Source organism: Gekko japonicus, unplaced genomic scaffold, assembly GCF_001447785.1.
Source record: "Gekko japonicus isolate JY-2015 unplaced genomic scaffold, Gekko_japonicus_V1.1 scaffold68, whole genome shotgun sequence".
Lineage (NCBI taxonomy): Eukaryota > Metazoa > Chordata > Lepidosauria > Squamata > Gekkonidae > Gekko > Gekko japonicus.
Window position 1 is genome coordinate 565,128 of NW_015169175.1, and position 71,503 is coordinate 636,630.

The 71,503-nt window shown below is 43.8% G+C and overlaps 3 protein-coding genes across 3 annotated transcripts in view; all 3 read left to right on the top strand.

Moving 5' to 3' along the window:
* Nucleotides 1–2,123: 2,123 nt before the first annotated feature.
* LOC107114475 (alcohol dehydrogenase 1A) lies at nt 2,124–19,262 on the top strand. The gene is made up of 9 exons (XM_015415975.1): nt 2,124–2,243; nt 8,125–8,226; nt 8,854–8,992; nt 9,773–9,860; nt 12,366–12,585; nt 15,217–15,480; nt 15,893–16,028; nt 18,111–18,249; nt 18,823–19,262. The coding sequence occupies exons 1-9, from the start codon at nt 2,226–2,228 to the stop codon at nt 18,845–18,847; spliced, it is 1,131 nt and encodes a 376-aa protein (XP_015271461.1). The 5' UTR covers nt 2,124–2,225; the 3' UTR covers nt 18,848–19,262.
* A 9,809-nt stretch (nt 19,263–29,071) lies between these two features.
* On the top strand, nt 29,072–42,706 carry LOC107114469 (alcohol dehydrogenase 1A-like). The gene is made up of 9 exons (XM_015415966.1): nt 29,072–29,191; nt 31,997–32,098; nt 33,525–33,663; nt 36,069–36,156; nt 37,925–38,144; nt 39,021–39,284; nt 39,722–39,857; nt 41,491–41,629; nt 42,309–42,706. The coding sequence occupies exons 1-9, from the start codon at nt 29,174–29,176 to the stop codon at nt 42,331–42,333; spliced, it is 1,131 nt and encodes a 376-aa protein (XP_015271452.1). The 5' UTR covers nt 29,072–29,173; the 3' UTR covers nt 42,334–42,706.
* Nucleotides 42,707–56,513: 13,807 nt separating this feature from the next.
* Nucleotides 56,514–71,503, top strand: part of LOC107114465 (alcohol dehydrogenase 1A-like) — a 17,949-nt gene continuing 2,959 nt past the window's right edge. Inside the window, exons 1-7 of the mRNA XM_015415963.1 lie at nt 56,514–56,613; nt 60,025–60,194; nt 62,225–62,363; nt 63,655–63,742; nt 65,239–65,458; nt 67,385–67,648; nt 68,339–68,474. Of these exons, the coding sequence (XP_015271449.1) occupies nt 56,514–56,613; nt 60,025–60,194; nt 62,225–62,363; nt 63,655–63,742; nt 65,239–65,458; nt 67,385–67,648; nt 68,339–68,474 (1,117 nt within the window). The remainder of the gene's footprint in view (nt 56,614–60,024; nt 60,195–62,224; nt 62,364–63,654; nt 63,743–65,238; nt 65,459–67,384; nt 67,649–68,338; nt 68,475–71,503) is intronic.

Genomic DNA, 71,503 nt, shown 5'->3' on the forward strand with positions numbered 1-71,503 from the left:
CTCATGGGGGTATGTGTGGGGAAAGGCAGTCCCTTAGGTAGGTCAGACCCTGGCCATATAGGGTCCACAACAGGTCTTATTCCTAGTAGATAATAAAAATGTATTATGTATGAAATTCTGTATAGGCCCCAAAGAGCATTATGCTCTATGGATCAACATTGCCTGGTGGTCCCTGGCCTGAAAGACATCCATCTTGCCTTGACCAGGGCCAGGGCTTCCTCTGCCCTGGCCTCTGTCTGGTGGAACATGCTTCCCATTGAGATCAGGGCGCTGAGGGATCTTTTTCAATTCCACAGGACCTGTAAGACGGAGCTGTTTCACCAGGCCTTTGGCTGAGGAAGTGGATGTCCGAGTATGGCCTCCCTGAGGTTTCTGTCACCCATCCAACAACTGCTGGCTATTATTCATATGTTACTAAGGGACCAGGGAACCTCTCACAACCAGGTAATCTTCTGGTCTGAGTTGTGACCACCATTTTAATGTCAATTACGGTGTTTTAATTTTTAAGTATTTATTGCACTGTTGAAATGTTGTTACCCACCCTCAGCCTGCTGGTAAGCTATAAATATGAAGAAATAAATAAATACATAAAATATTTATGCAGCAATAAATATATTTTTTCAAAACATCGACTCATGAGGTATATGATTTTTCACCATGTAAACAGTACATACAATATTGTAAGATTAAAGCTTTGAGAATCTCTCATTTTCAGAGGAATCACATAGTCCGGGATATTTATCATGGCCTAAATTCAGTCTGAGATTTTGAAATGGAATGCCTGTCCTCAGCGAAAAACTTCCTCATGAAAAACTTTCACTCCAACAGGGACTGGAGTTAGGCCATGATAAATATACTCAGCTACGTGATTTCTTTGAAAATGAGAGATTCTTGATAAAGACATCTTGAAATGGAATTGTTACTGGACATCCGTTGAATCTTGCCCAGAGATCTCTTCTTGTTCCAGGTGCACATACTATTTAGAGAATTGTTCCTACTGAGACTTTTTCCAAAGCTTTAATTTTACAGTATTGTATGTACTGTTTACGTGGTGAAAAATCACATACTTGATGCGTCTAGTTGATGTTTTGATGTTTTGAAAAAATACAGGGGTCATTTCGTAGAAAAAGAGCTAGGGGAACTCATTAGCATAACTCATTAGCATATGCCACACCCCCTGACATCAGGGGCCCGGCGGTGGACCTGCAAGGCCAGCGGGAGTGCGAGGAAGCCCCGCCAAGGCCCTCCCTGGCCCCAGGCAGGCAGGGGTGGGGAGAGGCGGGGAGGAAGCAACTTACCCTCCCTCTTCTCCTGCCTCCTCCTGGCTGAATGAGGGCTGGAAGCGGGGCGGCCAGAAGCAGGGGGCGGGGCTTCGTCATGTGCCCCGCCCCCTGCACCTCACCCGGGGGAACTGCGTTCCCCCGCGTTCCCCCCCGAAATGACCTCTGAAAAAATATATTTATTGTTGCACAAATCTGTAAAAATTACTATAATTTGCATTTCATACATAATATACTTTTATTATCTTTTACTGTTATTCAGTGACTTTACAGTCCTTGTTACAATGCTTCCTTCCCTTTTGTGCTTGACTGTTACACAGAACACAGGGTGGGGACCCAAGGATTACCCTCTGTACTCTGTAATGTTTCAAGAGGCTTCCTGGGGGAATAAAATATGCATGAATCCACTCCACGAGCCATAGAATGTCAGCCTTTCCACAAACCGTTCACTGATTTTACTTTTGTTTTTAAGAGGAGTCACACAACATATTTTTGTATGAGTGTGCAGCACCAACTGCAGTAATTATTATGAACTAGAGAAAGACTTACGACAAACACAGGACTTGCTGTGGGCTAGATAGATCCAAGGTCACTTGGTTTATAAATTACAAGTGTCCAGGAGAGCAAATATAATTACACACAAGCAAAAATTCTTACGTGTGAACATGGCAAGGCATTACACTCCTTATTCTCCTTCAGTGTGGTTAAACTGCAACATGGATTTTATATTCAGTAGAGGAGGGGTTTAGTATTTTTCCTTTCTGGGTTTAGGGGTGGGACTAAGAAGACACTGAGTTTACTTAAAAGGCCCCAAGCTATGTTCATGCAATTGTGGCTTGCAGGGAAACGGTCAGCAATCTGTGCAAGACCCATTAAAGAGCAAGGGGGTTGCTTGGGCTCCTGAATTTGTGAAGCAAGAAAGAGCAGCAGAGAAACAGGAGCACCATGAGCACCGCAGGAAAAGTAAGTAAGCACTTTCCAAGCTGCTTCTTCACTGGTGTTCACAGGACATAAAGAATAGTGCATTGCTCATCAAGCACGGGAGTCCTAAAGCAAATTCTGTTAAAATTTCGGCAGTGCTTGTCATTATTACATTAAAATGTGATTGTACATTGTTTTATACATTGACTTAATTGAAATATCACTCTAACTAAGCACTCTGACTGGTACCAAACTCCAGATGAGCCAGGATTTCTCAGAAAGGCTTATAAAATGCAAAACCCACTCACTGAAGGAGCAGCATTTGTGGTTAAGTTGCACAAACCAGAAAGATGATACAAGTTTGTTAATAGGAGAAGTACAACATCCTGACATGATACTGAGTGAGCTTTTAATATGGCTGAAGGATACAGTGTTAAAAGCTCATTCGATGCAGAGAAGTCCTCAAGTGGAAGCAATAGTGCCTGCAAAAACCATTTTGTGTGATAAAAGATAGGGTGTGATCCAGCAGCCATTGTCCCACTGACTTCTGCCACTGAAGTACATTCAAGCTTAACATTTTTTCACTAGAATAAGCCACACTAAACTTAGCTAGATGATGCCCATAATTTGTGTTTTAATTTTTTGTTAATGTTGTACAATATGCCGATTATTCTGAATGATCATATAGGACCATGGAGTAAATGCATACTTTTTGGACTGCTCTTATTTTAATAAGATTATTGTGACTTCCATTCAAATGTTTTGCCTCACCTTCCTTACTGCAGTGCTATTTTCATGATGTCGTCCTCCATTCATCCCTTTTCTACATTTTGCAGTGCTTTGCCATGATCTTTCCCAAACCTGACTTAGCATGTCATTTTTTTTGAAATAACAGTCAAGAGTGTCTTTGGATGCCCTTTGGATGGGGAAATGTGTATTTTTGCAGATCCTACACACATTAGCACAATTTTTTTTGCCCCAGCTGCACTGCATCCCCCCCCCATCCCCCTACCAGAGGGTTGGGGGTCTTTTTTTAAAAATTGGCAATGCTTGATGGCTATAATGCAGTAACATTATAATGATTTGTTGCCACAATCTAACTAGTTCCCAGCTTTCATTGAAAGAAAAGTTGCTAGACTTTTTCATTGCAGAGTTATAAGGGGTAACTCTGAAAAGAGTTCAAGACTCACTTTAAAAAAAATGAAAGCAGGAAACTAGCAGATTATGGCAACAGATAATTAGACATTATTTCACGACAGCAATCTGCCTTTTCAAAAAAAAAAGCCTGAAAAAGCCCTCTGGTGGTGTGTGTGGGGGGGGGAAATGGCTGAAGCAAGCTTTAAACTGCTGTTTGAATACTCAATTGTCAATGTGAATGCCTCTCCATTGGCCTCTCCAAGAGCCAGAGTGATGTAGTGTATAAGAGTGGTGGACTCTAATCTGGAGAACCGGGTTTGATTCTCCACTCCTCCAAATTAAGCCTGTTGGGTGATCTGGGGTCAGTCACTGTTCTCTCAGACCCACCTACCTCACAAGGTGTGTATTGTGGGGAGAGGAAGGGAAGGCAATTGCAAGCCGCTTGAAGACTCCTTAGGGTACAGAAAATAAAAGTCAACTCTTCTTCTTCTACATTAAAAAGTCTCCTTGTGAAAGTAGCCTAAATTAACACTATGTTTCACACCAGGAAAGCAAACAAATATAATCTTTGAATGGCTTCATCATGGTCATTACAGATATCACGATTTACAATCTAAAGGTCCTATCTTGGGAAAAGAACTTCTGGGGAAAAAACTTCCCAGGCTTGAAAATTCCTTGGTTCTTTTATTTTCAACTTAGAAATATTTATTGTACTGTGGGTTTTACAAAAATCAACAGAAGGGCAGATACTGCATTTGAAAACCTGATTCTTGCCCCTGACCTGTCTGGCAGATTAAGTTTTATCTCAAAATTGTACTCTATGTTAACTGAAACCATTAATAAGAATACGGTAATATGGGAAAGAGACGTTGGGGTTTCTTTAACTGAGAATGACTGGCATGAGGTAGGGTTGCCAGACCCCCAGTCCGGGTGGGGGTTCCCCCAATTTTTTGGGACTTCAGCCCACCACTGGCCAGCTGGTTGACAGAGGAAGTCCCACCGCTGAATAGGCACATTGAGCATCAATGTCGTTGGCACAATGACATCACACAGAAGTGATGTCATCATGCCAGGTACTTTGCGCAGTGACACTCTAGCATTTTGGCCAAAACTCTATGGTCAGAGGAAGTCCCACCGCTGAATAGGCACTCTAGCATTTTGGTCAAAACCCTAGCATTTTGGTCAAAATGCTAGTGTCGCTGCGCAATGTCCCTGGTGTGATGATGTCACTTCCGCGTGACGTCATCTCATCAGCAACATCAAATGCAGTGATGTTTCCCCACCTGCCACTCCTGGAAAGTTCCCTCCCACCACCATTCCCAAAATTGAGATCAATTACAATAAGCTCAGTGTCAATGCTAAAAAAGTAGATTTCATCAGAGTCCTGTTTTGCCAGAGAAAACATATGTAATGTATATTTAACAAAAAGCACAGATTGCTTCTGTTACATAAATATTCTGCCAAGCTTAGCTTTTCTGCACGTTAGCTAAAGATTTGTTTAGCCTGGATTAGATATTTAGTCAGCTTTTACTAATGGCACATACTTTTTACTATGTTCAGTTTTTAAGCTGTAACTGATTCTGTTAGAATGCTCATATAATTTGAAAACATCTCTTTTCTGCTTTCTGATGTTGACACATTAAAAGTGTCATACCCCACTTCCAGAATAAAAGGAGCTCTTAAGCATCACTGGGAACGATATTCTTAGCTTCAAGTTTTTATTAAAACAAAGGCTGATTTCGCACTAGAGCTGCCTCGCTGTTGCGCCTCCGTTTGCCCAAAGCTGCATGGCTGATTTTGACCCGCGGCTTCACCCGATTCCCCCCGCAGTTTCGTGATCCTGTTTTTTGAGGATCAACAAAACTGTGGAGGAAATTGGGCGAAGCCGCAGGTCAAAATCAGCCGCGCGGCTTCGGGTGTGAAATTGACCAATAGAACTGGGGCAAATGGCGGTGCAACGGCGAGGCAGCTCTAGTGCAAAATCAGCCAAAGTCTGTCACTTCATTCACCACAACCCCAGGTGACCCATCATCAACAAGATAGCTCCCAGAATGTTGATCCCAGATATTTTACTGGGACACAGAGAAACTGCAGGTTCTTTCACTTTTTACCTGTAGGCTTTTAATTAACACAGCTATTCCTTCAGACATTTTTAGATGCTGTAACAGATAAGTGTTGATGGTGCCTTTAGTGAGAAGGAAGGAAAGATGAGGAAAGGAGACAAGGAGGGAGGGAAATCAGAGCTGGAACAAGAGGGAAGCCTTGGTGAGGGGGACGGAGGAAGTGGGGCTTCAGAGAAGACAGGCATGTTCGTCTACAGTAGAACAGCTAGATTCGAGTCCATTAGCACCTTAGCGACCAACAAGATTTTCAGGCTGTAAGCTTTCAAGGATCTGAAGAAGTCATCTTTGAATCTTGAAAGTTTATACCCTGATAATCTTGTTGGTCTGGGGGGGGGGGAATGGGGATTACCTTCTCCTGAGCCACACACATTTTCCCTCCTGTTTTACAATCCTATTCTGTACTTTGATGGACAAATAAAATTGCCAGGCAAATGATCTCAGCACCACAGTTCCCCGCCTAAAATGTTTGATTATCCTGACTGCCAGTGCTGCAAATTCTTTTTTTTTTCTTAGTAACACCAGCTGCAGAACTCCCTGTGATGTCAGAAGAAAATTAAGGTCTACAGATGTTAGCATCATCTTAGTTTTACCATGTGTACAGTTCCTCACAGAATGCTATTACGCGTGGAGGGGGAAATGGCTGGTCCAGAGATCAGCCTTCTGCATGGAAACTGCAGGGGCTGGGTCACACTGTGCACAGGAAAATAGGATAACCAGTAAGGACCCGGTGCTCTGCCAGCCACACATGTTTCTGATGAACAGGGGTCATTTGGGGGGGGGGACGCGGGGGGACGCCATCCCCCCGGGTGAGGTGCGGGAGGGCGGGGCCTGGAGCTCCCTGCTGGTGCCTGCTGGAGGTCGCCTCCGGCTGTGGGGAGGACACACTTCCGGTGATGTCAGGGGGTGTGGCATATGCTAATGAGTTATGCTAATGAGTCCCCCTAGCTCTTTTTCTATGAAATGACCCCTGCTGATGAAATGAAATAACAAGGAGTTTTGTGACACCTTGATTTTAAAAAAAGTTTATTCCAGAATAAGAGAGCCCACTTCTTCAGATACAGTGAATGAATCCTTGCTATACAGACATAAGCAGAACTGAGTCTACAGTGAGAAATGTGAAATATAAATAACATGAATAAATAATAAACAGTGGGGTGCACTTCAAACATTTTCATTTGAGTTTCATTTGGATTCTTCAGAAAGGAGATGATTTTTACAAAATTTTGGGAATGTCAGTATCATTTTGTAAACCCATTTCAGGGAAATGGGCTGATTCCAATGTATGGTAATCTTGGTTTCTTGAAGGTCACAACTACCCCACTGATTCCAATGGGTGGTAGACCTTGAGTCTTCAGGTCCACCACCCACTGACAACAGTGGAAGTAGACCTGGCCTCTGGACTTAGTTTCCTGGTCTACTCACCATCCATTGGAATCTGGACGCCAGGTCTACCATCCATCAGAGGCCTGGTTTATTTCTAGTGTTTTCAAAGGGCAATAGACCTGGCATCCAGAGACCAGTTCTCCTCCTACCAATTCCAATGGGATGTAGACCTTGCATCTGAGACTATTTTGATTGTTTCCAGTGGGTCATAGGCTTAGTATGTAGACTCAGACAGTAGGTTTGCCATCCATTAGAATCAACAGGGGTAGACAAGTTCTACCACTTGAGCTGAAACAAAACAAAATGATCCAGATTTTTATTTCAGGAATCCTGAAATTTCAAGAGTGCCATCTTTTATTTGGGGTATTTTTGATCCAAAATGAAACAGGGAATTTCGGGCACTGTTTTGGGTAAGAAATATTTTGTGAAGGAGCCCACAAAACATTCTACTAGTCCACTGTGTCCACACATACTGATACAGTTCATCTGTGACCTAATAGGGGTGGAAAAGAAACAGTTTGATCACCAGTGGTGACTTACATGTCTGATGTAGGTTCAACCTAGACATGAAATAGCATGTCACCATCAGAGTTATGCCAAATCCCTACAAGTCCAGGGCTGACAGATTCACAGTGCCACACAAAGCAGTGATACACTCTTCTAAGTCCACTGAAGCACAACTTGGGGGAAAGTGGGTTTTAACAAAGCAGATGGGAGCAGAAGTACAAATGGTGGTTGGTGCCAGCTCCTTTCTCCTAACTATGCTTTGATGTTTTCCTTCCCCCACCGTCCTGCTGTGATTTAGTGACAACTTTCTGTAACAACTGGAAATTTGAAGTCATGTTGATCAGCACACCCTGGTTATTGCGAAAGTCGAAAAATTGGGGTGTTTTAATTTTTCTTTCCTGAAATTAGGGCATGAACTTTGCCCCATGCCTGTGGTAAGCATTCTGCTCCAAAGGATGGATAAGGATGACAGATGAGCTGTGAGAATTCCCCTCCCCTCTCTTCTGGTGCTTGAACAGTGATTGTGTTCTATAACACCTAGGAACATAAAGGGCAGGGTACACATGATAAGACTTCTCCATATGTTTTAACATGCCTCAGGGAAGGGAGACATTCAGGGGCAGCCAGAAACATATCTAGGCTTGCAAACAGCACTTAGTGCTATGAGGATGATAGTTTCAGGTGTAAGGGAAGTTTCTGCTTAGCTAATGAATAAGGTTTCTAAGCACATCACAGTGTAGCATGCATACAAAAGTGACGTGTTGTTTTTACAGGTCATTAAATGCAAGGCAGCTGTCGCTTGGGAGATTAAGAAACCCCTGGTCATTGAGCAAATTGAAGTAGCTCCTCCAAAGGCTCATGAAGTTCGTATTAAGGTAAACGACCTTGAAGTTATCGCTACATAAATGAAAGATAAATTATTGCGGTCTTATGATTTATGGTATTGAAATAATTTTAATAGATTAAAACATTAATATTACATAGGACAAATGTAAAACATTACACTGAATGGATAGTCAAATCCCACAAATTCTGTATTAACTATGGTTTGCCTTTTCCATTCCAATCCGATTTGCAGTTCTGATTTTCTGGAGCAGTGAACCTCACTTTGCTGTTTCCGGAAATCATAGCAAATTATGGTTTGAGTTAAGTCATTAACTATGCAATCCTATGCAGATTTACTTCAGTCTAAATTCCTTAATTTCAATAGACTCAAATAACTTTGTGTAGGGTTTGCCTAGCATTGTTATTAAATTCTAAGCATGCGAGGGGAAATGAGAGAAAGAGCCAGAAGCCTGCAGAAACAGGGCTTGTGCCCATGATACCAAACCATGTTTATGCAGTCTGGGTGAACCAGGACTCTGCACCATGGTGGTGGGACACACGCATCTATAGGAAATCACCATTTCATTTTAGCTGTTGAATTTCAACTCACCACTTACAACATGAAATAAGCAAAAAATATAAACAATGTTTTCTCCTTTCAACTTAACTCTAAACAGATTTTGGCCACTGGGATCTGTCGCTCAGATGACCATGTGATCAGTGGTGCATTTACTGTGCCCCTTCCAATGGTTTTGGGCCATGAAGCAGCTGGAGTTGTGGAGAGTGTTGGAGAGGGAGTAACCTGTGTGAAACCAGGTATGAGCAGAGATGGTTATAAGCAGGGGTCGTTTCGTAGAAAAAGAGCTAGGGGAACTCATTAGCATATCTCATTAGCATATGCCACACCCCCTGACATCAGGTGCCCGGCGGTGGACCTGCAAGGCCGGCGGGAGTGCAAGGAAGCCCCGCCAAGGCCCCCCCTGGCCCCAGGCAGGCAGGGGTGGGGAGAGGCGGGGAGGAAGCAACTTACCCTCCCTCTTCTCCTGCCTCCTCCTGGCTGAATGAGGGCCGGAAGCGGGGCGGCCGAAAGCAGGGGACGGGCCTTCGTCGTGTGCCCCGCCCCCCACACCTCACCCGGGGGAACTGCGATCCCCCACGATCCCCCCGAATCAACCTCTGGTTATAAGACAAATAGTTTGTACTTTAGTGTTCATGTAACCCTGCAGATACAAGGGTGGGGCTGTTTTTCATGTGCTCCAATATATGCTGCTGCAGCAAGCGTTACTTCCAAGGCTGTGATAACAAAAAAATAAATTCAAACTTCGCATGTGACAGTGTATAGGTTTTGTTCTATGCAGACCTTATGCTTCAATAGCACTCAAACATCTTGAGGTAAAATACGTCTTTGGGGGGGAACCGTTGGTAGTTCTTCATTGGCTGTGCACGTTCCTTCTCTTAAAGGGTCTTGTCTCCTTAGGGGACTTTCCTTTAAATTATGGCTAAACTTTTCCAGTAGCTGGATCCATGACTTCCATCTCTAGATGTCTGTGTAATTGTTGAAGCTGTAACTCTTGGTTTATTTCTTTTGGTTCATAGGAGACCATGTTATCCCACTCTTTAACCCACAGTGTGGAAACTGCAGTTCTTGTCGAAATACCAGAGGCAACCTTTGTACTCAAAATGAGTAAGTATCATTTGATTCCCTTTAAATAGTTGGGGGGGAAAGCGGACACTGTGTGTACCTGCCCTGCAAGCTGTGAATTTGCTGCTTGCAGGGCAGGCATTCACGGCCTCTGCTTGAAAAGAGAAGATGCCCTGCGTGCCTGCCCTACAAGCCCCAAAAAATCAAGGGATCTCCTGCCCCCACCTGGGGACCGTCCTTACCTCAGCCTGGCAATGGGGGTCTCCAGGGTCTTATGCCGAGGTCTTTCACATAACCAATCACCTGATCCTTTTTACTGGAGATGCCAGGGATTGAACCTGGGACCATCCTCATGCAAAACAGATGATCTACCACTGAGCTGCAGTAGTGTTGCCAGCTCCAGGTTGGGAAATACCTGGAGATTCTGGGGGTGGATCCTGGGGAGGGCGGGGTTTGGGGAAGGGAGGGACTTCAGTGAAGTATAATGCCATAAGGTCCACCTTCCAAAGCAGCCATTTTCTCCAGGTGAACTGATCTCTATTGCCTGGATATCAGCTGTAATCCCAGATCTCCAGCCACCAGTGTTCCCTCTAAGCTGAGTTAGTGTGAGCTGGCTCACAGTTTTTTAGCCTCTGGCTCCCACATTTTTGTCTTAGCTCAGGAAGGATGGCTCCAGAGCAAACTAATTTATGCAGGAGCCAAATAACTTACTCACAATTCTAATGCCAGTAGCTCACAAAATGGAATTTCTGCTCACAGGACTCCACACCTTAGAGGGAACATTGCCAGCCACAGAGGTCATTTCAGGGGGAATCGCGGGGGATCGCAGTTCCCCCGGGTGAGGTACGGGGGGGCACATGATGAAGCCCTGCCCCCTGCTTCCGGCCACTCCGCTTCTGGCCCTCATTCAGCCAGGAGGAGGCAGGAGAAGAGGGAGGGTAAGTTGCTTCCTCCCTGCCTCTCCCCACCCCTGCCTGCCTGGGGCCAGGGAGGGCCTTCGCGGGACTTCCTTGCACTCCCGCCGGCCTTGCAGGTCCACCGCCGGGCCCCTCATGGGGCTCGGCAGTGGAGCTGCAAGGCCGGTGGCGGCGGCCGGGACCGTTGGGGGCGGGGTGTGTGGCCTTATGACACACTTCCGGTGATGTCAGGGGGTGTGGCCTTATGACACACTTCCGGTGATGTCAGGGGGTGTGGCATATGCTAATGAGTTATGCTAATGAGTTACCCTAGCTGTTTTTCTACGAAACGACCCCTGGCCAGCCACCATCTATAGGTTGGCAACCCTAAGCTACAGCCCCTCCCTGTGGCAAGTTGAGAGGCAGCTGCCCACCTTCCTCACTCCCCTGCACTGTTACGACTGCTCTCACACCCCTCTGCACTGCTCTAAGCTGTGGAGTCTTGTGAGCAAAAATTCTACTTTGTGAGCTACTGGCATTAAAGTTGTGAGCAGGCAATTTGGCTACTGCATAAATTAGTTGGCTCTGGAGCAGTGTTCCCTCTAAGCTGAGTTAGTGTGAGCTAGCTCACAGTTTTTTAGCCTTCGGCTCACACATTTCTGTCTTTGCTCTGGAAGGATGGCTTCAGAGCAAACTAATTTATGCAGGAGCCAAATCACTTGCTGACAACTTTAACGCCAGTAGCTCACAAAGGAGAAATTTTTGCTCACCAGACTCCACAGCTTAGAGGGAGCATTGGGTGCAAGGGGGAGGGTTAAGCCTTTTGAACTATTTTCTTGGACTAAATTCTATTTGGACTATTGTATGCACTTAGTGCTCTATGTGAGCCGCCCTGAGCCCGTTCGCGGGGAGGGCGGGGTATAAATACAATAAAATAAATAAAATAAATTGGCCCCACAGAACAGTTATTTGCCTCACTGTGGTAAACATATAGGGCCTGTTCCATGGTAGGATTACTAGCAGCTTCACTTGGCCATTTTGAGTCATGACAATTCTTAAATATTAGAGTTCCTAAATATTAGAGCAGGCTTGGAAAACATTTTAGTTTTTTAGCCTCCAGCTCACCCATTTTTGTCTTAGCTCAGGAAGGATGGCTCCAGAGCAAACTAATTTATGCAGTGGCCAAATTGCTCGCTCATGACTTTAATGCCAGTAGCTCACAAAACAGAGTTTTTGCTCACAAGACTCCACAGCTTAGAAGGAGCATTGCTCTGGAGCCATCCTTCCTGAGCTAAAACAAAAATGTGTGAACCAGAGGCTAAAAAACTGTGAGCTAGCTCACACTAACACAGCTTAGAGGGAACACTGCCCACCGCCATCCTGACAGAGGATGGGAGGGTAGGAGCAGGCTCCCTGCAGCCACCTACTGAAGCCAAGGTTACCTCCTGGGACAAACCTTGATGCCACAGGCAAGCAGGGCAGCAACAAGGTTGGTTGGTGCCCTAGTAAACATTTTAGCTCAGATCGTTTGAATTCAAGTCCTGCACACTATCATACCATACTGGGCTCCTGTATCACCACCACCACCCCCGTTTAAATATCTAATTCTTTCCATCTTTGTGTGTCTCCCTCCCCCCCCCCAAAAAAAAAGCCTCAGTGAACCTCGTGGATTGATGCCTGATGGCACCTGCAGGTTTACTTGCAAAGGGAAGAGCCTTCACCATTTCATTAGCACCAGCAGCTTCACGGAATACACAGTGGTGCATGAGAATGCAGTGGTCAAAATTGATGCCGCCGCCCCTCTGGAAAAAGTGTGTCTGATTGGCTGTGGGTTTTCCACTGGTTATGGAGCAGCCGTTCAAACAGCCAAGGTGAGTTCTAGAGGACATGTTTTAAGAATATAACCATTTGATCTACACTTTATAGAGAGACGAAGAGAGAGAAATATATATTTTCTATATGTTTAAACCAGTAAGTAACAACAAATCATGAAACATTTATGAAATTGATCAAAGACAGTATAAAACGAACATACCATAACACCAATTAAAATGCTAAAATAATTCAGTTAAAAAATATGACACAGTACTTAAACCAAAACGTCCTTCTTGCAATACGACGTGTATTTGAATTACATTTCTGATAAGAGCATAATAAAGGTCCACTGGGTCAGGGCCACCGTCTATCTGGTCCACCATGATGTTTTTCACACTGGCTAATGAGATGTTCCCAGAAACCCAAAAGTGGTACACCAGAAGGAAATAGCCCTCCCCAGTTGCCTTTCAGCAATTGCTTTTGGGTAGCATATTTCCTCTAAAATGCTACTGATTGCTTATATTTTTTAGTAATTTTTATAGCCATCTAAGCCTTCTTCACCCCATGGCCCCAATCAGGTCAGGACTATAAATTGAGTCATGCCATCCTTCCAGCTGGGCTGTGAGCCAATGTTCCCTCTAAGCTGTAGAGTCCTGTGAGCAAAAATTCTACTTTGTGAGCTACCGGCATTAAAGTTGTGAGCAGGTGATTTGGCTACTGCATAAATTAGTGTGTTCTGGAGCCATCCTTCCTGAGCTGAGACAAAAATGTGTGAGCCGGAGGCTAAAAAACTGTGAGCTAGCTCACACTAACTCAGCTTAGAGGGAACACTGGCTGTGACCCCCTATAAAGCTGGCATTTACTTAGGCTGTCTTTTGGAAAGACCTGCTGCATACAGAGCAAAGGTCTTTCTGCCTCTCTACAGCTATGCTGAAAGAAAGTGGGTCAGCAAGGTGTGGTCACTCGGTAGTGGAGAGGATTCCTCCATCGCTCTGACCATTGCCTTGCTCCAAACTGCAAGACACTTCCTCATGCTTGGGTTGTGTTTGCTTTCTACATCTCTTTCGGTATTCTGCCCGTGATCCTTGCCTTGACAGTAGTGAGATCACAACTCTGGGTTCCTCCTATTCCTGTCACATGACTCTGATGTCATATGGCATCTCGTCATATGCTTGCAGCTCAGTGGGGCTTGGGCCTGGAAAGGTCAAAGACCACTGATATGAACTACTGGCCATCACGACATTAATTCTTAAATTAATTCTGTTAAGATGTATTTCCTGTTGCGTGTCCTGGATCAGTTCCATTGTGAGATCCTAAGCTATAGAAAAGAAAAAAAAATCTCTCTCTTCACACCAAACCATAATTTAATAAACCTTTATCACTTTAGTTGTATTTTTTCTAAACTAAAAAAGTACCAAATGCTGTATATTCTTGTATGGAAGGTCTCTAGCACTACCTTAGCAGCAGCCAAAGCAAAGCAATTTACCTCAAGTGATAAAAGGGTTGGAACACTTTCCCTATGAGGAAAGGTTAAAGCGCTTAGGGCTCTTTAGCTTGGAGAAACTGAGGGGAGACATGACTGAGGTTTATAAGATTATGCATGGGATAGAGCAGGAAGAGAAAGAGGTACTTTTCTCCCTTTCTCACAATCCAAGAACTCATGGGCACTCAATGAAATTGCTGAGTGGTCGGGTTAGAACGGATAAAAGGAAGTACTTCTTCACCCAAAGAGTGATTAACACATGGAATTCACTGCTACAGGAAGTGGTGACGGCTACAAGCATGGACGGCTTCAAAAGGGAATTAGATAAGCATATGGAGCAGAGGTCCATCAGTGGCTATTAGCCACAAGGTATAGATAGGGGCTCTGGGGCAAGTGATGCTCTGTCTTCCTGGTGCTGGGGGGGGGGGTCAACAGTGGGAGGGCTTCTAATGTCCTGGCCCCACTGGTGGACCTCCTGATGGCACTGGTATTTCTGGCCACTGTGTGACACAGAGTGTTGGACTGGATGAGCCTTTGGCCTGATCCACCATTGGCATCTCTTGTGTTCTTAAGTATAATTAGAAAAATGTTTGGTGTTCAAGGTATTAATACATTTAATGCCTATTGGCCATTTGTGAGTTCAAACCAATAATTCCTGGAATAAGTCTACACAAACATATTCATAAATTGGACATCTAACAAAATAATGAGAAATATCTTCAGCTCCTTGAGAAATACAGCATCTCTGTTCAGTAAGGTTTTTAAGTTCCAGTAGCCATTACAATGAAAACAGTAATCAGGAGGAAGATATTTTCAGCGGAACTCTCATGTATTTAGTGGTGGCTACAAGCATAGGCAGCTTCAAGAGAGGATTGTATAAATGTATGGAGCAGAGGTCCATTGATGGTTATTAGCACAAGATATAGATGGAACACTATGTCTAGGAAGGATAATGATGCTCTGTATTCTTGGTGCTTGGGGGGCAACAGTGGGAGGGCTTCTGGAGTTCTGGCCCCGCTGATGGCACCTGGGTTTTGGGCACTAAGTGACACAGAGTGTTTTAGTGGATGGGCCACTGGCCTGATCCAACATGGCTTCTCCTTTGTGTTCTGGCATTTCCTCCCACACTTGTTGAAAAGTACCTTTTAAAACCACACTGGGAACACTGAACCATTTTTCACAAATTGATCTTATGGTTTTCTAGGTGGAACGTGGTTCTACCTGTGCTGTCTTTGGCTTGGGAGGAGTCGGTCTCTCAGCTGTCATGGGATGCAAGGCTGCAGGAGCTTCCCGAATCATTGGGGTCGATATCAATAAAAGTAAATTTCCTAAAGCTCTGGAGGTGGGAGCCACTGAGTGTGTCAACCCACTGGATTATAAGAAACCCATCAGTGAAGTACTGTTTGATTTGACTGGTGGCCAAGGTGTAGACTATTCATTTGAAGTGGTTGGACGCACAGATACCATGGTAGGTGACTTCAAGAACTGATATGTATTAGATATGGATAGTCCTTTTTGGTAGAGAATGAGATGATGAACGTTGTGATCTGAAGTTACTTTCATTAGGAGCAGCTTCCTCTCTACCATTCAATTATTACCATGTATTAACCAGATTTGGTACTTGATAATATGCTTTAAGAGCATCCACAAGTCACTGACAAGAATTATGTTACCATCCATTTGCCTAATAAGGCCTACAAAGTCCAATTAGGAAGGATGTATTAGGAAGACAGCAGAAGATGAAATGCAGTAGGAATGTTTAGAGTTTAGTCATGTTAGTTTTTGTCCAGGGTCAGTTAGCAAATTGCTTTGGGAACTTATTCAAATGTTGTGTTTAAATATTGTGATTTAATCAAGAGTATGTCCATGTCTTATCTCAGACGGCTGCCTTGGCTTCCTGCCATGAAAATTATGGAATCAGTGTAATTGTGGGGGTGCCTCCTTCAGCATCTGAGATCAGCTTTAACCCAATGCTTCTTTTCACTGGCCGTACCTGGAAAGGATCTGTGTTTGGAGGTACAGTCATGAGCTTGGCAAAAAAAACCCACCGTAACTCATTGCATGCAATGCAATATTCAGAGTATTTCTAGTATTTGTATGTCTTGAAAAGGAGTGATACTGAGCATGATTTAAAAAAAAAAAAAAGAGTGGCCATACTGGATCAGATCAGTTGTGCATCTAATTTAACATTAGGTTTCTTATTGTGGATATCTAGATGCTCCTGGAAGGCCTAGTAATGAGGCCAGATACTAGCATATTCATGCCTCCCCATTACTGCCCTCTAGTGCTGGTATTCTAAGGACACTGCCTCTGAACGTGGAAGTTTCATGTAAATCATCATAGCTAATAATCATTGATTGACCTGTTCTTGCAAAACCAGCTAAACTAATGATCATTAGAGCATCCTGTGGTAGCGTTATTACTCATGCAGTTTCAAAAGTACTTAATTTTTAGGGATGCCAGCCTCCCGTGAAACCTGGGGATCCCCTGGAATTACAGCTGAACTCCAGTAGAAAAGAGTAAGAGTCCAGCAGCACCTTAAAGACTAACAAAATTTGTGGTAGGGTATGAGCTTTTGTGAGTCACTACTCACTTCTTCAGGTACAGCTAGAATGGGACTCCATCTGTCCTCTATATTGGAACGTGGAGTGATTTCAGATGCCAAATTGGTGTAGTGCCAGTTTGGTGTAGTGGTTAAGTGCGCAGACTCTAATCTGGGAGAACCGTGTGTGATTCCCCACTCCTCCACTTGCACCTGGCTGGATGACCTTGGGCAAGCCGTAGCTCTGATAAGAGCTGTTCTTGAAAAAAGAGCAGTTTCTGTCAGAGCTCTCTCAGCCCCACCTACCTCACAGGGTGTCTGTTGTGGGGAGGGGAAGGGAAAGGAGTTTGTAAGCCACTCTGAGACACCTTTGGGTAGGGAAGGGTGGGGTATAAATCCAATCTCCTCCTCCCTCCCTCCTCCTCCTCCTCCAAATGACATTAGCAGGCAAATGGCAATAGAAGGTGTGATTGGATTAGGTGTGATATGCAGCGAGGTAGTAGGTGTGCATATCTGTGCATATCACAGGACACAATTTACACCTCAGTTCTGCAGGCATCGCTCAGATATTCCTATATCTGGGCTATGCCTGCAAAACTCAGGTGTAAATTATGTCCTGTGTTATAAGAAGCAAACTAATTATGTAAATCCACTGTAGATATAATACTATATCCCTGAAAATCAGATCTGCAAATAGAAAATCAGCTTTGGGAATTCATAAAACCTTCTTCTTCCCCTCCACTCTCCGCTGCAAATTCTGCCTGCCTTCCCTGAATCATGAATGGTTTGTTGTTACATCTGCACTGGTGCTGACCATGTAAATGCTAATCAAGTTCTGTTGCTTTCATGGTGTGCAAACCAATACCAAACTCTGGCATCAAGTTCTGGTTAAGATGGGAATCATAATTAGCATTAAATGTGATCCCCACAGGTACAGGTGTAGTGGTAAACTGTGAAAAGAAACCCACATAAAAGATGGGAGGAATTCACTTCTAAGAGGTGAAGAGGGGAAAGAAGAGAGAGTGTACATATTTGTAGGGATAGAGTTGCCAACTTCCAGGTGGAGGCTGGAGAATTCCCAGAATTACAACTGGTCTCCAGACTACAGAGGTCAGCTCCCCTGGAGGAAATGGCAGCTTTGGTAGGTGGATTCTATCACATCTCTGCTGTGCTCCTTCCCTCCCCCAAACCTCACCCTCCCCAAGCTCTTACCTCATATTCAGGAATTTCCAGCCCCAAAGTTGGCAACCCTATCTCTGAATGTAAAAACCACACTCTTGGAAACTTGAGCCCTGATAATATGTGAGTTGTACTGACTGTTCCTGGGAACAGGTAACTGTGTGGACTCACCCTGGCCTTCCCCAGTTGTATGAACATCTTTGAATCACAGAAATCTCTAAAACTGAGATGGGAAAGCCAATAACGGGCAAAACAGCATTGTTCCTTTATGTCTAATTTAGATCTTCGGGAATATCCAACTCCTCAATAACATATTGTTCTTGTCCTTATTTCAATAATATATTCTGAGTGACTTCTCCTCCTTCACTGGTTTTCAGGCTGGAAGAGCAAGAACTCTGTCCCTAAACTGGTTTCTGATTACATGGGGAAGAAGTTTGTTCTGGATCCCTTAATTACTCACACTTTACCTTTCGAGAAAATCAATGACGGATTTGAATTGCTCCGAACTGGAAAGAGGTAATATTCATTTTTCTTTTGCTAGCTATCCTTGTAAATAATTCTCAGTTTCCTGCGTGGCACAGTTTGTATGGTTACCACCAGGTGCTGCTAATTTGCACAGATTGTTCCCCCATAGAAGTCACAATGGGGACCACCATCATATGATCAGGAGCAGTATCGACCATAGTATAAATGGACACTCCCCCCTGTCTCCACTGTGGCCGAATCTGCATTTGCATTTTAAAATTATTTTTGTCCCGCTGTGACGCCGTCTTTCTCTATGCTTGCTTGAATGTTGTTTGGAGAAGATTCTTTTAAAGCAGCGGGGAGGCGCAATGACAGTGGAGCCGCCACGAAAGGGCAGTAAACATATGTGGACGTGCAAAAGTATGCTAGCACTGTTGAGGTGTGAAAACAAATGTAGACAGATTTTTTGAAGACGGAGTCAGAAGGCTGGGACACCGGTGGGAAAGACAAATGCAGATTCTGCCTGTGCAAGAACAAATTGAATAAGCATGGGGCATAGTGAAATGCTAGCAGTTCTCTTGGAATGTGGCTTGCCAAATTCATGTGTCTGTCATTTTGTTTCAGCATCCGCACTGTCTTGACATTTTAAGAACTTGAATAAGATTGGAGTGGCAATAGCTGAAGATCGTTCTACACAGCTTTCCTACTGAATCATATGTGCTGGAATTTTGGTTTCTTCTGTTCAAATACCCATGCTTGCTTAATGGACTAAATGAATGCTGGATACTAGACAGAAATTGTAGAATTTATTAGGAAATTTGATTCTATTAGTTTTGCTAGCCTATAATGGGTTAGATCAACAAACCTAGGGAGTCTATGTCATCAGCAACTATTGCTTTGATAAACAGCGGCCGAGTTCAGACTGGTAGTTTGTCCCGATATAGGCACATTTCAGAAACTTTCCACAGGAAATTCAGGAATTCGGTAAATTAGCTGGATTTAAAATCAGTTTTAAAATCAACATCCCGTACTTACAGCTGTGCCTCCGGGTCAACAGTGTGAACACTCCCTTGCGCCTTCTCCCAGTATGATCCCGCATCAGTCGCTGCAGTGTGAACGGGAAAACCTGGAGCAGTTTGCTCCGACTCTTTTTTGCCACAACTCCCTCCCGCTTCAAACTGCCAGTCTGAACTCGGCCAGCCACTGTGTTTATCTTATATACATTTGAGTTTTATATAGAAATGTGAACTCATACCTCTTGCATTTCATGGCCTTTGTGGGTACAATTGGTTTTCTCTCTGCTTGTATGTTTCCCATAAATCTGCCAACATAGATATTCATGGATCTGATCAAGTGGGCCATCCAGGAGAGCTTGTGCCATCATGAATATATTAGTCTGAAAATTAACAAGTCTCCTTTTTTTGTGATGCCACAGCATAGAATTTGTTATTAAACTAAAAAATGCTCTGTGGCTGCCAAGTTTAAAAAAAAAAATACAGCTGAGAAGTTAGTTGTCCAGGAGATGGCAGAAGTAATCTCTCTAATACTTCTTGTCCTTGTAAAATATTTCTTCATAATGATCTCCCTTTCCCCCAAATAAATACATTGTCAACTTTTTTTGACTTTGACTGTAATTGTTTATTTCTACTCTTATTGCACAAAATTACAGATTATACTGGATACAAAGACAAGACTTTGGTTACTTTTACATATGTTCAATAATGCACCTTCAATGTACTTGAAAAGCACTGAAAAAGTGTGTTGAAAGTGCATTATGCCATGTGTGTGAAAGCAACCTTCTAATCTATTTTAATTCTAGATTAAAATGCTACACAAACAATGATTGTGATCTAGAGGTTACTTAGAGGTGGGGAGCTCAGACACATGCAAAAGATTTCTCCATCTGCAAAAGTTTCCCCAGTAATTTTAGCAGATGAGCCCACCCTTCCTATGCAAGAAAATGTGTGTAAGTATGCAACGCAGGCTCATCCATTTATAAAAAGGGGACTTCCATCAGTCAAACACTTCAGAGTCCCATGTGAGATCTGGGTTGTGGCCACTGTTGTCTTGATTAATTAGTTCCTCTGATCATCTTAGCAGTAGAAATAAAGAACATTAATTTAGCTGCCCCTGAATTAGATAGGTATACAAATTATTTGGAGATTGCACTTTATTTTGAAATCTGGCTAAGATTTCTAGGCATCCAAGAGAAATAAAAATCATGTATATTGTACCTTATCTGAATTTCAAAGCAGCTTACAGTGGAAGGTGAAGACACCGAACTACAAGTATTCTAATTGTAAAAAGCCCATGTAACCAATACAAAACAGTAATCAATACAAACAAACATATTTGACGGAGCCCTCTGATAACAACAGTTCCACAGTCCTTGTAGAATGCCAGTAACAAAAGTGCTGTCCCAACATCCTCTGATACCCAATTCCATATAGAGCAAGAAAGCATGTTCCCTTGCTATGGATTTCTACCCTTGGCAAGCAGAGGACACAGCCAGATGTCCTGTTGAGCAGATCTCTGTTTCAGTGTGGACTTATATAGGATAGTACATCCTTCAGGTACATGGATCTCAGTTCAAGAAAGGCTTTATAGGTGTGGAAGACCAGTTTAAACAGAGCCCAGAAGCAAACTTGGAAGCCAGAAAAGTCACTTTACAGTTGGCTCAACATATATTCGCTGTCCAACCCAAACCAAAAGGCTGAAGTTTGTATTGACCAAAACTTCCCAGATACCTTAAAGTTCAGTCCCATCACAGAACACCTTGCAGGAATCCTGTCTGGAAGTTACATAAGCATAGATCAGCACGGCTAAATGGGCATAGCAATTAGCGTGCTAGACTAGAACCTGGAGCAACCAGATTCAGATCCCAGTTATGCTATGGAAGATCCACAGGTGACCTTGGTGCAGTCTCTCAGGCAAATCTATCTTACAAGGTGGTTGTTTTGCGGATAAGACAGAGGAGGAGAGATGAGAGAATGACATAAGCTGCTTTGGATCATGATTAGGAAGAAAAGTGGGGTATAAATTAATAAATAAATAAATTTATGAATTGGACATAAATGGAAGAAGGCATTTGTAGCAACAGTGCCTGCTTTTTTAATAGGTAGGTTGAGATGACAAGCACCGCCAGACTTTACCTGGTCAATGTCAACTGGACCCTATGCAAGACAGGCAGGTCAGTCCCTTCAATGACATCAAGCCTTCATCATCAGCATCACCTCTGCTTTGTTTCAGTTCTGTTATGGGCCCATTACGCACGCACATCTTACTGCAGATTTTCAGAGCAGTAAGCCTTTAATGTTGACTTTGGATTCTGTGCCCGCCTTATACACCACTCATTTTCCTCAGGTATATTTATTCTGCAGCTAAAAAAAAAATTAAAACACATTTTTCTAAATTGAGGTGGAACATCACTTGTGACGTGGGGGGTGGCATCCAAAGGTTTTTTTTAAAAAAAATGCTATTGCTGTATTGCAGCTGTGTGATAGTGTCCAGCAAACGCCTTCCATTTAAATCTTTATGGTTCAGGTTTTGTGCATGCATTTTAGCGTTAGTTCACTGAATGAAAGGGAACAGAAAAGAACTCAGGCAAAGGGGAAAAACCCACTGTTGAAACTGACTAAACCTTTTCTGAAACTGACAAGTAGCTGGGAAGCCCCCATATTGCTGAGCACTAGGGAATTCTCTACTTTGTTATCAGCCACTGTGAAAAATGGGTAAGAGTCACACATAATATGGGGAAACACGTTGAGTGTACAGAATGTCACAGTAGAACCCACTGACATTGGCATTACAAGCTGTGATAGCTGGCAATGTATGTGTGTGTGCGCCTGTGCAAAGTCGGCTGCAACTCCACCACGCTTTGCACAGGGCTACAGTTTATACGGGGGAGGAGTCCTCTGGCAGAAGCTCTGGAGAGCTTTTTTAGTTAGTCTTGTTCCACTGAATTAAAAAAAAATGGGGGGTATTTTCATCAGTGCCCTAGTGCTGCTGCATAGTAATGCTAATTTCCTGCCCTTCCTTGCAAATTTGCATGGTTTTCTCTTTGTGATTCTCTAATTTGATCCTGCGCACTGGTTGTGATCTTGGCAGTTTTTTAGAGCCTGTCCTGTGCAGATTGCACTCTGTCCTGCAAAAAGAATTGATCCCAAGCGATTCTTAAGTTTGGCAGAAGGTCCATGTGGCTCAGCTGACATTTTAACGTTAGGTTTCCAGAGACTGCCAAAATGCCCACCCCCCAAATTGTTTGCTAAATCATTAAAGGGAAAATGTTTTTGAAGCTTTAGGCTTCTCATCCTGTGTCTCCCTCTCTTTACATCTCATTTCAATTTCATTCCATGCTGACGATCCCACTCCCCTTCATTTTGTTTGCATGCAGTACTGAAATCCTTTTTCTTTTCTTTTTTTTGCACTAAGGATGCTGCCATTTTCCTCCTCTCCAATCCCCCTTTCAAGTCAATACCAGCTGGGAACTAAACCTCACACAGCGCCTTTTAAACTCCCCCCCCAGTCATTTTAATATTTTATTCAGCCATCCGAGACTAGCAATAGTCTAATATTGCTACATGCCGTTTAAAAAAAATTTAAAATGGGGGGAATGGAGCTAGTACACTGATGAAGGGGGGAGGATGGCCGGAGGTGCAGAGTGGATGGAAGGACCTCTATGTGGGCAAGGGAGTGACCTTCAAGGGTGGGGGGAAATCTGAGGGAATCTGTATGCTTTTGTATTCAGCTTGGAAGAGAAACAAGGAAAAAATCAGCACAAAAGCACTCTCAGAAAACCTGGGAAAACAGCAACCAGAAAACAAACTAAGCACTGAAGGGAGGAAAATCAATGCAGAACAACAAAGAAAACCCAACAAACATGTACAGTGAAAGCAAAGGAAGACACCCAAGCATAACAGGCCTTAATTACTCTCATTTGACCATCACATCCATGCACTGATTCAGAGCAGAGACAGCCACATCTGGGAGCTTGCTATTATCAGTATATTTTGATGCCATACACTAAAGCCCCAAATGATCTCATTCTGTGGCTTACTATAAATGTTTCATAGCAGAAGTGATAAACTGAGGCTTAAAGGAGGGTCCAAGGAAGATCGTTCCAATTCCCCAATGGAAAATGCTTTTACCATTTCCACTACCAGAATATTGTAGACATACGCCTGTCTAGTCTTCTGATAACCAAACAAAATGTGTGCATGTGAAAAAGATGGTTTAAATTCCATGTCAGAAAACTGGGAATATTTTATTGCAAGTAGTCATGTCCTTCTTGACTCTCTTGTGAAGAACTGAAAGAGGAAAGAGAAAAAGGGCTCCCATCTGGTGGGCAGTGTGTCGGCCTCCTCACTGGCTGCTCCTGATTCTGATATTATTGAGAGTGATGATATCTGATTTGGGAATCATGTCAGGCAGACAACAAGCAGGGGTATCAGATATTGCCAACCTGCTCTGATATCAAAAATATTGGGCATTTTATTAGGTTGGCAATATCCAGATGCATATGCCTACTAAATTGCCTTGCAGACTCTTCTTCAAATTAAACTGTTCCAAACTTTCAATCTAATTCAGGATTCTAAACCTGGAAGTCCATCTGCAAACTATTTTGTAAGAAGGGCATCCCACCTTGAACACTGAGTGACTAGACTCCAGGTAGGGCCTGGAGATCTCCCAGAAGTACGACTGATCTTCACACTACAGAGATCAGTTCCTCTGGAGACAATGGCAGCTTTGTAAAGTGGAGTCTATGGCATTATATCCAGTTTAGGGTCCTCCCTTTACCAAACCTCACCTTCCCTAGGCTCCACCCCACAAATCTCCAGAAAATTCCCACCCTGGAGTTGGCAACTCAATATGGACTCCATGTAGTATCCTCTGAAGTGGGGTGGGGTGGGGTGAGCTGACCTGACCTATCCTGCTTCAGATCATCCTTCAGTCTTGCTTTGTAGGCAGCACACGGAAGGATCTGATAGCTGCAACTACAGGATTAGGGTTGCCAGGTCTGGGTTGGAAAATACCTAGAGACTTTGGGGGTGGATCCAGGAGAAGGCGGGGTTTGGGGAGGGGAGGGGCCTCAGCATGGTCCAATGCCATAGAGCCCACCCTTCAAAGCAGCCATTTTCTCCAGGGGAGCTGATCTCTGCCAGCTGGAGATCAGTTGTAAAAGCGGGATATCTCCAGGCCCCACTGGAGGCTGGCAACCCTATACAGGACTCTTGAGTGAGAGATCATTAGGAGATGGAGACAGGGCCAACCTCCCGGCGGGGCCTGGAGACCGCTCCGCTGGGGGCAGGCTGGGAGGAGGCTCACCCAGGGAGCAGGAAGCACGGAGGCGGTGGCTGGACAAGTAGGCGGGCCATCCTCCTCCCCCCAGCTCAGCTCAGCCCAGCCGCCCCCACCAGCCGAGCCAGGCTGGCGGGTGGGCCGCCCCTCCCCCCCAACTCCACAGCCCAGCCGCCCCCCTCAGCTGGCGGGCGGGCAGACGGGCCGTTCATCCTCCCCCCCAGTTCACCTCAGCCCAGCCGCCCCCGCCCGCCGAGCCAGGCGGGCGGGCCATCCGTCCTCTCCACCCCTGCTCAGCCCAGCCACCCCTGCCAGCCGAGCCAGGCGGGCGGGCCAGCGGGCTGTCCGTTCTTCCCCCCCAACTTCAGGAAGTGTGCGGAGACGGGGGCTGGCTGGCGGGCCGTCCGTCCTCCTCCTCCCCCCAGCTCAGCCCAGCCACCCCCGCCAGCTGAGCCAGGCGGGCAGGCAGGTGGGCTGTTCGTCCTCCCCCCCAGCTCACCTCAGCCCAGCCGCCCCCACCAGCCCAGTCAGGCTGGCTGGTGGGGTGGCGGGCTGTCTGTTCTCCCCCCCCCAACTCCAGGAAGCGTGTGGAGACAGGGGCTGGCTCGCTTGCGGAGGCGGGCGGGAGGACCGGCCAGCCGTCCTCCCTGCCTTACCTTGCCAGGGAGCAGGTAAGGCAGCCGCCCAGCCTCGCCTCCCCCCCCAACATCACGAGTGGGGGCGGCGAGCCAGGGGGGAGGTATGCCTTGCCTCCCCCCGCCCCCCAACCACGCACTCCCATCCCCTCGCTCCCACCCAGCCCTGCAGTCCGGAGGGACGGGGCCCCTCGCCTCTCCCCCACCTGCAGAGGAGGAGGAGGAGGCCGGCCAGGAACGCCTCGCTGGGTGGCAGTGCCGGGATTTCCAGCTCGGGTGCGCTGATTGGTCGGCGGGCCAGCAGCGGCCCCGGGGATTGGCTGGCTGCCTACCTGCCTGCCTCACCACGCTCCCCTTGGCTCCCTTCCCCCCACCCTTCTTGCCCTGGCCGGGCTGCGGGAGGAGAGGCTGCGGCCACTTCTGCCTCTCCTCCCGTGCCCCAACGGCCGGCTCGCACTCTAGGCGAAGGCCTAGTTCGCCTAGTGGGCGAGCCAGCCCTGGATGGAGAATAGTAATGAACACACTGTGAGACTGCAGCCAACACAAGCATAGCAAGACCTAAGTGAGGCCCTTCCCATACAGGCCTTGCAGGGAAACAGAAACTAGGTCTTGAGTGCTCACTTAAAGCTATACATAAATATATACATCATATGACTTGACTTTGTACCTCAATAATACGGAGACCTTCTTCTTTCACCCCACTCCACCCCAGCCTAGCCTCCCACTGCTGTCTTGTGCAACAGCAGTAAAAAAAAAGGGGGGGATGACTTTGTGCTGACACCACTTCCAATTAGATCCTAGAAGTGACACCAGCACATTGCCCCAGTGCTCTAGGATTCCAGGTAGAACCATAGAGTTTTGGTGGAATCCAAGAACATTGTGCTGGCATGCTGATGTCACTTCTGGGTTTGTGCCAGAAATGATGTCACGGTGCCAATTTGAATCTCCCTGCCCCCCAAAACACCCACTGGATGCCAGCACCCAGCTGGTCACCCTACTTACATAGACTAAGGCTGCGATCACACACACTAAATAATGGAGGTGTGTGTGATCGAGGTGATGGATTCTGCTCATGGTTCCAAACTGGCAGGACATTGGAGTTTTGTTAAGTCACTGCAACTCATCCGCAGACAGTTTTGGTGGCCACACATGCGCAAAGACCTATTGACTTTTGTTCGGTCCTGTCAGACCTGTGCCTTAACTAAACCCAGGGGGGGCAAGCCTCCCGGTCTTCTGCAGCCACTCCCTACTCCATCGAGGCCCTGGGAAGTGGTGTCCATGGACTTTATTACTGACCTCCCTGTGAGCAAAGGGAACACTGTTATTTGGGTGGTTGTTGATTTATTTTCTAAGCAGGCTCATTTTGTGCCTTTTCCTTCCTTGCCTACAGCACAGAAGTTGGCGAAATCGTTTATGTCTCATGTGGTGAAAATTCATCAATTGCCTGCTAAATTAATTTCTGACAGGGGGCCCCAATTTGTTTCTACGTTTTGGAGGGAACTTCTTTCCATTTTAGGGGTGGAACAAGGGCTCAGCAGTTCTTATCATCCTGAGACTGACGGCCAAACGGAGAGAGTGAATCAGACCCTGGAACAATATCTTCGTTGTTTTACTAATTATCAACAAAATGATTGGTGTGACTTGTTGCCTCTTGCTGAATATTGTTATAACAACACTGTCCATAGCTCCACTGGTATGTCTCCTTATAAAGCTGTTTCTGGTTACGACAGCCCCCCCTCCCTTTCCTGGAGGGGATGGGCCAACGTCCCATTGGGGATGCTAACACTTGGTGTACTTCCTTGCAGAATGCATGGCCTCTGCTATGCCAAACGCTTGATGCAGCCAAGGCTGCTTACAAGGCCCAGGCAGACAAGGGTAGGGTGGTGGGGTTTGATCTGAAACCTGGGGACCTTGTGTATGTCTCGACCAAGAACATTAAAATGCTGCGACCTAGCAGGAAATTGGGGTGGAAGTTCATTGGTCCATTCAAAGTGCGTAAAGTCATTAATGAAGTGGCGGTTGATGTTGTTTTGCCTAAGAATTTACGTGCTCTGCATTCTGTTTTTCACATGAGCCTGTTGAAGAAGGATCCTGGCCCGTCTCCCTGGAGACCAGCAGTTACTCCTCCTCCACCTATCATTTTGGAAGGGGATGAACATTTTGAGATCGCTGATATCCTTGATTGTAAATTGAAACGTGGTAAACTCTGGTACCTTATCGAATGGGTTGATTTCGGTCCCCAGCACCGCGAATGGGTGGAAGAAGGGGATATTCGGGCCCCTTACCTGATCCGTAGTTTCCACAAGAGGTTCCCGGACAAACCGGGAGGTCTCCCGCCCAGCCCGGGAGATCTCCCGCCCGACCCGGGAGGTGTGTTGTAAGTGTATTTTAAGGGGGGCAGTATGTCAGCAAGCTGCCATTCTGTTTTCTGTGACCTCTGTGTACATATCCTTACCCTGTTGCACCCGGCTTGTTTCTACTATCCTGCTTCTGTGCTGGAATGCATAAGATAACTACTGGTGGATGTGTGGGGGAGAAGATGCTGTAATGCTTGCCTATTGCTATCTCATGAGAACTGCACCTGTGTTTTGTCTGATGTTCTGCCTGGTTCCCATGGACTGGGCGCGCAACCGTTTCATTAGCCCGCCAGCGGGAATATTATTCATTGGATATGTATCTGTTTGAATTTCCTTTATTCTGCTCGCCCCACCTGTGTATCCCCAGTTCTAACAAAGAACGTGTTTGAGTATGTCTTCAACGCTTTGAAATAAATTTTGCTTTTCTTGAAAACGTGGATTTATTCTCGATGCTTGGGGATCCAACAGCACTTTCAATCCACTTCCAATGAATTTTTGAATGGATTTTGCCAGTTCACACAGTAAAAATCCAGTTGCAAAGTGCATTGAAAGTGGATTGAAAGTGCATTATTTAGTGTGTGTGATCGCAGCCTAAGTTAAGTTTTATGTCGATGCAAATGGGCCAGCATAATACCAATCTCATAAAAGTGTGTGGGGGGTTAACTTGTGTTTGCTTTCATTGATTACAAAAAGGAAGAGCACATCGGCGAGCAAAAATTGTCTAATGACAATGGCAACGCTTCTTTCTTGTGTTTTTTTTGGGAAATAGAGGCTTTTCTAAAGAGCAACCATTTCTAGTCCTAGCCTTCCCATTGTCCTTAGAGAAGTCTGTAGATAGTTTATTTCTAGATCCTTCCTGCAAGACTGAGGGGAAGCAAAGTCCATGAATCATCCTCGAAATCCTCCACAAAGCATTCACCCAGCCTACTTCTGTATTTACCTATCTCACAAGCTAAGCAGGATCAGCCCTGATTAGTGCTTAGATGGGAGACCACCAAGGAAGTCCAGGGTTGCTAGACAGAGCAGGCAATGGCAAACCACATCTGATTACCTCTGGCCTTGAAACCCCTACATGGTCACCATAAGTCAGCTGCAACTTGACGGCACTTTCCACCACCAGCACTTCTATATTTAGGTTATTCATATAATGTATTTTTGCATAAGTGTGCAGCACCAACTGCAGTTATTACAATGAATTAGAGAAAGAGGCATGACAACCACCGTTGACTAAGTTCACATGGTTCACAGTCTACATGTGTTCTGGGGAGCACATATGATTAGGACTGTGCACAATTATTATATGTGGACCTACTAGCTGACTACACTCATTGGGTTGGATCCAAACAACTTTTCTGTCAGTGAAAAAAAGAGGAATCTAGACGTTCCAAGTTGGAGACCATGGGTCCAGCTTGGCCAAATGTCATGAGCAGGAGGGGCCATTGGCCCCTGGGTAAGTGACAAGACAGAATTACAAAACTGGTAGGATTTGCCCAATAATTTTAGGGGTGGATTTAGGGGTGGGACTGGGGAGCCACTGAGTTTGCTTATAAGGACCCAAGTTATGTTCATGCAGTTGTGGCTTGCAGGGAACTGGTCAGCAACCTGTGCAAGACCCACCAACAAGCAACATCTTTCAGGCTCCTCAATTCCTGAAGCAAGAAAGAGCAGCAGTGAAACAGGAGCACCATGAGCACCGCAGGCAAAGTAAGTAAACACTTTCCAAGCTGGTTCTTCACTGGTGTTCATAGGACATAATGAATAGTGCATTACTTGTCAAACACAGGAGTCCTAAAGCAAGTTCTGTTTTAAATCCTACTGTGCTTATGCTTGTTATTACATTAAAATGAGAGTGTACATTGTTTTACACACAGGAGTAATAAATATATCATTTTAAGTAAGCATTCTGACCGGTACCAAACTCCAGATGAGGCATGATTTCGCACAAAGGTTTGTAGAATACAAAACTCATTCACTGGAGGAACAGCATTTGTGGTTATGTTGCACAAACCCGGAAGATGGTACGAGTTTGTTAACATGAGAAGTACAGCATCCTGACATAACACTGAGTGAGTTTTTAACACTGCATAAGGATGCAGTGTTAAAAACGCATTTGATGCAGAGGAGTTCTCAAGTGTAAGCAATAGTGCCTTCAAAAGCATCTTGCATGGTAAAAGAAAGAAAGGATAGCATCCAGCAGCCAACATTGTCGCACGGATTTCTGCCAGCAAGATAAACTCAAGCTTAACATTTTCCCATTGGAATCAACAACACTAAGCTTTAGCTGGATTGTGCCCATGATTTGTGTTTTGTAGCATATATCTCTTATTCTGAATAGTCCTATAGTACCTTGAACTGGACCCATACTTTTTGGATTTCCATTTTCATTTTTCACTTGGACACACACTAAGGCCGAGTTCAGACTGGCAGTTTGGCCCGGCAGCCAAACGTTTCAGGAGCGTTTCAGTAGCAGATTAAAGGGGCGGGTTCACACAGGCACATTTCAGGCGTCCCCCAGCCGTACTCAAGCCGTCTTGTGCCGCTTCCCTCCTGAGTTTAAAAAGTACCAGGTGAAAGTGGTAGCAAACTGTGGGTAGAGTGGGTTAATTCTGGTTCCCTGTGAATGCAAGTGCTGCTAAGGCAGGAACAACCCACAGTCGTTGATAAGAGGCGCTGGCTGTTTCCGCAGCATGCACCCATGTGCCCATGCGCATAGGCGCATGCAGCGGAGCGCAGAAACAGCCGCTAACAGCCCACCAGGGGCAGGCCAACAGTGCGAACACTCCCTTGCGCTTCCTCCACAGTATCCTCCTGCTTCATTCGCTGCAGCGAACGGGAATACCACGACCAAGCTGTTCCGGGTCTGTTCTGGGTCTTCTTTGCCACAACTCCCTAGCACTTCAAATTGCCCGTCTGAACTCGGCCTAAGAAAACCATTACATTTTTAAAAATTGTACTGAACTCAGGAGCATTTTATAATTAGAGCCAAACTACGTCAAAATCCAGAGCAAGAGATCAAAAAAGAGCCAGGAGAAGAAAGCCTGTTTGCATAACTGGAAATATACAGTTCAACATTACTGATAAGTGACATGTTGATTAATAATCCATAACGTTTCCACAGGCCAAACACTGGCTGTTGTGAGCCCTTTACTTGGAAGTGCCATTTATTCTGAGGAAGAGATCTCGTAATAACTGGTAAATGTACACAGGAGCATCTCGTACACTTGTTTTAATGCACTAAATCTGTGCACAGTTTGCACTTGGATTACTGGTAGCAGTTCACCTCTTATCATTTCCCTTTCTGTAAAACATATTTAGTCCCTTTTAGGCAGGCAAAGATTATTATGAGACCCTTTAGTCCCATAATAATCTTTTCTTGTCATTCCCTTTGCATATCGGTTATTCTAGCATCTACTTTCCCCTCCTATATGTCTTAATTTAAAGGTCTCATTTTTAGCACTCATATTTAGTCCACATTTGGCTCTGCTGCCATAGGTTCTACACTCCTGCATTAAAACGATGTATTCAAATCAGATGATTAAACTCCTCTCCAAGACTTATGCTTGGCTAGATGAAATGATAGTGCACTATCTACTAACACCTTCCTCCAGTTATGATACAGCTATACGTGTTCCCTAAAGAATTTGAAGTACAATATTGGCAGTTATAACAAAATCATCTCATAAAGCCATAGAGCATATAAATCTGTATAGGTAGCACAGACGTTTCCTAAATAAATAAACCTCTGGGCAATTTTTTCTCAGCCATTTTCCAGTGTTCAGGGTTTACTAGTAGCAATCTCTCTGAAGAAATACAAACTGACCTTCTGACCTTAACAAGGCACTTATTCATAATCCTCATGGGTTAGTTGATGTTTTCCTTTGTTCTGAATTTTTTAAATTGATTTCAACTACCTTTGTGCCAGTGCTTAAAAAACCCCACAGATTTCCAAACGGTCTAAACTCACCAGAGAAAATGTGAGTAAACACAGTCTTGGATCCTGCCAGTTTTTTCTGTTGGCAAAAGAAGAGTCCCTGTGACCCACAAAAAGACTAGAAGTTGGATGCACCCAGCTTTTCCATTGGTGAAAACGGGAGGGTGGGTGCTATGCTGGTGATTATGGGACCTTCCTGGACAAAAGCCATTTGGGATGGGGACCATAGCAGATTGGCCAAGATTGAGCAAAAAAAAAAAAAGATGGCTGGATCCAATCCTATCTCAGGAATTGTGTGACCCATGCAGAGAAAAGCCATGTGAGAAGGGGCTGGTATGAGAAGAAAAACTGGGTGAGATGGTGTGGAAAACCTGGTACAATTCAATCCATATATTCAAAAATAGCATGGAGGTTACTTTTCTGTAAGAGACATATCCTGCCAACTGTGCTTTTCTGCATGTTAGCTAGACAAAGTTTGTTTGCATTGGAACAGATATTCCAGTTCACCTAATGCATAAGATCTCTAAGCACGCCACAGAGTGACATGTACACAAAAGAAATTTCTATTATTTTTACAGGTCATTAAATGCAAAGCAGCTGTCGCTTGGGAGATTAAGAAGCCCCTGGTAATTGAGGACATTGAAGTAGCTCCCCCAAAGGCTCATGAAGTCCGCATTAAGGTAAATAAAACTGATGTCGATGCTATGCAAATTTAAGTTAAAATCTTGCCATTTTATCTTTTGGCTAATGAAATTACAGATATTTAAAAGATTAATATTACAAATTAAAAAATACAGTTTATCAAACTGAGCGAACAGTCAGATTCCATATTAGAGATCACATGCAACTGAAGGGGAAAGCTCTTTGCCGTTTGATGTTTTGATGATGACCCTTGATAGACTCTTGAGTCAACCAGATACAGCCCACATTATTCAGATCCTGCCTTACTTTCCAGTTTTCGGTGAATGTTAATATTGCATCTACAAGCAACGAGAATAAAGGTTTCTGCAGTTGTGCAGGTGAAACGGTTTTAGCAAAATCCAGCAAGTATAAAATATCTAATAATATGTTTTGCAGAAAGTCTGCTGCAGGATAGTTCTTGAATTTCTTAAATGCCTTACTCAATGCTTTTGCTCAGGGGGGTGAAAAATGTTTCGCAATCATCCATGCGTATGCCATACCCCCTAGATATGCCCTAAAAATATGTACCTCAGTAGTAGAGTTGTGAGGTCTTCCCTGGGCACCGACAGGGGGTGGGGTAAGGTTGCCAGCTCTTGGAGATTTGGGGATGGAGCCCGGGGAGGACCTCGGGGGGGGGGGTGCAATGCCACAGAGCCTACCCTCCAAAGCATCCATTCTCTCCATGAAGAACTGGTCTCTGTAGTCTGGAGACCAGTTATTATTCTGGGAGATTGCCAGGCCCCACTTGGAAACTGGCAATCCTAAATGAGAAGAAGGGAGCTTGCAAAGTTAGGGCTCATGCCCATGGTCCCTAACTATGATTTGACAGTCTGGGGCCCCGTCCATACGAGCCCATTTGGGCCGGGAGCGGGACGGAACCGGGGCGGAGCAAACAGGCGCGATCTCACCTCAACATCTGGCGAGCGTGCCGTCTCCGTCCCCGATCCGTTCCAATGGCCCATACCGCGCCGCAAAAAACAACCACCTCTCTAGGTGGTTGCAACCACTGGTGCGGCGCAGGCAGGGCTGTGGGATCGGCGGCGCGTCCTTGCGCCGCCGCATCCCGGCCCCCAGCCATACTGCGCATGCCCGAGCATGCGCAGTTTGGCAGCCTCCCCCCTCCCCTCGGACATTTCCTCCCCGGCATCTGAGCGTGCCGGGGAGTGCTGCGCCGCGGCTAGGGGATCCGTGGGATCCCGCCGCGGCGTAGCAAGTTTGGAGCGGCTTGGAGAAGCCGCGTTGCAGCCGGCCCGTATGCCCGGGGCCTGGATAAACCAAGCCAAGATAAACATGTATCTATGGGAAACCACTCTTTCATTTTAGATGGTAAATTTCAACTCATGCTATGGTATGCGAAATAGGCAAAACAAAAGGGACAGGGTTTCCTCCTCCCATTTTGAAGCATTATCTTTTCTATCTATATAGATTCTGGCCACGGGAATCTGTCGCACAGATGATCACGTGCTCAGCGGTGCATTTGCTGTGCCTCTTCCAATGGTTTTGGGACATGAAGCAGCCGGAGTTGTGGAGAGTGTTGGAGAGGGAGTAACTTGTGTGAAACCTGGTATGAGGAAAGATAACTGCTGTGTTACCTTTTGACAGTCAACACTCCCATTTTAACCTGACTTACCTTTGTGAGGACAAAATGGGGGAGAGGAGAACTGTGTAAGGTGCTTTGGGTCCCCACTGAGGAGAAAGGCAGGGTATAAATGAAGTAAATAAATAAAAGATTATAAGGCATATAACTCATGTTTTAGAACTCATACAACACTGTAAAGAAAAAGGCAGAGCTGTTTTGCGTGTGCTTACTAGCCTTTCAAAGGAGGCTATAATGTCTAAATAATATTTCAAAATATACTTCACAGAGAGTCAGTTTGGTGTAGTGGTTAACTGCGCGGACTCGAATCTGGGAGAACTGGGTTTGATTCCCCACTCCTCCACTTGCACCTGGCTGGATGACCTTGGGCAAGCTGTAGCTCTGATAAGAGCTGTTCTTGAAAAAAAGAGCAGTTTCTGTCAGAGCTCTCTCAGCCCCACCTACCTCACAGGGTGTCTGTTGTGGGGAGGGGAAAGGAAAGGAGTTTGTAAACCGCTCTGAGACTCCTTTGGGTAGTGAAAGGTGGGGTATAAATCCAATCTCCTCCTCTTCTTCTTCAAATGACCATCAACATATTTTGGCTTAGTCACACTTTATGACACAATAACTCTCACCCATCTTGTGGTGAACCTTTCCTTCTGTTTAAAAAGTTAATTTAGTTCTTTGACAGCCATGCTGTATTCCTCCTCTCCAATGCTAAAACAAGCCTGCCTTCTCCCATTAGCTGTGAAGGGCATTCATGGGTCCAAAATGGCCCCAGCGCTAACATAATTCTATGGGGAAAACATTGACTTTTAATAATTTGGAAATTGCTGTCTCCAGTAGGTAGCAATCTGAGCTAAATCATTTGGAAAGTTCTGAAGTAAGAGAAAATGCATTTTAAATTCACTCATCTACCTTTTCACTGCCCAAAGGAAGGAAGTTAAAACTGGCATTCATTGGGATTCATGAGCTTGTCATGAGCTTCTTCTTCTCTTAAAGGGCTGTCTCTAACTATGGGACTTTCCTTTAAAATTTGCCTAAATTGTTCCAGTTGCTGGATTCATGACTTCCATCTTGACAAGTCTGTCCTGCAAGGTCCTGAAGTATTGCATTTGCTAGTCCATAACATTCTGATTTGACCAAAAGCAAATTATTGTTATATAAGGTGGCAACACTGTGCATACTTAACCGGCAATTACTTCTGGGTTAAATGCACATTGTATAGGTTCTCATTATTGTTCACCATCGGCCAGAGCTGCATCCACAGATTATGTATGTCTTTAAAGCATTTTCATGTCCCCTTTCCACTCCAGTTCAGTTTATTTTGGTATGTAACCAGCACAAATCTGTTAGAAACACAGTTGGATGCCATACTGTAAGTACACGGCCATTAAATTTGAAATAATTAGATAAAAACTTTAAAATACAAGTATTTTAAAAAGAACAGAATTTTTAGTCTTTCAAAAATTAAGAAGTTCAAAAAGGCTCAAGGATCATCTATGTCACACTTCAACGTATTCTTTGCTGATTTTTCCACTCAATTTAGGATCCCCAAGGTGGCGATCCCCAAGCATTCATCTGCAAATGGATTATCCTGGATGGGCGAGAAAAATCGCCTTGCAAATGATTTCTAAAGCACAACAGTGTGTGTGTGGAGCCCTCATGGTGGTGAAACAACATAACCGTAGCTATCAAGAATAAACACTTGTAACTAATGTCCTATGTCAATTCAGTAAAAGAAGAACTTATTATCTGGGGCCACATTGCAAAAATGGTACAGCGGTGAGAAGACTCTCAGTCTGGTTTTCTAGGTAATGGGAGACAAGCTTCCACGGACAGGAGAGATGTGATGATTGTGATGATTCAAAAGTTAGGAAAGGGCGCATGCACAGCATTGGGGTCTGCATGGAAATTCTGGGAGTTGGTTCCAGGGGTCCCCTGCACAACCTCTGTACTCCACAATGCGTGAAAAGGAGGAATACCTGCAACTTCACCCCAAGCAAAGGGAAACCAATCACAAGGAGAAAGTATCAGTCATTAAAAAAAAAAAACCCACACCACTTCCTCCTGCCCAAGGCCTAAGTTGCTAGCCAGGACAGAAGACCAAAGCCTGACAAATTTTATGTTGACGTCTGTTCTGGTAAAAAGTAACAGACACAGTTTTGTGATTGGCTGTGTCCTGCTAAGTCTTGAGAGCTATGCCGCCTCCGGCAGAGTTAATTGTAAGCAATAGTAGTCAGTAAAACTCTTGCGTAAGAGCCAAACTGAATGCACCATTGTTTTCCTGTTTTTCAGTAGTAAATATGTGGAGGGCTGTGTATCTCATACGTAACGTGTCAATGTGTGTAATTGTAAAAGTTATAATTTATTGCATTCCTTTTTGTTCCCAGGAGACCATGTTATCCCTCTCTTTGTCCCACAGTGTGGAAACTGCAACCCTTGCAAAAGTACCAGAGGCAACCTTTGTTACCAAAATGAGTGAGTGACACTGGGTTGTTGGGTTTTGTTTTTTTAGTTCACTAGCACTATACTGAGAAACTGAAAGTTCCATGACTGGAAAGACCCAATATTTTAAAGACCTAAATTTGGATTAGACCCATAATGAGGAACAAGGTGAACTTTAATTCGTTATTCCTTGCGTGATTTGGCCAATAACATCTAACGTTTCCACCTCAGTGTTGTTATTATAGCCCTCAGATGAAAATAAACATCACTAAAAGCAGCCTGAGGAGGAGAGTTTAACAGGACAAACCGCTTGGGTAATGAAACCTCTTTTGCCTTGGCTCACATGGCTATGATACAAATTGGAGCTGCCTATTCCTGGAATGTACATGTAAATGATTTTGATGAATATGTGGTCTCTCTCTCTCTCTCTCTCTCTCTCATCTAGTTTGACCTGTAGTATAATTTCATGACGGGGAGGGGCTATATCAAATCAAGGAGGATCATGAGTTATAATTAAATCTAACCAGCTTTCTGTGTCTGTGCATTTATAGGCTGGGTTTTCTACACCCTCAACAGTAGCCTGCAGTAAATGTCTAGTGCACACGTAAATGGCTTCAAGCCCAACTTTGTAGTTTCTGAAAGTAGGATTACCAACTCTGAGTTAAGAAATTCCTGGAGATTTGGGGGATGGACCCTGAGGAGCATGGGGTTGAGGAGGAGAGAGACTTCAATGGAGTGTGATGCCATAGAGTCCACCTTCCAAAGGGGCCATTTCCCCCAGGTGAACTGATCTCTGCTGCCTGGAGATCAGTTGTAATAGCAGGTGATCTCCAGCTATCACCTGGATGTTGGCAACCCTATCTGAAAGTTTTGGAGCACAGTGGGGAGGTAGGAGTAAGGATTACACCTAGAGATGTAAAATTTCTGAAAATCTGGAAGCCATGGGGAAAAAACTGGGTTGTTTTTAGTCCCCCCCCGGGGGGGGGATGGAAATTCCACAGAGGGGGGATTAAATATATGTAATACTTTCTTTCTTTCAAACCGAAACATCTTTTACTGATTAAATAACATAAAATGGATCATTTATAACCAAGTTAGCATACAGAACTGTACTATTTGGCATATTTATGGAATTTAAAAGTATTAGTAGCTATAAGGAATTTGCAGAGAATTTGGAGAAAGAATTGCAAACTTCTGCAACCTGTGCTACCACAGCACATGTATCTTTAATTCTTGCCTCCTGAGAGGTAGGAAAAACCAAAAGTGGGGAGAAAATTCCTCCACTGGAAAAATTGAAAAAAGACTTGAGACTTTTTCATGCTGTACATTTTTGTGTGTGTATAAACCTTGCCTTAAGAAGCATTTTACTCATTCTAGAAGAGAAAATATTTCAAGGGGGGGGGTTCAGTGCACCCCCACCATTTCTAGTTTCTATTGCTGATAAAAAATTGGGGAAGAGCATGAGGGTCGTCGTGCCACTGGCCAACACAACTTGGCACTCTCTGATGTGGATGACAGTGGTTCTCCATGATCTCAGGCAAAGTTCTTTCCTAATAACCTTCTATCTGTGGTCCTTTGGCTGTAAGTGGCAGCCTGTATTCTCCCACTGACTGCTGCTCCACCCAAGATAATGAGAGACAGTGACTTTCTCATGGCTGCCCAGCGAGCTCCATGGCAGCCTAGATCTGAACTCGAATCTTTCTCATTCAAGTCCTGCACTCTATTGCACTGCAGTGGGTGCCAGCAACTTCCCATATTTAAATATATAATTCTTTCCTTCTCTGTCTTTATTTCCCCAAAGCATCAGTCATGTTCGTGGATTGATGCCTGATGGCACCAGCAGGTTTACTTGCAAAGGGAAGAGCCTTCACCATTTCATTAGCACCAGCAGCTTCACGGAATACACAGTGGTGCATGAGAATGCAGTGGTCAAAATTGATGCCGCCGCCCCTCTGGAAAAAGTGTGTCTGATTGGCTGTGGGTTTTCCACTGGTTATGGAGCAGCCGTTCAGACAGCCAAGGTGAGTTCCAGAGCATATGTTTCAAGACTATTCCATATTGCTGGGTGACCTTGGGCCAGTCACACTCTCTCAGCATAACCTGCCTCACAGATTTGTTGTGAGGATAAAATGGAGGACTGAGGAAATGATCTAACCCACTTTGGGTCTGCATTGGGGAGAAAGTCTTGGTATGAATGAATAAGATAGATAAAATAAATTGAACCACAAGTTAGAGAGAGAAGTATGTTCTATCTTGGGCTCATTCGGAAATACAACATCTCTGTTCAGTGGTAGTTGTATTTTTCCAAGGGTATTTCCAGCATTAGAGACTTAGATCTAAAAGAGACAAAAAGTCATTAAATTAGGATTTGGTAGATAAACAAGTAACTTTGATTTAAGAATATATATATATCACTCTCCCCCTCTCTGTCTGATACCATCTCTCCTTTTGGATTTGTCCTCTCTTAGCCATATCTACTTCCCCATCCACCATAAAGAACCTGAATTGAAAAATGCTGTAAAATATGTTGACATTAGGCATAAGGCTAACTTTGTTTCACCCAGCAGTGTTTATCCCAAGTCACTGTGTTGACAAAAGTGCTGGAGCATACATTACAGCCACCACAGAGTACCACAGTGCATCTTGATAGCACATTATACTCTTCCTGAGCCTCACAGCTATATGCAGTACCTCAAAGAACTGATATCAGATGGCTACCTACAGCCACTACAATCAAAATGAGTATCAAGGAGAAGATATTTGCAGTGAAACCCTCATGAATGCAATAAAATGTGCATGATCTCTACCTTTTTTACCACACATATTGAAAAAGAGCTTTAAAAACCATACTGGGAACACTGAACCATTTTTCACACATTGATCTTATGGTTTTCTAGGTGGAACGTGGTTCTACCTGTGCTGTCTTTGGCTTGGGAGGAGTCGGTCTCTCAGCTGTCATGGGATGCAAGGCTGCAGGAGCTTCCCGGATCTTTGCAGTTGACATCAATCCAAAGAAATTTCCTAAAGCTCTGGAGGTGGGAGCCACTGAGTGTGTCAACCCTTTAGATTACAAGAAGCCCATCAATGAAGTACTGTATGATTTGACTGACGGCGAAGGTGTAGACTATTCGCTTGAAGTGATTGGACGCACAGATACCATGGTAGGTGACTAGAAACTGTTATACTTACTAGTTGCTTTTAGATAGTGAATGTGGTCTGCCAGATGTTCAATGCTGTGATGTTTTATCAGGAACAGATTTACTCCATTTGCTCTGTTCCCAAAAAGGCAGCAATGTTTAAATGGCCATTCATCTCTGCCATTAAATTATTACCTTGTATTAACCAGCCATGGTGCTTGGTAACATGCCTCAAGAGCCTGGCAAACACTTGGATAGCATTTACGGGGCAAGGCCGTCAAGATCCAAGGAATGTCAGATATTAGGAAGATAGCAGAAGACAAAGTGCTGTGGAAGCCTTTTGAGTTTAAGCTATTTTAGTTTTGTCCAGGTTCACTTAGCAAATTGCTTTGGGAACTTGGTTCAGACATTGTGTGTAAATATTGTAACTAGATCAAAGTTATGCATTTGTTTTATCTCAGGCTGCTGCCTTGGCTTCCTGCCATGAAAACTATGGAACCAGCGTGATTGTGGGGATAGCTCCTTCAGTATCTGAGATCTGCTTTAACCCACTGCTTCTTTTTACTGGCCGTACCTGGAAAGGATCTGTGTTTGGAGGTAGAGTCGTGCTTGATGAAAAGCACCACAATTCATTGCATACAGTGTAAAATTCAAGAAACTCATAGTAATTCTATGTCCTGAAAAGGAATTATACAAGACACAAGACTATAACAGTAACCGTTCTGGATCAGACCACGGTCCATCATCCCCAATATCTTGTTTCACATAGTGGCCAACTAGATGTCCCTGGAAGGTCAGAACAAAAGACACAGAGGCCAAAGATGCCCCATTATTGCCCTCTAGCACTGATATTCAGAGGGTTACTGGCTCTGAACATGGAGGTTCCATTAACTTTAATAGCCATCAGTGGACCTGTCCTCCATGACTTCATCTTATCCTCTTTCAAAGCCTGCTAAACTACAATTATGCCTTGTGGTATGTCTTCTGGTGATGAATTCCATGAGTCAGTTACTCTGGGAGTGAAAAAGTATTTTGTTTTGTCTTTCTTGAATTGACTGCCCATCCACTTTACTGAGTGCCTGCAAATTCTGGTATTAGGAAAGAGGAGGAGGAAATTATCCTTCTTAACCTCCTCTGTCTGGTACATCATTTTCTAAACCTGACTTATCATGTTGGTCTTCTTTAAAATTAAAAGGTCTTTCCTTATAGAGAGGAAGCACCTTTTGCTGAACTACAATATCCTTTTTGACATATGGTGACCAGAACTTTACAAACATGGCTATAGAAGAGAACTCTGAAAGGGCTTTGCCATATTGGCTGTTTTAGGGATATATGTTCTCTGTAGAGGGAGCCAGCCTTGGCGATGCATGCACATTTCTTCTCCCTCTCCACCCTCCATCTCAAATTTGCCCTGTCTTCTCTGAACCATGGTTTGTTGTCATATCTGCACTGGTACTAACCATGTAAATGCTAACTAAATTCCCAGTTATCCAGGGCTTGAAAATGAGTTTCAGACTCTATCATTAAATTCTGGTAATGATTTAGATTTCCTAAAAGAAATCAACCCTGACTGTTCCCTGGAAGGCCAGATAATGAAACTGAAGCTCAAATACTTTGGCCACCAAATGAGAAGGGAGCACTCACTGGAGAAGACCCTGATGCTGGGAAAGATTGAAGGTCAAAGAAGACGGGGACGGCAAAGGATGAGATGGTTAGACAGTGTCATCGATGCAATGAACATGAAGTTGAGCAAACTTCAGAGGACGGCGGAAGACCGGAAGGCCTGGTGTGATCTGGTCCATGGGGTCGCGAAGAGTCGGACTCAACTGTGCGACTGAACAACAACAAATGATGGGAACCATAATTAACATTAAATGTGGTTAGTACAAGTGGAGGCATAATGGTAAACCATTAAAGCAAACAAGAAAAAGGATAGGAGGAATTCACATCAAAGTAGTGAAGAAGAGGAAAGAGTATACATTTGTGAAACCATCTCTGAATGTGATAAACACACACTGAGATAGCTAACAAAATATGAGTTGCACTGATTGCTCCAGGGTCAAGTCCTGAGGAAAAATAGGTAACTGTGTGGACTTCCCTTGAATTCCAAAGAGGCTTAGGATAGTCTAATTTAAACTTTCAGGAAAAACCAAACTCCTCTCTATGTATCAGCTTGTTCTTGTTTCTCTAGTATATTCTTACGGATCTTGCTTTGTTTGCTGGTTTTCAGGCTGGAAGAGCAAAGATGCTATCCCTAAGTTGGTTTCTGATTTCATGGGAAAAAAATTCGTTCTGGATCCATTAATTACTCACACTTTACCTTTTGAGAAAATCAATGAAGGATTTGACATGCTCCGGTCTGGAAAGAGGTGACGCACGTCTTTATTCGTTTGCCCAGCTTTTTAATAATTCTGAGTTTCCTGTTTGTCAGAGCTGTGGGTTTATCACTTGGCTTGCAATCAGGCCCAGCTAACATGAAGACACTAGGTGCAGGAACGGATACCTGCTCACAAGTGGCATGACGGTGACCACCCTGAATTTATGCTGTGGTGACTACTGCCATCACATGAATCTCAGAAACCACCTATATACCACTCGTGTGATGATTCTAGTTTTCACAGCTAGTTCTTCCATACAAGGGCAGAAGTTGTCCCATACAGTCTACTCCAATGAAGATCACATGGGGGATCATAATCATGGGACTAGGAGAAGTATGTATTACTGTAGGCAGGGCTTTTTTTTTTTTTTAAGAGGTGCCGGAAGTCTCAAGAGGGAAATGAAGTTTTCAATCTGTATACTGAAAACGCATGAACTTTTAAACAATTTTAAAATAACTATGTCGAAGAGGTTCTGGAACTCTGTTCTGGTGCATTCCCCCAGAAGAAAAAAAAAGCCCTGTCTGTATGAATTCATAATGTTCCCTGCCTCTACCACCCACAAACAAATTGGATAAGGATGGGACACAGTGAAATGTTTGCAGTTCTCTTGGAATGTGGCTTGTCGGATATATGCATCTTTTACTCTACAACATCTGTCATTCTGTTTCAGCATCCGCACCATCTTGACATTCTAAGAAGCTGAAGATCAGAATGACAGCAGATGAGGCTTCTTCTCCACACCTTATCTACTGAACCATATATGCTGGACTTTTGGTTTCTTCTGTTCTAACACTGATGTTTGCTTAGTGGGTTAAATGGATACTGAATACCAGGGTGAAACTGCAGGATTTTATCAGGAAGTTTTAATCAAGATGAAGTTTTTCTAATGCAAGCATGTATTAAATTAGGCTAGCAAAGCTAGAGTACTATGGCTACAACACATTAAGTAAATGGCACTTACTTCTGAGTAGAACCTGCTCCCTATGTTATCAATTATTACTGCTATGATATATGGTCACTGTGCTTAAATGGCATACCTACATCGAAATGTCATAGCGCACACACACCATAAAGCATACCTCTTGCATTTCATGCCTTTTGATCCCACTGTTTTATATCTTGTTCTTTCTGTGCTCATATGCTAGTTATATATTTGCTAAGAAAGAATATACATTATACATCTAAAAGCTTATGCCACCTCACATATGTTACTTTTAAAGGCTGCAAGACTGTGTTTTGGTTTTTGATGCCACAGAGAAATGCAACTGTCTCTTTGAACTGGTCATTACGTTTAAAACAAAGTACTCTCTGGCTGCAGTGTATAAAATGTATTAGTCCAGGTGATTGCAGGCATCATCTCTCAAATACAGACAGGCCTTCTTGTACCTTTAAAATGTTTCTGCAGAATGATCTCCTTTTCCTTCCAAATAAATAAATTTCAATTCTCAGATGTGTTGGCTTTTTTTTAACAGCGATTGTTTGTTTCTCACTGTATGTGAGACAAAGGCAGGACTTCCAGTGCAGTTAATGGAGTCAGAAGTCTGCATCTCTGCTAATGATTGCATTGTTTACCTGTTCTGTGTATGGGTTAAAAACTTTTGTGGAACAACCATCCTGGTATAGATATTGCTTATGGGCAGAGAACTCAGGTGCATGCACAGAATGCCTCCATCTGGAAGTTTCCCCATTCATTTTAGTGGATGAGCCCAATCTCCTTCTGAGAGAGAGAGAGAGAGAGAGAGAGAGAGAGAGAGAGAGAGAGAGAGAGAGAGAGAGAGAGTGTGTCCATGCGCACATGTGCCTCTAGAATGAGGCAACTGTTGTCTTTATTAGTTCCTCTGATCAGCTCAGAGCTAGAAACAAAGTACATTAATTCAATTGTCCCTGAAGTAGGTAGGCATACAAATTGTTTGGAAACTGCAAAGAATTGGAGATTTTCTTTAAACAGTTGGTGCTTTGTTCCTTTGCATGTTTAAAACGCTGCCAACAGCAACTGGCTAAAATTTCTAAAGATCCAGTAGAAAACAGTTGCTGTAAAAATGATAAAAGAATTACAAAAATTTACATCCTGACTTATCTGAATTTCTCAGTAAAGTTGCAATCAAAGATTAAAAAAACCCGAAATGCAGTTAACAGGAAACTTTTTAAAATTCCTATGTGTGAAACAGGAGAATCCATTTGGAATTGAGAGTGCATTATCCATTGTGTGTAACAGCAGCTGGATTCTCTCATAGTGCAGTTCCTGCATCTCCACCCTTATGCTCTCAGCTGTTCATCAAGATGAACCTTACCAAAAGCTAGCAGAATTAGCTGGGAATAACTGCCTCTTTATTCTGCAGATGCAGATCATCCATCAGGGTGACTAAAGCGGTCTCATTCACATACCAACTAGGTTTGAAGCCAGATCAAAATGGGTCAAGAAACTATGTGGAATCTACAATGCCTTCAGCTACTCTGCTTCACAAGCTGGATCAGTTTGTGAGAAAAAGCTTGGAAACTAGTTGATAATCAACCAGATCTCCTTAATTCAAATGGTCTTTTTAAGCAGTGACCTTTGCAACAGAATGGGCCTCACAGGTACCTCATTCTACCACGGGGAATGTAGAATTTACCCGATTGTTCCAGGTTCCGAGTCACCAGACCCCAATGAGAAGTTTAACGCTCCAGTTTTATTTCACACCCCCCCCCCCAAGATATGCCTCTCTAGTCTTCTGTCTGGATTCTCTATTTCATAACTATTATCTCTAAAAGACTCTTCTTCAGATTAAGAACCCCAGGCCTTTTCTTGCCACATCCTTCAAATTATGCTAGACTCCTTGGGAATCTTGCTCATTAGAGGAATTCAGATGCAGGAAAGAACCTCTTGTACCTTAGCAAGCATAGAACAAGTTAGGAGTTGTGCAGATGCAGACAGACCACCACAACACCAGTTTTATAAAAGGGGGGAAATGCCTTTGTAGTCATTTCCTAAAAGGAAAACCATACAGTTGAATAAAAAGAGGTCTAATAACTGCAAAGTGAAAATAAAATAAGCACAAAGCACAATACTTTCTTCCTAGGTCTTAAGCATCAACCTTCTATCTATGTTGGTTTTAGAGATAGGCAGGATAATTAAAATTACCAGATATTTTTTTCAGTCCATATTTAGAACTTTGTCTTTCATGGCCATTCCTGGACTTTTTTTTTATTCAAGACTCTTCTGTTCCTGAAGCTTTCATATCCCAAAGTAAAGTCTTCCTTCCCTTCTTTGGGCAGAATCCACTTTTTAAAACCCATCAAGCCTATACCATCTTACCTGGCATCGCTCTAGGAGATCTTTCTGAGAGTCCACTGTTCATGATGAGCCCTGAAGCCACATGAAGCAATATTTTCCCCCTGATAGCTACCAAGAGGTGCCAACTGTTCCGGTCCATGAATCTCTGACAGCAGGCCATCCTAAAAGGAGCATCAAGCTTGCAGAGGAAAGCAAATCCGCTTGTGCCTTAAGCAGAAGCAGCAGAAGAAAAGAGACTGGATTTATACCCTACCCTTCGCTACCCAAAGGAGTCTCAGAGAGGCTTACAATCTCGAGGTTTAGAGCAGGACTTGGATAAAGAGTGTGGAAATGAGCATAGAGTAGGGTTGCCAGTGTAACAGGCTGGATTCATTCCCCCGGCCAGAGGGGGTTACTCTGGCCTAGCCTAGAATAACCCCGGAGGGGTTACTCTGGCCTAGCCCGGAGTAACCCAGGGTTACTCTTGCCAGGTGTAACAGGCCGGATTCACCCCCCGGCCAGAGTAACCCTGGGGTTACTCTGGCCTAGCCTAGAATAACCCTGGAGGGGTTACTCTGGCCGACCCAGATTAACCCCCCAGGCCAGATTAACCCCCCCAGGCCTGCTTCTGGGGCTGCTGTCCTGTCTCCCTTTTAAATTACTTCTTATTGCCCGCACCAGCAGGCCTCAGGGGCCAGATCAGGCCTGCCCAGCTCTTGGAGGAAGAGACTCTGTCCGGCCTAAGGCATGCCTGGAAAGACCAGACAGCTGGGAGAGTTATTCGGGGTTATTCTAGGCTAGGCCAGAGTAACCCCGGGGTTACTCTGGCCAGGGGGTGAATCCAGCCTGTTACACCTGGCCAGAGTAACCCCGGGGTTACTCTGGCCGGGGCGTGAATCCGGCCTTTTACACCGGTTCTCCCAGATTAGAGTTCGTGCTCCTAAACCACTACACCAAACTGGCTCTCAAAGTGATCTGACCATGAAAAGGGTTTCTACTCAGTCATGCCAATCAGACTTGATACAGAAAAGTAAACTGTGAATAAATCAGTAGCTTAGAAACTTACCAGAATGTCACTACACAATCCCTAAGGCCAGATGAAACTGTTGTTGGTGTACACAAATTAAGAGGAGAAGAGAACAGGCACGACTATGGCAGTGCTTGTCATCTATAGAGTGCAGATATAAATGTGTGTGTATCAAGGTGGTATGTGAACGACAAGGGTTCATTATGTGGTCATATGAGGATTCACTTACTTTTTTGTGTTGTAGAAAAGAGCAAAAGTCCAGTGGCACCTTAAAAACTAACAAAATTTGCGGCAGGGTAGGAGCTTTCATGAGTACTGCCCACTTCTTCAGATAAAGCTAGAATGCTGTAGTTTGATGGAGTTTGTTTTGTGCTGGAGTTTGAAGGTGGTGATGGAGAGCCAGTGTGGTATAGCAGCTTTTTAAAACATTGGTAATGTTATGAGGGAATAGTTTTTTTAACAATTGTTTTTACTGAGAGCTCCCTGAAGCAGGGAGATGGTGCATACAGTTCCAAAAATAAATATAACTTAAACCTGCCCTCCATTAGTTTATCGAACCTCCATCCACATTGGTGGCTTATTAGCACATACTGTGGCACATAGGGATGGGCATGAAATGGCTCATGAACTAAAGTGTGTGATGAATTTTGGCCAGTTAATGCTTCAAGAAGTCAAGTTTATGTCAAGTCACCTATCATGAACTTTCCATGAACTTTCAAGCTGTTCGTGTAGGTTCGTGCCAGTTCATGAGTGCAGAAATTTCCAAAGAGACCGCCTTCACTCAATCAAAATGTTTACATAACTTCAAAGCAACAACTTGGAGGGCATGTAGAGGAGCATCTGGGGAGGTTCCCTGTGAGTTTGGTGTCTCTAGCTTGCACAGGATCCATTCTATACGCTCCTGAACCTGCTGATGTGGTCATTTTGACAGGTGCAGGTTCAGGAGATTCAGAAGTTTATAGAATGGATCCTGTGCAAGCTAGAGACACCAAACATTCAAGGGATCTCCAGATGACTCTCCTCTACCTGCCCTCCAAGTTTGGTGAGGATTGGATTTACACAAGATATTGCCCCCCACCCCAATAAGGTGCCTCTAGGAAAGTACTTTCTGGGGAAATGACAGGTGGTCCTTTCCTCAGAAAGCACTTTCCTGGGGGCATCTTCTTTGGGGGGCCTTAAATTGGACTCCATAAATCCAATCCTTGCCAAACTTGTAGGGCAGGTAGAGGAGAGTCAGCTGGAGATCCCTTGTGAGTTTGGTGTCTCTAGCATGCCGAGGGGGTGTTTGTGAGGTGGCTAAAATTTCATGATGGTCCATGGTTCCAAACAGGGCATGCCATGAACCACAAACCAAACTGCATTTTTCCAGTTCCTGCTCATCCCTACTGGCAAATTCCACACATCAATTATGAATGATGGGTGAAGCCAAACTTCCTTTTGACTGTCCAGAATCTACCTGCCAGTAATTAATTTCATTGGGTGACCACAATTTCTCATATTATGAGGGAGAGACAAGAATTTGCTCTGCATCTGGTTTCTCCATACTGTTCATAACTTTGTAAACCTCTGTGGTATCAAATGCTTTAGCTCTTTCTCATAGAGAAAATTCTTCAGTCTCCTGCCCTTTTCTGTAACTTCCAGCTCTTTTGCAGATAGAGCAATCAGTAGATAATATTCCAAACGTGTATCAGAATGCATTTAAATGGAGTGTGGAACTCAGATTCAGTATGGAAAGCATTAGCTATTAATCAGCTCTCTGTAAATAAAAAACTGCATAGACAGAGATTAGGGCCTTTTAGTCATGCCCAGGAGTTCCTCAGTCCCACCCCTAAACCCGGAAAGGAAAAACATTCATCTATGTTACATTCACTAAACTACATTGTTTAGGTGAGAGAATTTCTGAAGCAGGACAGTTAAGATCAAGAGAGACGGAAAAACCGACAAGAGAAACACCATGCTGTCCGCAGGCAAAGTAAGTGAACAGTTCCACTTTGATTCCTCACAGGATTCATGATACAAAATAAATATTGGATTGCTGTTTATTGCCAAAGCCAGGACTCTTAACAGTATTTTCCTTTTTGTTGCTCCTGAATGCTGTTAGATACTACTGAAACTTCAACAGGAGCTCTTTGTATGTCAAAGGGCACGGTTTACATCAGGTCTCTGCAAATGTTGGTCCATGCAATTAATTTGCGAGGGTTTTGCTGTTGACCAAGTATTAACCATCTTTAAATATTCCAAATAAACTGTTTTATTTGGCACAAATCATCAGCAAATTTAGTATTTTGCACACACAGCCTTCCATATTTCTTTAGTTCGATTTGCAAACTTAATGGCCTTTTTGTCCAATACTTTGGGGGCAATCCTAAACTGCTCTACTCAGAAATATTACTCTTTTATTCAATGAGGTTTATTCAGAGGAAAGGGTTTTTTAAGGATTGCAGTCTGTATCTGTCCTTTATCATAACTGTTTTCTTCAGAATCTTAGGATACTGTCTATGCATTCCGAAGGAGAGTTACATCCTTCCCAGTCCGCTTAAGTCAGTGGGTTTCGCATGGTATGATTCTGTTTTCGATTCCCCTGTGTAAAGCACATTTTCTATTATATCTACCATATTCATATATTGCTATTTATTCAATAACTGCAGCTAAGATTGCCAATCAAAGGAGCAAACTCTCCCTCCCACACCAAAAGGTGTTTTGATTACTTCATGTTCTGCCTTAAAGAGGTAGAGTATTGGAGCAGGCCAAGTACACCATGCAGTAACCAGTGGCTGGAGCCTGTGGCAGCATCAAGGTCTGGGTCACAATTTGGAGGTGGCTTGGTCAAGGCTCATGAGTCAGGCAGCCACAAGAAGCTAGTGTATACAAACCTGTTTTTAAAAAGCAAAGTTCTAATGCCACCTGAGGCTTATCGCCAAGTAGGGCTTAAATAGCCTAAAAGAGAAACAGCCCTACCTGTACTGAGGCTTCTTGGGGCTTTTCCAGCCAGAGCATAACTGGGCCCTGATACTGCAAGAAACTAGATATGCAAGAACAGTATTCTGTTCCAGTGGTTAGAGCACAGCCCACGAATTCTTGTATGCTGGTCTGTTTCTTTGTATGCCTGCCTCCTCTGCTGTATTCACCAGGTGAAGGAAGACGCTGGGAGGCTGGCAATCCAGGTTTGGGATGTTGGTAGTTAATATTCAGCACTCAGATCAGCAGGATCTAAGTGACAGCTGACAAGCTGCAGGTAACAGGTTCTAACTGGTTCTGACCAGATATGGTGTGAGGTCAGTAATTATGACTCAGCATGAAGCTGATTGGTCATACTATGTATATATGTGGACATGTACTAGCTCTGTATCCCTTCTTCTTGTATTATGGTGTATGGCGGAGCGCTTTGTCAGTGGAGTGTACATATTGTTAATAAATCTGTATATAGTGTACCACTGGACTGTGTAAGTGTGGTGCTATACAGAACCTCCACTGCAGTGAATGCTGGTGAGTGCTGGAGTGGCTGGAAATGTCCTGGTGGCTGGTGGTGCTGAAAGAGTGCCTCAGATGCGCTGCACAACATGGGACGTATAAGGGATGGTCACCTTGGGATCTGGAAAGTAAGTAGCCTTTCCAGAAGGAGGATTTCTAGAAACAGCCCCTCAGCTGAGCTTAAGGCTCAGGGACTGGAGGTAGTCTCGCCAACACTTTGAGCCCCCAGAGCTCCTGAATGTATTCTAGAGGTGGTCCCCAGTTCCTCCTATTCAGATGAGGAGTTCTTTCCTGAATCTGGACTCAGTCCAGGAGGCATCCTGACAACTTGAATGCCAATACTGGGAATCCTCCTTTTTTAAAAAAGAAAAAAGACAAGACCCCCCCCCAGCTAATTTCAGAGATCCTGCTGACTTGTAAAAAGGTCCACAAAAGCAATCACCAGCTCCACAGCAATTTGCAGCTGGAGCTGGAAAAAAGTGTGTGCATATTTTGGGGATAGGTGCATTTGTTCTATTGAAATTTAGTATATTTTTAACAATTTTCTCTTTTTTCATTTTTACCACTTCCAACATTTGGTTCATATGGCCACATGCACCACTTACTATTATGATAAAGAAAATCAAATGTATTTCAATACATTTGTGTGTCATTTGTAACATAAATACCTCAGTCCAGAAATTACATTGCAAATTGTAGAGTGCTGGTCACACTGAAAAGTTATTCCATGGGCACAAATTCACACTCAGTATGTCTATAGCCAAAGATCAGCCCTCCTGTTAGCAGGAAATTTACAATTGTTTCTCATTAGAAAATGTCATGTACCAGTAGGTTTACACTACTGAATGCTCCCACCATTTATGAAAGGGTATTGTGCATGAATTCAGTATAATTTGGTAGGATCAATATACTGGTGGCTTAATATTTTAAATTGTGCCTCTTGTGGGCTGGTATGTATTTTAGTTTTGAATGCAGAATCTCAGTCTTTAATCCATCATTCTGCCTTCACTTTATTTTTCAGTTCTGTGTCCCAAGGTATAGCATACGAAAGATTATTGGAAAAATCTCTGGTAAGTATATCATATCAATAAATTTTGCAAAGCAGGTCCTTAGTGGTGTTTTTAATCATTGTTCAATAGGAGGCAGGTATTGAACAACCTGATGTTTTGTGTGTGGCTGTGCTATGAGTAGGGATGCTTGAATACCTGCCAGTTCAGCTTACGACCTGTTTGCCAGTAGCACACTAGGACCCAATTTTCAATGACTGGTGTGACTGTTCATGGACCCCTTCACAGCTGTTTGAAAGGTTGCTTCCCTGGATTCCTTCCATACTGTAGTACAGTACAACTGGCTTTTCTTACAGCCATTTTACTCAGTTTCATAAGGCCAGGACCTGAACTGCCAGCCTCCAAGGGTCTTCCCCCAGTTTCCAACCTCCAAGTGGGGATTGGAGAGCTCCCGTTTTCAAAACTGATCTCCAGATGACAGTCCCCCTGGAGAAAATACCTGCTTCGGAGGGTGGACTCTATGGCATTGTACCAAAGTCCCTCCCCTCCCTAAACCCTGCCCTCCCCAGGCTCCAACCATGCCCAAAATCTCGAGGTATTTCCCAATCCAGACAGAGCTGGAAACTCTATAAATACAGCAGGGGAGGCTACTATTTCCCCTGCTGTGCCAATGAAGGACTTTTGGAAGACTTTTTCAAAAAGTTTTAAATAAAACTATGGGCTTTTTACAAATTGGATGTCATCTGAAGAATCAGTCTTGAAATGTCTGTTGATGCTCTTGGCCTGAAAGGTACTTACAGCCTGGGAGGAGTCCAAAGCATTCTGGAAGAAGGGGGATGAGAAAATTCTGCTGCAGCAGCTCAGTCCCATCTGGTCTATGTTTTGTCTAGCTCTGAGTCCTTGGGTGCGAGTCAAAAGGTGAGAGACAAAGGGCGGATGGCCCATAGACCTGGGGATTGTGCCCCTGGGCCTGTGTTAGCCAGCCTTGCTGAGTACAACCAGCCTAGAATCTGTTTCTTCAGTTTCTTTTTGTTAGTTTATTGTATTTTGGGGTCTATTCAAGGAAAAAAATATAAATGCCCTAAATAGAATAAATAAAAACTAATTAGTCAAAGCTCATATAAATCGGGCATAAATGCATGCTGTATTTTTTTACAAAGTCAGTATTGTTTATTATTTCTCTATGTAGTTATGTTACATAAGTGACTGCCAGTTTGCCCGAATTGGCAGAATTTTGGCATGTATTCAGTTTTTTGGGGGGAAAGGTGTAAACTATCAGCAGGTGTTCGAATAATTTGGTGCGAATCAAACAGACTGGATGTTGTGTTTGCATTCAAACACAGTAAGCTCACCTTGAGTCTCAACAAGAGAGGTGGACTATATATGAACTAGATACGTAAATGAATTTGAGTTTTGAACATGTTTGTTAGTAAATTTCCTGCATCTCTAATTAGGAGACGGACGGGAGTGTAACTATTGGAAGGACAGAAGTCCTGAATTCCTGATACATGTTGTGATATTTGAAGAAGTACAAATTATCAGTTTTTCATGTATTTATATGCATTTAAGTTGTGCTTGTCTCCCTTTATGAAGTGTTGGTTTGCACCCTTAAAGCCACAGAGTTTTGGCCTACGACACTTAAAGGATCACTTTCTTCCACATGTGGACATTGTAACCTGCCTCGGGGGCCCTTATCCATGCACTACTTCCAGCAGAAGTTCATTGGGTCCTGGATGGGTTAGTGCTCTCTCAGCAGGAGCACCAAGATGGTAGAACTTGATTTCCTCTGTTGTGGAATGTAACTGTGAAGCCAAGGCAGTATAATTTAAGACTCCTTAGCTAAAAACTCTCTGCTGTTTGTCTGTACTCTCTGCTTCAGCCATTGTTGCCATAATAATGCTGTCTATGGATTTTCAACTCTGTTGCACTTTCTCGTTGTATGTTGTCGTTGTTAGGTTTGTTACATATTTGCTTTTATTGTTTGAGGCTCTTCTATAGTTTGGGGCTCTTCCTATTATTTATTTATTATTTATTTATTTATTAGAGAAGTCTGCTGGTTAGAGATACTTGATGTAACCGTTTATCCCTAGCTTTTAGGGGGTGCACATTATCATAGGGTGCTGCAAGTGAACTTTAGACCGTCTTTAGCTTCATACTTGCATTCAGACATCTGCCAGAAAATCACTGAGTGCTCCTTGTTCTGTCTGATGCCAATGAGAATATGAGTCTCTTGGGAACCATGTTAAGACATTCCAGAGCTGAGAAACAACACAATATCCTATTAAGTTTGGAAGTGGAATGGGTAGGCCATCCTTTATTCTTAATCTTTGCACAGTATATCATTTCAGCCTGGCTCTTTTGTCTGCCCTAAAGAAATGTTTACCATTTCAGAAGTTTCTGATAGGAAAGTAAATAGAACCTGCCATAAAAATACAATTCTTGGGAGTGTATTTACACATATTTCTGCAATGTGAGCGAACCAAGAGAGGTTTTTAAATGACATGAAATATCCCACAGCTTTTAATAAAGGACAGCAGGTTAATTTGTTTATTGGGTTGTGATCTAGAGATGCTTTCAGGACTTGTATGATGAAGGAAAAGCTTTGGTTACTGATTTTGGACTCTTCATTGAGATGTTATTCTATCATGTTATATCAAGGTTAATATCATTTTAGACAACGCAGTTTGCTTATATACCCTGGTTGATTTAACGGGGTCATTTTTATTGGCATATTTTTATTGACCTGCTTTTATTTACTTTACTGACTTGTTATTGAATCATTTTATTATATTGATTAGTTTTGTTTTATGGTTGTCAGCCACCTTGAGCATGTCTGGAGATGCAGCATACAAATTTCCTAAATAAATAAAATAAAATAAATAGGGTTGCCAAACTCCTGCCTCTCCCTTTGCTAGGAAATGTCAACATTTTCTGGTTCCAGAATCTTTTATGGTCCTTTGTGTATTCTGCCTTTGTCCTGCTTCTCGGGAGAACCTCAGACCAGCCAGCCATTAGCAATACCAACTCTCTGAACAGATGATTCACAGACAGAAGATCTAGTTTCATATCTGCAAACTGGAAGGGCCAGTTTTAGGCAAATGTATGAACATCCACAATGTATATATATTGTGCCACCCAAGCTGCAAAGTTAATCTTGATTATCTGGGAGGTGAGGAGCTGAAATGACACTTTTGTTAGGTATCCTGTTTGGTTCTCCTTTGGAGTTCAAAATGACTAATGTCTAATAATTAACAGCCACCATCATTCTTGGATATACTGCATGAAAAACATTTGGTCCAGCCCTCAGTTTTACTATAAAGTAGTTTGTGGGGCCACAGTGACTCAGAGGTTAAGGTGTGAGGTTCAAGATCCTAGTGCCATGTGATAGAGTGAGCTCCCATCTCTGGCCCCAGCTCCTGCCAACCTAGCAGTTCGAAAGCAAGAAATTGCAAGTAGATAAATAGGTACCACTTTGGTGGGAAGGTAATAGCATTCTGTGCACCTCAGCAGTTAGTAATGCCGGCCAGTGCTGGCTCTTTGGCTTGGAAATGGAGATGAGCACCGCCCCCGAGAGTTGGATTCGACTGGCTTTCGAACAAGGGAAACCTTTACCTTTTAGCTTAAGTGCAGCCATTCCACACAGGTAAAGGCTTTTTTTCAGCAGCATGGACTCTATTCCCAAAGGATGCTTCAAGTCCTCTGTTGTATGTAATGATGTCCCTATGTTATGAATCAGCTGGCAGCCTAGACTAAATCCTAAATCCCATTTGGTCTAGATGAATGTAGATTCTTATGGGCATAACTCTTTAACAAAAGCGTGATGCTGATTTTTTGGAGAGCATTAAAACCTGGTTCTTGGGCCTAGTCCTATGCCTGTAATATGTTTGTTTCATATGCAATAGTGCTTTCAGTTTTCTTTATTTGCTTATTTGAACTATGATTTTTGCCTTAGGGTTGTTCATTTTCTGAAAATGAATAAGCCAGTTCTCTTGTATCTGTTCTGGAAGTTTTTTCATGAAGCAAATCAGTTCTAACTTTACTGTTTTCTTATCCAAGCTGCAGCAGAGATAAATCATGTTCTGGTTACTGGTTTAAAGCCATTCCAGCCTATGAGGTATGACATTTCAGTCATAAGATTCTCGGTGAAGTAGCAAAATATATTTAATCGATATGGGATGTCAAACTATATTATTTAACTTTCAGTGCTGTATATTAGACCCCAGTATTATGAATGGGTTGGTAGGGATATACAGGAAAGTCTGTAGATATAATCCTTAATAGCCAAGAGTATAAACTTTGTGATGATATCTTGTGATCCATTTGCCCATATGGGTGTCTAGGCTGCTGTGTATTGTTGAAGGAAGGCTTGAAGTGAAGGTTATTTCTGTATAAGCAATTTTCCAAATCAATAAGCTTATTACAAAGCTTTCACCGTGTAGCACTCAAGGCCTTTCATTTTTATTATAGGTTTTTGGCTGTATCTACAAGCCATTTTGGAAAAGAGGTATGGTTCTTGTTAACTGGGCTAAGTTGCACAACTATTTCAGCTCTCACATAATCTCTGAGTGTTTTAAATTTGTGCCAGAATCTCGCCCAGTCTTTCTTTTGCTTGTGGAAGACCTGTGAGTCAAATGCTGGGATTTCTCAATGCTTGCAGCTACCATTTGGGGCCTGTCAGACCTCTGGGATCAAGGACTTTTTGGCTGTTCAAAAAGATTCTGTGTGTGTGTGTGATGGGTTTGGGGTTGGATCCAGACACCTTTTTGTCTCAGTCGTCTTCCCTTTTCTCCTCCTTACTACAGCGCCATCCATATTGTTTTTATTCATGCAGATCCCATGATCCCACCCCTCACTTCAGGAAAGCCATTTTGGGTAGTCAAAGAGGCCCCTTCCCCCTTTTTCTGATTTTTGTCCGTGGTAATAAGCATGAAGAAGGAGGAGGAGGAGGAGGAGGAGACTGGATTTATACCCCACCCTTCACTTGGAGTCTCAGAGCGGCTTACAAACTCCTTTCCCTTCCCCTCCCCACAACAGACACCCTGTGAGGTGGGTGGGGCTGAGAGAACTCTGACACAAACTGCTCTTTTTCGAGGACAGCTGAGCCAGAGCTTGTGACTGACCCAAGGTCACATCAGCAGGTGCAAGTGGAGGAGTGGGGAATCAAACCCGGTTCTCCCAGATTAGAGTCCGCACACTTAACCACTACACCAAACTGGCTCCATGCTTCCATCTCACCCAATGATTCATTCTCACTCTCCTCTCCCGATCTGTGATTTATTTTTAGAATATCACACAAGGGGGCAGATGAGACCTTCTCCATTTACGTAGAGGACAATAATTGTCCCCTTGTGCTAGTGACAGGATTCTTAAAATGGTTATAGTCATTCATTATCTCAGAACAGTGGCTCATTGATGAAGCCATAAACCTCCTTGTGTCTTACAAGATTTATAGAATTAATAAAGAAAAAGAGGCAGAGGCAGAAAGAACTGGGAGGGAAATAGAGAAATAGATGGCAGACAGCTCACTTCAGGAAGCAGATTTGGGGCATCGTTAAAGATTAACACATTTGGTTTCTTGTAATTTTGTCATCATGGCATTTAATGTGACATAGATCAGTGCACTCTAATTACCAGGCAAGTATAAAAACGAAACATTTTAAATTTTAAATTAGGGTTGCCAGCCTCCAGGTGGGGCCTGGAGATCTCCCGCTTTTACAACTGATCTCCAACTGACAGAGATCAGCTCCCCTGGAGAAAATGGCTGCTTTGAAGGGTGGACTCTATGGCCTTGTACCATGCTGAGGCCCCTCCCCTCCCAAACCCCACCTTCACCTGGATCCACCCCCAAAGTCTCCATGTATTTTCCAGCCGAGACCTGGCAACCCTACCTGAAATGCATCAAGTTTGCCATACAACTGTGTTAAGCATTTTGACATGTTTATTTATTTATTTGTAGTATTTTTATCCTGCCCTCCCCGCGAGCGGGCTCAGGGTGGCTTACAATGCTTGGCACCAGTACCAAGTACATATAAAACAGTTAAAACCAATTAAAACAATCAATCCAGTTACAATTACAGTGCTCGCAGTGTCATTAATCCAGATGGCATACCGTACAGTATGGCATCCAAGTACCCAGCTCAGCGGTCTCGCAACATTCTAACCTACGTAGTATGGCTCACTCTCAGCTATGGCCAGCCCAACGTCACCGATGTTAATAGTGAGCGTTGATGGTAGTGGTGGGTGGCTCCTAATTGAAGGCCTGGTGGAAGAGCTCCATCTTGCAGGCCCTGCAGAATTGCAAAAGTTCCCGCAGGGCCCTGATCTCCTCCAGGAGCTCATTCCACCAGTATGGAGCTGCCAGAGAAAAGGCTCTGGCCCTGGTGACAGCGAGTCTGGCCTCCTTAGGGCCTGGGATGACTAGTTGATGTTGCAACCCCGACCGCAGTGCTCTCTGGGGTATGTATAGGGAATGGCAGTCCCTCAGGTATGTTGGACCCTGGCCATATAGGGCTTTAAAGGTTAGTACCAGCACCTTGAAGCAAATCTGGTATGCTATTGGCAGCCAGTGCAGAGCCTTCAGCACAGGTCGGATGTGCTCCCGTCTATGGAAACACATCAACAGCCTGGCCGCGGCATTCTGCACTAGCTGCAGCTTCTGGATTTGGGACAAGGGCAGCCCCATGTAGAGAGCATTGCAGTAGTCTAATCTTGAGGTGACCATTGCGTGGATCACTGTAGCGCTTGAGGTAGGGGGCCAACTGCTGAAGATGGTAGAAGGCCAACTTAGCAGTGGCTGCAACCTGGGCCTCCATCGTCAAGGAGGGATCCAGGAGCACTCCCACCCTCCTAACCCCCGACGCTGGCACCAATGGTGCCCCATCGAAGGCTGGGAGCGGGAGCCCCAACCCCAAACCACCCCTACTCAGGCACAGGACCTCCGTCTTTGCCAGATTTAGCTTCAGCTGACTCAGCCTGAGCTAACTAGCCACGGCGTGCAATGCCCGGTCCAGATCTTCCAGTCTGGAGCCCGACTCACCACCCAACATTAGATAGAGCTGCGTGTCATCAGCGTACTGATGACACCCCAGCCCATGCCTCTGGGCTATCTGGGCAAGGGGGCACATATAAATGTTAAAGAGCATCGGGGACAGCACCGCCCCCTGAGGCACTCCGCACTCAAGTGTGTGTCTCCGGGAGAATCCTAGACGTAAACAAACCAAACTGAGACACAGAGAAAGAGGGGGGAGGAGAAAAGAAGAGCGTTAAAGTGTGCCAAAGACTTAGCTGTTTTGCGGATAAATTTGCGCTGTTTGAAAAAGGGCGAAAAGGCGTTCCTTAGTGTAAACAAAGGAGGAAGGAGACGTGTTCTCCATGTTATCAGAGCTGCTACGGCCCATTAACGAAAGACTCGATGGTATTAACCAACAAATGACTGCATCCAACCAGAGTTTGGCAAAGCAACAACAGCAAATTGCCAAGCTGGTGAAAAAGTCGATCCAAACAGATGAAAAACTTAAAGAGACAATGCACGATACCAAAAAGGTGAAAAAGAAGGTTGGCCTGTTGGAACAAAGACAAGATCTTCAAGAAAGGAGATTGTTAAATCTACAAATGGAAAAAGCTAACAAGGTTCTCAGATTTCAGGGGGTGGCTGAAACGGCAGGAGAAAACTTGAAGAAAGTGATAGCAGAGCTAATCGCTTCGGCGCTCGGCAGCTCATCGGTAGAAGCGGAAGCAGAGATCGAGGTGGTTTATCGATCCTACTCTAAGTATATTAAGCAAAATAATCTACCGGGCGAGATTGTTGTCAAGTTTCTCCGAAGGCAGGTGAGAGATGATATTCTCAGAGCGACAGCAGTCAACCCCCTGCAGCTGGGAGCAACAACTATGAGGGCCCTAAAGGACACCCCATTTGAGATTCGACAGAAAAGAAAAGCCTACAAGGAACTTGTTTCAACCCTCCAGATCAACCAGATTTCGTATTCCTGGAATTTCCCCGAGGGTGTGGTGTTTAAATATAAAGACAAAAGGGAGAAAATTGACTCGGTTTTTAAAGCGGAAGAATGGTTGAAGCAGTTTCACGGATCGAAAAGGGAAGAACAGCCAGACGGAGGGGGCCAAGCAGACACTCTGGAAGAGATGGACGGAGACTCAGGAGGAGCAGAAGGTGGCACGGCCAGAGATGCATATGATTTGCGGCTAAGGGGACCTAAGTAACTCTTTAGAAGTTAAAGACCCGCAACTGAAGAAGAAGATGAAAGAAGAAGAAAAAAAGAAGATAGACAATTACTAACACGGACTCACTAACTCTTGAATTCATTGACTTAAATGAAAAGTTATTATTTTTATGACTAACTGGACACTAACTGTTAAAGACCTTCCTTTCTTGGGCTTTTAGTCATAGTATGGGTTGCTTTATTTGCTGTCTTGTACCCTGGGGTTTTGTTTTTTTTCCCTCCCCTTTTCTATTTTCTGTAGTTGTGTAGGTGTAACAAAAATAAAGCTACCCTGTTTTCAGGGGATTAAAAAAAAAAGTGTGTGTCTCCGGGACTGCTGTTCCTTTAGCGCCACCCTTTGTCCCCAACCTCGGAGAAAGGAAGCAAGCCATTGCAAGGCAAGCCCCTATATCCCCACGTCAGCAAGGTGGCAGGTCAGCAGCTGGTGGTTGACCATGTTAAATGCGGCCGACAGATCTAACAACAGCAGCACTGCCACGCCACCTCGATCCAGATGTCTCCGGAGGTCGTCAGCAGTGTTCCCTCTAAGCTGAGTTAGTGTGAGCTAGCTCACCGTTTTTTAGCCTCCAGCTCACACATTTTTGCCTTAGCTCAGGAAGGATGGCTCCAGAGCAAACTAATTTATGCAGGAGCCAAATCACCTGCTCACAACTTTAATGCCAGTAGCTCACAAAGTAGAATTTTTGCTCACAGGACTCCACAACTTAGAGGGAACATTGGGTCAGTATGGGCGACCAGAGCTGTCTCCGTCCTGTATCCCGGGCAGAAGCTGGACTGTCATCCAGAAAGCTCTGCAGGTGTAACACCACCGCCATCTCAATTAATTTGCCCAAATAGGGCAAATTGGAAACCAGCTGGTAGTTAGCCAAATCGGCCAGATCCAAGGATGGTTTTTTCAAGAGAGGGTGGACCATCGCATCCTTGAGTGCCCCTGGGAACTGTCCCACCCCGAGGGACTTGTTGATAATCTCCCTTAGGGCACCTCGAAACCCCTTGTGGCCAGCTTTAATCAGCCAGGAGGGGCACGGATCAAGATTGCATGTGGTTGGGCGTACAGTCATGAGCAATCTGTCAACTTCCTCCAGACCGAGTGGGCCAAAAGAATCCAAAGCCGGAAATGAAGGCGTAGAGTAATACAGTTGACTAATGGCAAGGATTGTTGGATTGTTGGTATTCCCCTTTGTACTCTTCAGCTTCTGATTGGGGTCAGGGCCACAGGCAGCAGTGGAAGCTCGGAATATGACCCTGTGTGTCACACTGCCCCATCCTCTGCTTAAACAGGCTTGAAGGTAGGGGAGGCAAGACTTCCAGGGGGCAGCCAGGAGCCTATCTTGGCATGCAGAATAGAAGTGTGTTTATTGGCATAAGGATGACTGCTCAGTTCTAAGTAGAATTGGAATTATCTAATGAAGAAGATGCCTACGCAGGTAACAGATGTACAAAAGTTATTTCTTTACAGGTCATAAAATGCAGAGCAGCTGTCGCTTGGGAGCCTAACAAACCCCTTGTCATGGAGCAAATTGAAGTTGCTCCCCCAAAAGCTCATGAAGTTCGCATTAAGGTAAATGACGTTGATGTTGATCATGCAACAAATCTTATCCATTGTTGAAACCATTGGATGGAGCTCTTCTCTGTTGGAAAAATAGTCAAAAATACTTAAATGCTCAGAGTTTCAATGGATCTTGCTTCACTGGAGATTTCTTTGTGTTTTAAAATACTTTATTTCTAAGGGTAAAGGGTACACAGGAGACCTACAAAAGTAACAAACCTTAAGAACTACATTTTCTATGTCTTAGTGCTAAGAAAATATGGTTAGAAGAGAGATTCACAATGGTGGAGAAACACCTTCTTCTTGACCCCTAGAAGGAAGTCACCTGAAACAAACAACCAATCTGTATCACAATAGAAGCTACTTTTCCCGTGCTAATTCCCCATTGGCTCTGTGCCAGGTTTCCCTTCCAGGTCAGTCTAAACAATACCATAGAAAGGTAAACAAGCTAACCCTATAATGGCTGGAATCTGAGACCTTGCAAACACATACATTTCCAACATTCTCCACAATGTATACATATATTTTTTAAAAAGTTTGCTTCCTGTCCTCAAGTATTTCTTTAAAATCTGCAATTCAGTTGCTTAGACTTGGCTAGGTATGCGCACTGTATCTTTGCATCCTGATTTCCTTTTTTGCAACACCCCTCCCACCTTCTGACTGGAATATAAGGACTCAGAAGTCTCCATTCCTACTTGTATCTGATGAAGGGAGCTTTGACTCGAAAGCTTATACCCCAAAAATCTTTTTCGTCTCTATGGTGCTACTGGACTTGAAACTAGCTGCTAGATTTGGTATTGTACACATTATAAAATATAACAGCAAGGAATTTGTATCAGCTTTCCCAAACTGTACAGTAGGTGTTTGATGTCACGAAAGGAATTAGAGTCATTCTTGGTATGTTACAGGACTTCTAACAAGCAATGCCAGGAGTCCTCTCAAGGTAATGGATTTGATGATGAATCATGTTCACGTGAAGTTAATGAACCATGCATCTGACTACTCCACCACATGCTATGATTAAATTTGTTATGCCATCATAACGAGCAAGCTACTGTTTCTGCTTCCCCCTCGAACCAGGCTTACAAACCAGTGTTCCGTTCCATTGTGATTTGTGTTTATAGTAATACCAGAAGATTCTGTGGTATAATGTAATGTCAGCCCTGGGGTATGGGCACGGGGGAGGGGGCTTAGAATGCCAATTCTGGTCTGCTCTTGGTGTAGCCCCCCCACCAATGCTGTCCGTTTCTGGCCTGTGCCAGCACTGGTTTTACAGTGGTGTTACTGGGGTTATAGACTTGTGTATCTCACTGTTTTCCTGGTGCCAAAAGTTAGTTGCCATTCTACACAGTTCCAAGATGGCCTTAGGTTCATTCAGGGCTTTTTTTATAGAAAAAGCCCAGCCGGAACTCATTAGCATAATAGGCCACACCCAACAGCAGAAACTCATTAGCATATTAGGGCACACATCTGACAGCACAGCTTATTAGCATATTAGGCCACACACCCCATGTTACCAGAAGTCTGGTCATCCAGCCACACCCACCTTTTGCTTCTTATTCTGTTTACCTTATTTGTTGTCAAACCAGGGCTTTTTTTGTAGCAGGATCTCCTTTGCATGTTAGGCCACACATCCCTAATGTAGCCAATCCTAATGAGTTTCTGCTGTTGGGGGTGGCCTGTTATGCTAATGAATTCCAAACCTGCTGGGTGTGGCCAACTTGGGAGCCAGCCGGAACTCCGTTCCTGTGCGTTCCTGCCCAAAAATAGCCCTGGGTTCACTTTAGGTTAATCCCTTGGCTAATCTAAGGCAGGAAAGAGGAAGCCAAGTGGACCAGGGGAGCAAAAACAGGATTTATGCCTGTAGTACCAGACTATGATCTGGCAGTATGGGTGAACCATACTGTACAGCATGTTTGTAACACACCCATTTATAGGGAATCACCATGTGAGGTTTATAAGGCCTCTACTTAACTCATGTAGTAAAACACTGAGAATGTTTCCTCCTTCCATCTTGAAGCATTATTTTTCTTTCTGTGCAGGTTTTGGCCACAGGGATCTGTCGCTCAGATGATCACGTGATCACTGGTGCGTTTGTTATGCCTTTCCCAATCGTTTTGGGCCATGAAGCAGCCGGAGTTGTGGAGAGCGTTGGCGAGGGAGTAACTTGTGTGAAACCAGGTATGAGGAAAGGTGGTGATCACGAGACATGCAAATCATACTATAATAACGCTTGCAAGTCCTGCAAAGGTGAGTGCAGGGTTGCTTCACACATGCTCACTGGCCTATAGTCATGGCGAATAGATGCACACATGGCGAATAGATGCACACATGACATACTACACACATGACAATATACACAATCATATCCCCAGCAGGTGCTGAATCTAAGCTTTTTTTAAAATGTAAGCTAGGTTCTTTGATATCTGTGCCCTCCCCCCCTCCCCTCCAGTGCTGGACATTTTGATCACATGGGAGAAGTATAGCAAGCTTTGCTTTCACTCTGGTACTAAGTATATGCTACAAAAAAAGAGTGTGTTTTAATCATTTGGGGATTTGGCTGACATGAGCACACTAAATCAGATCATTTGGAGAGTTCCAGAATATGAGAAATTTAGTTTTAAATTCAGTTGCGTCTTTGTTTCCCCAAAGAAGGAAATTGACAGGAGTTCAAAGACCAGATTCATATCAAGGAGATATCAGGCCTCCCTGGTCTTAAAGGTCCCTTTTGAGGTCTGTCTAAATGGTTCCAGTTACTGGATCCATGACTTCCATCTCCAGATGTGTGTCCTGCAAGTCACTGAATTTACTAGTGCTTCACATTCTGGCTAGACCAAAATCAAATAATAATAATAATAATAATAATAATAATAATAATAATAATAATAATAATAATAAACGCTTGCCTGGGACTCAACAGGATTTATTTCTACATGAACAGACACAGGATTGAATTGCTTTGCTTTTGATTACTGCTCACAGTCTGCCTGGTAGTAAGGACAAAAAAAGTTAAAACTACGCAGACAAAACAGATGGAGTTTTGCCCTGAACAGAAGGGAGAGCTAGAGGAGAAAAGAAAGTCAAGTGTGTCTGCTTCCAGATAAAGCCCACGCTGCTGGCAAGGGTAGGCGGACAAACCACAGTGATACCTATGGATTGGGTGGGTCCAACTGGTTTTTCCACTTTAATCATCCAAAAATCTGTCCTGGGGATTATGGGACCTACATGGACAAAAGCCACGTGAGCCGGGGGCTGCTGTAAGAAATGGGAACAAAACTGAGCAAAAAAGCTGTCTGGATCCAACAATCTATGTTTTGGCAAATAATTGCACAGATGTTCTTGTGATCAACTGCATCCTGCAAAGTCTCCAGAGCCCAACTGAATGTAACATTAGTTAGTTGTGGGTTTGGTTATTGTGTGTGTGTATGTGCAATTGCAAAAGGTGTAACGGTTCATTTGTTTGCGTTCTTAGGAGACAAGGTAATCCCACTCTTTGTTCCACAATGTGGAAAGTGTCGTTCCTGCCAGAGTACCAGAGGCAATCTTTGTTCTAAAAACGAGTGAGCTTCATTATATTCATATTAACAATCCCAGTATTTTAGCATCTTTTCATGATATACTAAATGAAATGGAAGGAGGCTGGAATTACAATTAAACCTAACTGCAATTTAGGGTAGCCATGCCAGTGCCCAAGATCCCAGAGAGCTGCTAGGGGGGTGGGGCGTGGGTGGGAGAAGTGTCACTCCCCCCCCCCCAACACCATTACCCTCTTGGAATTCCTTCAGTCTCTATAGTAAAGACCACAGAGGTTGGATCAATTCCTAGAGTTCTGTGTGTGGGGTTGATCACCCAGAAGTGATGTCACAGCATTACCAACATAGTTTCTCCCCATTTTTTTCCTGCTGCTTATTAGATTGAGAATTTGCAATGAGAGGTAGAGGTGGGCGTTTACCTACCCATGGGCAGGCACTTGGCTATGTCTGTATATACTGCCTTTCTCCATATGTGCCCACACACCAACTGAGATATAATCAACAGCAGCTCTTGACAATTCCTTCTTGGCCCCAACTTAAAACTGCAATGGCAAGAAATAGACTGTTTTCAGTGGAAGTGCCTGATATTTGGAATTTAGTCCTTGCTGCAAGGATGAAAGCAACTTCTGGGCTTCGTTTCCTGAAAGCTTATAATACACTGGAAAAATATTATAGTAGAAGTTTTAAACTGTATTGTACTGTGTGATAGATTATCCAGTTTGACTGTTTATAAATCAACATAAGAACATAAGAAAAGCTCTTCCTGGATCAGACCAATGGTCCATCTAGTCCTGCATTCTTTGTCACCCAGGGGCCAACCAGTTGCCCTAGAGGGCTAACAGACAGGCTATAGTAGCTCAGGCCTTCCCATGATGTTGTCTTCTGTTATTCCTAGGCGTGATTGTTGTTGAGCTGATTGTTTTATAAGAATTTATTCCTTGGTGAAGTGAAGAAAACATCTTTTCCCCCTCACTTACTTGATACAGTGTGACTTGTCTTGAGTTTCAAGTCAGGCAAGATATTAATTATGTTAATAAATTATATCAGAATGAATACTTAATTATTTTTGTTAGTATATTTCTGATGTGTTGAGCACATATCTCTTGTACATAGGCTAAAAATTGTTCATTTATCATTATTTTATTCTATCCATTTTTTCCAAGGAGGTCAGGGTAGTACAAAAGGAAGTAATCCTATTTTATTCTCATACCAAGGTTATAGGATAGGTTAGGCAGAGAGAGAGTTTTTTGTCCTGTTTTTTTTGAGGATCACGAAACCGCAGGGAAAATCGGGCGAAGCCGCAGGTCAAAATGCGGCCGCGTGGCTTCGAGTGGGAAATTGACCAATAGAAGTGGGGCAAAGGGAGGCACAACCGCGGCGCAGCTCTTGTGTGAAATCAGTCAGAGAGAGAGGAGCTCTCCAGTGTCCTCTCAGTAAATTCCATCTACCCAATCTAAATCCAGAACTTTAGTTCACTTTCTACTACCTAATTCTGTTTCTCTCTGGGTATATGTTGTCAACAGTATTATCGCAGCCCATGGATTGATGCCCGATGGCACCAGCAGGTTTACTTGCAAAGGGAAGACCCTTCACCATTTCCTTAGCACCAGCACCTTCACAGAATACACAGTGGTGCATGAGACTTCAGTGGTCAAAATTGATGCTGCTGCCCCTGTGGAAAAAGTGTGTCTGGTTGGCTGTGGGTTTTCCACTGGTTATGGAGCAGCTATTCAAACAGCCAAGGTGAGTTCTAGAGCATGCATTTAAAAAATTTTCCCATTGATTAGGTCCAATTCTAACCATTTGTGTTTGAATGAGAGACAGAGAGATAGAATGTGCATTTGTTTAAAGATGTAGGCCATAACTATTTTATAACAGCAATTACAAAATTAATCAAAACACATATAAAATAAAAATGTGGAAATTAAAGAAAATGTAAAAACATTCTTTCATGCAGCTGGTTTTGTCATTCCTAAATTCATTTTCTACCATCTACTTGACCACATAGCACTCCTACAGCTTCTTTATCCACCACCAAATCTAGGAATAATCAAGGCTTCTTTCCTGCCCTACTAAGGTCTGCCCCACCCACCCCCTTCCTCCTTGCTCTCTGCTCAAGACTTTTCCATTCCCTTCAGTGATAATAATAACTAATGCTCTACTATGTCATACCATAAGGAACCCTAGATGGGTTGAATCTCATGGAACATTTCCGCAAATGGAAGAGGAGGGTGATTTTCTCCCATTTGCACTTAGTCCTAGACTTTTGACTCCCCTTGCATGCTCCTGGGGGTCCATTATTCACCAGGACAAACATTTCAGGAGGTAATTTTTGCTGTAATAGGAGGGGGAGGGGAGGAAGATCCATTCTGCTGATGGAAATCTGCTCCATTAGTAGCTGTGTTCCACAAGAACCAAGTCTATGAGTTGAGCTGCATGTAGGATTTCCCCAGTTTGGCTCAGAAAAGCATGAATTTTACATTAGATCATAGGAGGATGCATTACCCAAATCACTATACATGCAGATGTCTTGTAACTTGCAAAGGCATCCCCTTATTAGCATGGAGCAAGCATGTGTATTTCTGTGTGTCACATATACATTCGAGATCATAAACCTGTGCATACCAAGGTCCAGATTCAGACCAACAATCAAAAGAATGAGGGCAGGATAAAAAGAGGTTTTTATTTAGATAACAGAATAGAAAATAAGTTTTAAAGTTTGAGCAATTTGCAAGGTAAAAATGGTGATTTACGCAGCAGAAAAAGACATTAGAAAACAGTTAAAAACCTTTCCTCAGCATGCTGCCTGCCTACGCGGGTGGGGGGACTGAAAGGGAGAGAACCAAAAATATACAAGCCTGGTCTCTAAAAAGAAGGAAGAAAGGTTCCTTGGTGGTGACAAAGCAGCTCCAGGAGAGTGAAATTGACCAAGCAGGAGAAAGAGCACAACAAAGCAGGTCTGTATAGTGGAGAGGCAGAGAAGCCAATCATGAAGGTGGGGTAACTGGATGGATTCCAAACCCGCTGCAAAGTCTGGGTCTGAGGGGTAGCTCTTTGTGCCAAAGGTGGGGGAGGGGAAAGGGCATTGGCATGGGGATGAGAAATTGATGAAAAATCAATCTCTCCAGAGATGGGCTTATTTGAAAAGCATTGTGGAGGGTAGTTTTCCTTATTTGCAGTATAGTATTGGGAATATTATTTGGGGGAGATTTGCTGTTTATGACTGGCTGCAAAAACAGTAAACACAGTAAATAAAATAAATATTTGGGGGAGAGGTTTACACGATTGAGTCAGGGCAGAAACCTTCCTGCCCAACCTTTAAGATAAGGGGGAAATAGCTGGGATCGACCTATAGTTTTGGATATTTGTGTCACTGAATTAGATCAAATTATCGAGGAGACTCCAATGTTCTTGTGGAAATGGCCCTCCGGTTAACTCCAACTGGAAATGGACTTTGCATGATTGATGGAGGAGTGCCCTATACTACTTTATGACCTTTGTGTTACTCACTGCCATTTAATATTAGCTTGATACAGACTCCATCTTTCATTTTTAGGCCCATGTTGAGATGTACATGTGCACAAGTGGGCATTGAAATGGAGATCTCCATGATGCAGGGGCATCAGACGACAGACCCATACTGTATGTGTTATTCTTGCAATTTTCTAGGTGGAACTTGGTTCTACTTGTGCTGTCTTTGGTTTGGGAGGAGTTGGCCTCTCAGTAATTATGGGCTGCAAGGCTGCAGGAGCTTCCAAGATCTTTGCAGTTGACATCAACAAAAGTAAATTTGCCAAAGCTAAAGAACTGGGAGCCACAGATTGCATTGACCCTCTGGATTTCAAGAAGCCCATCAATGAAGTACTGTTCGAGCAGACTGGTGGTGAAGGTGTAGACTATTCGTTTGAAGTGGTTGGACGCACAGATACCATGGTACCTGACTTCAGACATTTCCTTTTCAGAATAGTACTTTCGAATACTGAATGTAATACAAGTAATATTGGAATGTTTGGCTGACATAACACTACACCGACCTCAAAAAAGAAAAAAATGCTCCAAGAAGAAAAAAATGCTGTTAAGTGACCTCCACGCCTGAAAGGAATGAATGGAGAGTCTCAGTTTTATTTTGACATATTTACTGCTTTACAGCTGTTGATCTTATAACCTTAACTTGTTATTAGTTTGGTCTTCGCATATCTTAAAACATCGTCATCATTGTTACATGTTAATTTGCTGTTCAGCCCCTATCTATGAGTTTGAACCTTACCTTCCTTCCAATATATTTGGAAAAGTGTCCGTGCACATGAAAGCTCATACCTTGAATAAAGCTATTGAGAAAGGATTTTTATAAATAACTGTGTTCTGTACCTCCAACGACCATTGCTGAGCGTTCTGAAATACCAGAAGTTCTAGATTTATATGTCTGGTAAAGAACAATATGCCTGGTAAAGAACAATAGGAACAGAAGATAGTATAGCAAAAACCTTAATATTCAGATGTTTTAGAACTTTTAAATTGTTTTCCAGTTTCACTATGTAGATTTCTTAGGGAACTTCTTTAAAAATGAAAAGTATATATACATGTTGCAAATAGCTAAAGGTGCGCCCTTGTGTTTTATCTTAGATTGCTGCCTTGGCTTCCTGCCACATGAACCTTGGAACCAGTGTGCTTGTGGGGCTGCCTCCACCAGGATCTCATGTCTCTTATGACCCATATCTCCTTTTCACTGGCCGTACATGGAAGGGATCTGTGTTTGGAGGTATGGCTGCAGACCTAATGAAAAGCATCTTAATTCCTTGTTATGCAAATTAACTTCAACACACTGTCCATTACACTCCAGTTCTGGAAACTGTGTGCACAACTGGATCCAGTTTCCAGCTACTGATGATAGAAGTCCACTTGCACAAACTGTTCTGTATGCCACAGCTGGAATGTTATGAGAGGGTCTACAGCACATGTTCTGCAGCATATGGCTCATTTCCTGGACAGGGAGATAATTATAAACAACCAACGTACCACAGACATTGTTTAGTTGTTTGTTTAAAATATGTATATCTCATTCCTCAAACAGAAAAATAAATGGGTCTTTGGGCAGTTTACAATAAGCAATCAGAAACAACAAAATACTATAAACTCATGCTATTAAAATAAGAATCCAGTCAGAGGGAAAAGGTATAAAAAGCCAACAGCAAAAGACACGTAAAACAGTAAACACCTTAAAATATTAAAGCCAGTAAACAGTCACCAAGATTAAATTAAATATGAAGCAGCAGATCAAACTGATTAAGTTTCTGTGCGCCCTTATCTGGGAATATATTATAGTGGATTAAAGGGATTTACTTCCATATAAACACGGCAGGATTGGGCTCTTATGACATTGTTAATCAACATGAGAGAAATACATTTTATTAATCATCATCTGAGAAACCAGAGGGGAAAATCAGAGAAATAAAAATATCACCTGGGGAAATAAGTAGGTTTCCATTTGGTCAATAAATGTGGTGCCAATCAAGATCTTCCAAAGTTGGGGTGTTGTGGTGGAAAAGTCCATGGTCTTCATTACCACCTGAAAAAATAGGGAGGCCTGAAATGACATTTTAAATGGGCAGGAACATATGCAAAAGGATGGTCTTTTATCCTTGTCCCAAGCTATTTGTGGCTTTAAAGGTAATAGCCAGCATTTTATAGACAGCCACTGGAGTTGTTCTAAGATGGATATCATTACTGCCTCTAGGCAAACCTTTAAGAGACCGAGTGCCCAAACTGTGATCCAAAACCCACTTATTTATTGCAAAGTGCCAACACGGCAATTTAACCTGAATACTTAGGTTTTACTTTAGAAAAAAACAACTCCTACATTCACTTAAGATGATCCAAACAAAGTAAGGAAAGCAATCCCAAATGCTTTCATTTACTTAAAATAATTTGGCAGAGAGTTCGACACTTTAATGATGGTCTGGGCCTGGCTGGGGCGATGGCACGCGTGCCCACAGAGAGGGCTCTGAGTTCTACCTCTGGCAACGGTATATAGAACATCTGTGGTTTCACATCGATTAGCTGAAAAAGGAAAGTGGAACTGGATGTCATCTGTGGCCTCACTCCAATATCTCAAGGATATATCACTGGCTGGCTGCATATCAGGTTTGCAAAGTGGAAACCAGCCTTGGGAATGGACACTCCCCACTCTCTAATGCAAATTTCCCCTCTTTCCTTAGCCATCGCTGATTGTTACATCTGCACTGATGCTAACTATGGTTAAATTCTGACCAACTTCCCTCTTAACTAAGGTTTAAGGTAAAGGTAAAGGTTCCCTTGCTCAAAAGCCAGTCGAATCCGACTCTAGGGTTGCGGTGCTCATCTCCGTTTCAAAGCCGAAGAGCCAGCGCTGTCTGAAGACGTTTCCGTGGTCATGTGGCCGGCATGACTAAACACCAAGGCTCACGGAACGCTGTTACCTTCCCACCAAAGTGGTCCCTATTTATCTACTTGCAATTTCTTGCTTTCGAACTGCTAGGTTGGCAGGAGCTGGAACTAGAGACGGGAGCTCACTCCGTCTTGCGGCACCCGGGTCTTGGAACTGCTGAACTACTGACCTTCCACAGCCTGCAGTTCAGCGTCTTAACCACTTGAGCCGCCGCAGCTCCTGTTAACTAAGGTTTACAAACCAACTTTAGACTCTGATTTCTGGTACTTGTTAAGATGGGAATGCTAGTTACCATTAAGTATAGTTAGCTTTGCTGTAGGTATAATGGTAAACCGTGGTTAAAGCGAACAGAGCAAAGGATGAGAGGAATTCACACCCAAGAGGTGAGGAGAGAAGGGAAGAGTGCATGCATTGACCAGGCTGTCTTCCAGGAAGTGGAGCTCTCTTGAAGGATGTGTTGCACAAAGTATTTCAGGACAATATCCTGGAAGAAAACAGGGAACAACATTGACCAGCCCTAAATCTATATATCTAATAGCCAAGTTGCCCCCTCCATGCAGATATCTAAATCCGCACATCAGGGGCACTTGGGGGGCAGAGAGATTTTCCTGCACACTTGGAGCAGTCTCCAGTATGCAGAAAAATCTAAAAAGTTGAAAAAAGTATACGGGGGATATTTAAATCCCCCCAAAAGTAAAAGAGAACAGAGCACAGAGAACGCCCGGCAGCTGTCCCACTGCTGCCGCCACCACTGGAAGCAGGGGGCAGGAGAAGGTTTGGTGGGCTGAGCTCAGGCCTCACCTCCAGTGCTGGGGAGGAGGAGAAGGGAGAAGGTTTGGTGGGCCCGGCAGCTGGGAGCCATGTGGGCCTCCTCGTTGGTGCCGGAGGGGGCAGGGGAGAAGGCTCACCTGCGGCTGCTTCCTCCTCCTCCACATGGAGCTCCCCCCCCCCGTGAGTATCGTGGGTCCCCCTTCTTGTATATTCTATTTGCTGAACAGCAGATACAGAATAACTTGGAGCAGCCTAGAATGGGCAGGAGGATATCACTCCCTTTATATTGTGAAATCTATGTCATAGTGAGATGGCATCAAAGGTACACAATGTGGTTTAGAATGAATTCTTTTTTTACACCAAGAGCCAAACTGAATGTTACTTTTCACATGAGTTCACTGTAGGGACTAGCAACCACCTTGCAGCTGCCAGTCCTGGTGGCTATTCGGTGTAAAATGTGCAGAGGGGCCCAGTTCTGATTAGGATGATGACACAAATGAGGAGGAACTCCTGCCTCCCCCCCCCCCAAGTTTTGGCAGGTGAAATGACCCAAAGGGGCTGCAGAGACAGGCATAATTTGCCCCATTAGGAGG

Excerpts from the sequence above, each read along its gene's own strand:
- LOC107114469 (XM_015415966.1), top strand. Across the intron at positions 36,157-37,924 it reads AACCTTTGTTACCAAAATGA|CATCAGTCATGTTCGTGGAT; the intron begins GTGAGTGACACT and ends ATTTCCCCAAAG. Across the intron at positions 39,285-39,721 it reads TTGGACGCACAGATACCATG|GCTGCTGCCTTGGCTTCCTG; the intron begins GTAGGTGACTAG and ends GTTTTATCTCAG.
- LOC107114475 (XM_015415975.1), top strand. Across the intron at positions 9,861-12,365 it reads AACCTTTGTACTCAAAATGA|CCTCAGTGAACCTCGTGGAT; the intron begins GTAAGTATCATT and ends CCAAAAAAAAAG. Across the intron at positions 12,586-15,216 it reads CAGCCGTTCAAACAGCCAAG|GTGGAACGTGGTTCTACCTG; the intron begins GTGAGTTCTAGA and ends ATGGTTTTCTAG.